This window comes from Strix uralensis, unplaced genomic scaffold (genome assembly GCF_047716275.1).
Source record: "Strix uralensis isolate ZFMK-TIS-50842 unplaced genomic scaffold, bStrUra1 scaffold_72, whole genome shotgun sequence".
NCBI classification, from domain to species: domain Eukaryota; kingdom Metazoa; phylum Chordata; class Aves; order Strigiformes; family Strigidae; genus Strix; species Strix uralensis.
In genome coordinates, this window is record NW_027436726.1 from 661,133 (window position 1) to 733,221 (window position 72,089).

The window sequence follows — 72,089 nt, forward strand, 5'->3', positions numbered from 1 at the left end:
GTACAGGTGCAAGCCTTTCAATTTTTGTTCAGGAAATATGCAAAGTCGATCTTTTCTTTGTGTAAACTTCAAATATTGTTTTGTTTTTAAGTAAGATGCAAGATACCGTTCTGTTCTTGTGAACCCCATACGGGCTGGCAGCTCTAATTACAGAACCATCTCTACTACCACACTATAGGTGGTATCAGGAAAGTTGTCTGAGCTGAAATCCCCTTAGCACTGACATAACCAAACAGAGGTGACATCACAAATATTATGTCTTCAAATCTCTAGAATCTGGATTAGTTAACTAGTTTTTCCCTCAGGTACAGAAGTTTTATAGTGTATAGAGAGGTGGTATTCTCTTAACTAAAGTACTTCTTTTTCTGAGAGGGAACTTGAAAGAGGGAGAGAGAAGAATAAACAAGAACTCAGAATTAATGATATAGTTAAAGTACGAAGAACTACAGAAAGTAACTTTTGGGAGATTCCCCACATTGCTGAAATATATACTGAGAAAACAACAAAACAAAGATGTTACTAACAACATATCATTAGTACATACTTTCTATAAATATAACAAACATACCTCTTTGTTTACAGACTGATCTATTTTATCTTGTCCTTCAGGTAAAGGTACTTCTGCCAAAGACTGAAGACTTTTATGGTTAACGCCTTGTTTCTATTCCTTTATAAAGTCATCTTTCTCAGCCAGCTGTTTTCTTAGTTCTTCTGTATCAGTTCCCTCATCCTAATAAACATAGCAAAAATTGCCACAAATTGCAGGATTGGCAAAAGAAATTAACATGTGCATGAGCATCATTACAATTACTCAGTAGCACCAGTTTTAGAATTGCAGGCTCAAACAGCCAGCTGTCCAACAAAAAGCCAACAACTTCATGTATGAGTGGCCTCTACTTAAAGCCAAGAAAGGTCATACAACAGCCTGGGAAGATGCAATGCAAAATTTTTATTTTAATCTACTTATGTAGGGTTATAAATTTCACCTCCCATTGTTTGTGAAGTTCTTGGTTCTGTGCAAAAGGCAGCTGATGTGATAGTTGTTTCAGATTTCCAGTCTAATCAAATTGCAATCAAATGATCAAATAGACTTGAGTGTTTATTTGAACTACTAAGTTTTTTGAAACTTCAGTTACTGTTACAAATTCAGTTTCAGAAAAGCATAAAGCTTTTTTTTTTTTGTATTAGCTGCAAACAATTTCAATATGTTTGGAATAGAGCCAAAACATAGTGTTTTGCAGAGTTAGTGAATGTGGAGCAGTTTGCTAACAACTGGCTACGTGACAAAGGGCACAGCACCGAGGAACTGCTGACAACGGCGACGTGATGGGAGAATACCGAAAAGTATCAAAGAAGAACAAAGAACAGAAGCAGGACTATGTAGAAGGCCTTGCAGAAATCATAAGGGGAGAGATTGGTATTTAACCTTAGCAACCAAAGTATCTAACCTTAGCAACCTATAAGGAGCTTGCTTTTTGCAATATGTATGAACTAATTATTGTGGATATAAAAGCAGTGTGAGTACTAATAAAGTTGAGCCTTTGTGCATTAAATGATGGCTGGGCTCCCTCTGCGTTCTTTCAACAAATGGTGACCCCGACGTGATACGTGCCAAAGGACGTATAAGGCGCCACGAAGGATAAAGACCAGAGAAAGTGGTTCAGGTCCTTAAGCAGCGAGGACGGCGAAAGGCGACTAAAAAGGCCCGCGCCCTGGGTGTCATAAGAGGTGAGCCCTGCTGATACGTGCTGCCGAGACCTGGAAAGGCTGCAACGGAAAAATTCAGGTATGGACAGGCAAGCAGCATATGATTTATTTGCATCCTGGCTGACACAACGCCGGGTTGAGGGAATAGATGTAAAAAAGGATCTTCAGGGGCTTTTAGCTTATGGGGTAGAGCAAGGTTGTTTTATTAATCCACATACAGTTCATGAGTTATCGGAATGGCGAAAATTTGGAGATAAGTTATGGGAATTAACATTGAATGATGATAAGACAGCAAAAAAGTTGGGAAAGTTATGGAGGGTGGTTCATAATGAATTGCTCAGGTATCAGGCTGAAAAAAGAGCTGCACAGAGCGCAATTGCGGCAAAAGAGAAAAACACCAGATATGGGGAGGAGGAAACTAGGTGGCCATTACCGCCTACGTTTCGTGAGCTTGTTTTACCACCTTTACGTTCCGAAGAGACGGGACAGGAAAGCTCAGAACGAGTTCTCCCTACCGCTCCTACCGCCCCCACCCTGAGTAGCCCTGATGCGTCCAGCCACACTGTGACGCCGGAAAGCGAGAATTCTACTCCTGGCTCAGAAGATGGGCTGGGGATAGAGATCGCTAAAGAAAGGTGTCGGGCTTGGAATGCATTGGCACGAGAGGGGTTAGAAAAAGGGGATGAGGAGATGACTCAGATGGCGACAGCAATGGCTTTTCCAGTTCAGTTTCAGCCGAACCCAGCTGGTGGACTAAATGCTACTGTTACGGCATTAGATTGGAAGCTTTTATCACAATTGCGCTCTACAGTGAGTTCTTATGGTGTTACTGGTGAACCGACTCGTCAAATGTTAGATTATCTCTGGAGCACTCAACTTCTTTTGCCTGCAGATTGTCGGGGTATAGCAAAGTTAATTTTCTCTCCTAGTCAGTGGTTGTTGTTTAATGCGCATTGGCAAGCGAGAGTGTTAGAATCGATAGCGGTACAGCGGCAAGCAGGAGATCCATTACAAGGGGTTACAATGGATGAATTAATGGGGTTAGGACCTTATGCTAGAGTAGAAGCTCAAGCATTGCTTGGTCCGGATAAAGTGAGAGAGGCAATGAGGTTAGTGAGAGAAGCTATAGAGCAAGTGAAAGAGCCAGGCGGAGTTCCAATGTATATGGGAATTAAGCAAGGGAGAGAAGAGACTTTGGGCAGTTTTGTAGATAAGTTGGTAAATGCAATTGAAAGAGCAAGAGTACCTCTCTACATGCAGGGTGCTCTCTTAAAACAATGTATTTCACAAAATGGCAATCCTGCTACAAAGAGTTTATTGAATACATTAAGGGCACATTGGACTGTAGAGGAGGCACTTGAAAAAGCGTCATCGATACCTACTGGACCTCAGGCTTTTCTTGTAGAGGCAATAAAGAAATTAGGGGAAGGAATGAAAGAACAGGCTCAGGCTACTCAAAGTCAGGTTATGGCAGCCCTTGCGCCTCTCCAGACTTCGGCAGCAACAGCAGTTAAAGTGCAAACACCTAAAAAGGGGCAGCTGCGGTGTTACCGATGCGGAGCTCCAGGGCATGTACAAAAGAGTTGTACAGCCAGAAATGTATGGTGTCAAACTTGCCGATCCAACTCCCATAATGAGGTGGCTTGCTGCAGACGGTCGGGAAACTCCACACGGAGCGCGTTCGCCGGCCGCCGCGCAACGACCAAAATTGCAGCCGCAGCGCAGTCCTTCAACCCGCCACCCGGGGAAGTCTCGGGTTGGACCTGGCAGCAGTAGTAGATGTTATTCTGTTAACAAATAATCCTCAAACAATATCTACAAACGTAAGAGGACCTATCATTATTAATGGGAGAGCCATGGGAGCTTTATTATTAGGAAGATCATCGGCATCACAATGTGGACTATTTGTTTTACCGGGAGTTATTGATGCAGATTATGAAGGTGAAATCTATATTATGGCATATACACTGAATCCACCAGTAAAGATTGCAAAGGGACAACGGATTGCACAGCTGGTGCCTCTGCCACAAGTGACTCAAACAATACGACCAATAACTGAGGAGAGTCGCGGAAATAAAGGCTTCGGATCCACAGGAAGCCTGACCCTGCTAACACTGAATCTGAGTACGAGACCCAGAAAGACTGTTCACCTGTCATTTCAAGGTAACGCAATAACTGTGGAAGGGTTGTTAGATACAGGCGCAGATTCCAGCATACTGTCGCCTTCTTCTTGGCCACAAGGCTGGCCGTTACAAGAGCATACCACTACCATCACTGGCGTGGGTGGTTTAACTTTAGCTAATCGAATGCCGCCCCTACAATTAACAATTGAAGGACAAACAGTCACAGCGGTGCTTGCTGTAGTGCAATTACCTCCAGGGGTAAATTGCTTAATTGGAAGAGATGTGTTAGCACAAATGGGAATAGTTTTGACAAACGATCACCATTTATTCTAATGGCCATTGCTTGGACTTTCCCGATCCCTATAACTTGGACATCTGACGATCCAATATGGGTAAAGCAGTGGCCACTAAAAAGGGAAAGTCTTGAGCAAGCACACTTGCTAGTACAAGAACAATATCAGCAAGGACATTTAAGATTATCTACTAGTCCTTGGAATACTCCAATATTTGTCATAAAAAAGAAATCAGGCAAATATCGACTTTTGCATGACCTTAGGGAAGTAAACAAACAAATGGAACCAATGGGGGCTTTACAACCAGGTATGCCGAATCCAGCTATGTTACCTTATGAATGGCCTATATTGATTGTGGACTTAAAAGATTGTTTCTTTACGATTCCGCTTCATGAAAAGGACATGCGCCGATTTGCTTTCACTTTACCGGCAATAAATAGAGAAGGGCCAGATCAACGGTTTGAATGGACAGTTTTACCGCAAGGAATGAGAAATAGTCCAACTTTATGTCAGATTTTTGTAGATGCAGCCTTACAGCCGTTACATCAAAAATGGACTAATGTTATAATTTATCACTATATGGATGATATATTATTTGCACAGAAAGAACCATTTACAGAAGCACAGATAAAAGAAATTGTAAACACCCTTGCAAAGCAAAGATTGGTAATTGCACCAGAAAAGATACAAAAAACAGCTCCATGGAAATATTTGGGATTGTCTTTGATGAAACAAATAGTAGCACCACAAAAATTGACAATTAATCCTGAAATTTCAACACTGCATGATGCTCAAAAGCTATTAGGAGATTTACAATGGCTAAAACCTATAGTGGGCATTCCAAACGAGCTTTTACAACAATTAAGACCACTGTTAAAAGGAAATGATCCTGCACAGGTGGTGTCTTTATCAGCAGACCAGAAGCGAGTGCTACAACAAATTATGGATCGTATTACTTCTGGACAAGTGCGTCGGAGAGACGCTGAGCTCCCCCTGGACATACTTGTGTGGATGGGTTCACAGCATTTGCTCGGAGCTATTACGCAGTCTAAAAAGAAAACGGGGGAGACATGGGTGCTAGAATGGATCACGCCAGCATTACAACAATCAAAATCTCTACTTCAAAAAATTGAGGCACTAGCAAATTTAGTAAAGAAAGGTCGTGTGCGAGTTATTCAAATAAGTGGAAGAGAACCTCAATTCATATACTGTCCAATGCAGAAGGAAACCATGCAGTGGTACCTGGCAAATAGCACAGCATTGCAGGAAGCCATGTTAAATGGGCCAATGATGTTGTCAACTGATCAATTATCTATGGAACCTTTGAGATGGTTAGGACAATTGCATTGGATTGAACAGCCAAAAAGACAACAGGCGCCGATTCCGAATGCCATCACAGTTTATACAGATGCAGGAAAGAAATCTCAGACAGCAGCTATAACGTGGCAGGAAGATAATACATGGAAACACGAGATATTAAAAGCCACAGCACAAGACACACTACAAACTTTGGAACTGTTGGCAGTAGTTTGGGCGATGGTTAAGTTTAATGAACCATTGAATATTGTAACTGATTCTATGTATGTAGCAGGAATAGTAGCAAGGATAGAAGATGCAGAAGTCAGGGAAGTACAAAATAAGCGTCTCTATGAGCTGTTCTTACAATTACAGAGGGCCATAAAAATAAGGGAACAACCGTATGCTGTAATTCATGTTAGAAGTCATAAATGGGATATAGGACTTGGGGAAGGTAATGCTCGAGCGGACAAATTGGTATCCACTGTTGTGCATGTTCCCATGCCGAAAGACAAATTGGCAAAAGAAGCACATGACATATTCCACCAGAATGCAAAAGGGCTAAAAACACAATTTGGCATCACAATGGCGGAAGCAACGGCCATAGTAAAAACATGCCCTGTTTGTAGTTTTCACAATAAAGGGGTTGGTATTGGAATAGGAATCAATCCTAGAGGGACGAAATCTAATGAAGTATGGCAAATGGATGTGACTCACATACAAAGCTTTGGTAGACTTAAATATGTACATGTTACTATAGATACTTATAGCAAATATATATGGGCCTCTGCACAGAGTGGGGAAAAGGCCACACAGGTAATCAGACACTTAACATGTTGTTTTGCAATAATGGGAGTCCCGAATACTATAAAGACAGACAATGGACCAGCATATGTCGGAAGTCGAATGCAAAGATTTTTAAACAAGTGGGGAGTGAAGCATGTAACAGGGATACCGCATTCTCCCACAGGACAGGCCATAGTTGAGAGAGTAAATGGTACCTTGAAACGTTATGTAGCAAAATATCAGGAAATACAGGATGTACAGGAAAGATTAGCAAAAACATTATTTGTAATGAATCACTTGTGTATATTTGGAGACGCAGAACAACCACCAGCTATGTTACATTATGAGAAGGCAAAAGTAAGTGAGGGAAGGAAAGAGATATGGGTAAATTATAAGGATCCAAAAGATGGATTGTGGAAAGGACCAGCTAAAGTAGTAATATGGGGAAGGGGATATCTTTGTGTTTCTACACCAACAGGCACCGTATGGGTTCCAGCGAGATGGGCGAAACCTGCCGCGCCTCCCATGACGCCGGAAGAGAGACAAGCTCATCGACAGCAACTGATTAACCTGGGGCAGGGGTTATGTTTGTGTCTCTGCAGATGCCGGCCCTCGCTGGGTTCCTGCTCGGTGTGTTCGGCCTGTGCTGGAACCTGCATCAGGGTGAAGGATGGGTAGTTCCACAACCCAAACAGAATGTCTGGGTGACTCTGCATTGAAAAAACTAACAAAGTTGGGATGTTGGCTTAGCAAACAGACTAACGCTACTTCTTTAGCTTTAAGTGGTCTTTTAACTGATGTTGATAGTGTTAGACATGCTACTTTACAGAACAGAGCTGCAATTGATTTTTTGCTTTTAGCGCAAGGACATGGATGTGAGGAATTTGAAGGAATGTGTTGCATGAACCTGACAGACAATTATTCTTCAGTCCATGCAAAGATTAAGAAATTGCAGGAAGGTCTGCACAGCTTGAAACAAGTAGATGGATTAGGGATTGAAAGCTGGTTAAAAGAATGGGGACTTTCAGGATGGTTAATATCTCTGATCAAGTCTGTGGGGGTCATGATCTTGGTAATTGTGGTTGTGCTTTTGATGTTGCCATGTATTGTCAATCTTCTGCAAAGGGCCCTGCAGAAGACTGCCTCTGCAATATTTTTAGCACAAGTGCAAAAAGAAAACGGGGGAGATGTGGAGCAGTTTGCTAACAACTGGCTACGTGACAAAGGGCACAGCACCGAGGAACTGCTGACAACGGCGACGTGATGGGAGAATACCGAAAAGTATCAAAGAAGAACAAAGAACAGAAGCAGGACTATGTAGAAGGCCTTGCAGAAATCATAAGGGGAGAGATTGGTATTTAACCTTAGCAACCAAAGTATCTAACCTTAGCAACCTATAAGGAGCTTGCTTTTTGCAATATGTATGAACTAATTATTGTGGATATAAAAGCAGTGTGAGTACTAATAAAGTTGAGCCTTTGTGCATTAAATGATGGCTGGGCTCCCTCTGCGTTCTTTCAACAAGTGAATAACAAAAGAAAAATCACAAAAACAACTGAAAAAAAAAATCCCACAGAAACAACAGAAAGAATGAGAGAGGACCTTTCCTGAATCATTTACTGCAGCTTATTTCAGTTCTGCTATTTCTTTATCTTTTTGTATGGTGATAGAAGCCAAAGTCTTGAGCTGTACTTCCAAAGCTTCTATTAATTTATTTCTTTCTTCACGCCACTTTTGAAGATTGTTGTCCTTTTCTACCAGCTGTGCAGCAAGTCTTTCCTGAATGGGGGAAAAAATAGGTTAGAATTGAACACCACTTCTACAAACCATCTGAACTGTTCTGACAGCTTAGTTTGGCATAGTCAGTACTATTTTATGGCCTCAGTAGACTTGAGAGCCTATGTAGATCTTAAAAAGCTCACACAGAACTAGTTTCACTACAAATATACAAAAGCAAACCATGCTTCAAATGAGAAAAAACTGTATCTATATTTATACTGTTTGTGAAGAGAATTTTTGTCAAGAACCACCACTCCTGCTTGCCCACTTACTGATTTTATTACTGGAAAGTCTCAGGCAAGCAAAGTCACAGACAAAGTGAAAGTAGTCCCAAGCTCCTAACATCCCCCTGTACTGATTGCAGGTCCAGAAGGTCATTGCTAACTACTTCTAGATGCAAGTACAGTTTTAGATTGCACAGATTCATACAATAATTTCATATGCTTAAGAAATTACAACCTTGATACAGCCCAGTGACCAGGCAAGGTATCCACCTTGTTATTAACTATCAGTCACTCTACTTTGAAAGTGGTATGGGAGCAAAACCACTAGCATTTTGACCAAGTATTTTTACTGGAAAGATCTGGAAAGAGGCTTTTTTTGTCAACTACTGCTTGCTTCTTCTCTTCCTTCTAAAGCCTCATAGGCTTCTCCCCCCCCCCCCCCCCTTTTTTTTTTTTCAGAAAAGCCAAGCAACAAATCTTGTTTTTCAAAGTATGTTTTCTTAGCTTCATTAAGTAGCAATTCATTTAAGCATAGGTTACTTATTGGTGTTTTACACACAAGATGAATTTTGAAGAAGGTGGTGGTGGTGATAGGATAGAAAGGAACAGGCACACTAACTTCCATTACGTATTACGCTTTTTCATTTTGTGACACTCCTATTCTTCCCTTTCACATTGAGATGATCTCATGTAGGCTTTGTCATGTGATAAATGAGGGGACTTTGACAAAGGCCAGCTCCCCTCAAGCACCCACACTGTTAACACTTGACACGAGATCTGCTCTGTACTAACGACTTACGCTAGAGGACTCTGACGAGACCTCCAGTCACTTACAATTTCTGCTTGCTGCTCTACATAACGTTCTCTGTCATCCGCAAATTTTCTCATTTCTCTGTTGTGATGGCTCTCAGCTTCTTTCACTTCACTCATGAGTCTCATTTTTTCCTCCAGCCAATTCTTTTTATCAGTTTGATACTTTGTCTCACTTTCCTATTTTAGTGGAACCAGAAATAAAGCCATAGGCAGAGATTAAGCAACAAAAAAAAGAAGTCTTAAAATCCAGATTACCATTAAACTCATTAATTTCAAAAAGATAACAGAAATACTAGCACAGTTTTACTCCAGCATATTCCCAAGTGCAAGTATTATATTCTCATTTGTTCCTTTCCAGTTAAAAAAATTGTTCAGCAGTTCTCAGAACTTATTATTCGGACTGGCACATCTTCAGGGAACAGACTTTTTTCCCTCTAAAAAATGCTCTGGGTAGGTCACAAACACTATTAAAGTTACACCAAAGGTAATGGCAAAAAGACCCTTTTTACTTACAAATTCCCAATCTTTTATACTTGCAGAACATGTTAAAAAACCTACTTCAAGACTGAAAGGCAAAAAATGCAGCAAAATTTGAATGGTAAACAGAGAGAGTGTGTAACTAAGAATGTCGCTTCAATCACAGCAACTTTGCCTCCTTCTCTGCCACAATCAAACCTCTTGTCAGACATTCTCCCACATAGGACCTGAAAAGCTGCTTGAGAAAAAAGTCTACTTTCTAATCCAAGGAGAATTAAGAGGTAAATCCTTAGTCTAACAGGAAGGACTTACAGGTCACACAGCAAGCACAAGATCTTTAAACAGTCTGATTTATTTGCCCAAGCAACTGACGGGAAAAAGGCTTGAAACAATCCAACTCTTGACATCTGTTCAAGACAATTTTAAGAGGAGCCCAGCTAGAGAAGCACCGTCCATGGTAGCATAACATAGTGAAGGGTGCACTCCATTATGGAGCATCAGTGATGCTGTATATTACAAAGACACCACATCCAGACTTTGCTGCACTGATGCACGGCAGTTTTTAGAGGAGGTTTCCTTTACCAGAACTTGCCACATTGTGCCCTAGTTCTTGAAGATAGCAACACAAAAAAAATTTAGACTCCTAAATGAAAGTTATGGCTTTAAACCTAAGTATGAATTACATCACCATGTTTTACCTTCAGTTCTTTTCGCAGCTTTATTAATTCCTCATTTTCATCTATGTTTTTTTCTGTGGTTTTGCTCATCTTTTGCTGCCAGTTACTATTGCTCTGGTTATCCAGCTCTCTATATCTCTGCTTCCATGCTTCCAGTTCTAGTCAGCACACAAAATGAGGTTATATAACATCGTCTTAAATGCATATTTGACCACATTCACATCCTTCTACTAAAGTTACTTGGATTTATCAGCCATGACCACAGAGGGACAACAGAAGCCTTTAACTGTTAGAAGTTTGTTATGTACTATATAAAATTAATGCCTAAATAACACTCAGCAAATCAAAACAGAGATTTAAAGCAGCTATCACAATACATCCAAAACAATTTTGTCTCCTTGCTCCCTTTCCATGGAGAGATTACCCCAAACTAATCTGTTGGTCTCTTCTAATTTGGTTTCAATCACTTGATCTTGTTTAATATGAGTCTGTTCTTGTTCTTCTAATGTCATCCGCATATCTTCAATTATTTTTTCCTTTGCACACAGATCTGAAAATATATTTACAGATGAGCCCCCATCCTAGTTCCCACCATTCTCTCCCAAAGTGCCTTCATCACAAGTAATTTCCCCCATTTCCTGAGATCTAAAGCTCTATTAGAAAGAAATAGAGTATCTCTACTAAACTTTCCAAATCCAAAATTCTGAAGTGATTCTCATCAACTTGATTTAGGTGAGCATTTCATTGTTAATGTCAGACTAAGGCTTGTATTATACGAAAACCTAACTATTGTTCCACTGCTAAATGTTTATCAAACCTGCAAAAACTGTTATTGTGCTAGTTCATGTTTCAGGGTTTGACTTTTTCCACAATAGGCTTACTTTCAGAGCAACGTTTTCTTCCCACTTTCAATAGAGTCTCCTCACAATCCTTGAATTGGCTGCTTTCAATCAGTTCATTAGAGTTCTTTTCTGCCAATTTTCTTTTAATGGTAGTTACAGTGTTGTCCTGTGTTAAAATAAGATAAATTACTTTGAAGTTTTACAAAGTGAGCACTTAATAGGCTTAGTAATCTTTTAGATGCAAATATTTTTACAAATCTATCTGGGTAACCTGTATATGGGTTGTCAGAAGAACAAGTCAGTTACAGATCAGTTGCTTAAACAAAAAGCAGGTACACCTTCAGACAGTAATAAGCACAATGCTTTGCACTGTACAGAAAGTAGAGCAAGAGACTAGGAAACTACGAAATGCAAAAGGAGTTTACCACCTGAAGTATCCAGTGTCAAAAGAGTTGAGGAAATCCATGATTTGCTCAAAGGGCCAATGGTCAGCTCTACAAGTTCATCACTTTCTTGTCATAGTTGGTAGAGCTGGGAGTCTTAACCACCTTCAGCAAAGCCACAGATCATTTTTATCATGAAAGATCTGATGCAATTTGAAAGCCTAGTCAGTTCTGTCATACATACTTTAGACTATGTATTTGACCAAGAATAAAGTTTCTTTACTCACAAGATGACACAAGTGGCAAGCCATGCCGGTTGCCAAGGACCAATCACTCATCTAAGTAATTCATTAAAAGAAATAATGATCTATAGAACAGACTTGAGGTTTGTTGTCACATATTAAGTTTCATCCCACACAGTCTCATAGAAACACTGGACAGAGCTAGAGCCTGTCTCTTGGAAGGAGCAGTGATAGGAAGCAGTCATCACAACTGTTACCACTCTGAGCATTAATACTATTGAAAAGCTAAGTTGCTCAGAGGCAGAGAGGGAATAGAAGATTAAGTATGGTCAAAGCTTTAAGTTCACAGTGGAAGAGAAAAATGGATCAGAGCGCTGCCTAAGTTTAACTTAAAATGTTCTCAGAACTACATTTCAGGTTACAGGGCATCAGGCTCAAAAAAACACCTAACCGCATGTTTTGATTTTTTTTTTTTTTAACCTGTGTACATGTAGCCAAGCCAGCCTTTTGGCATTCAGCAGCCAGCAGCAGACTAGCCAGCTGCAAATTTTATTGATCGCATCAAAAGCAGAGATACCCTGGCCATCCACTCTTAGATCAAACTCTGCTCAATACATTCATATTATTGCTCTGCCTTAGAAAGTTTGTGTGCATCATGGTAGTAGGTGGGACACACTGATTTTTGTTGCCAATTTACACAACCACTGTCCTTCTCACACTAACTTCTAACTTCAATTAAATTTGAGCTTTTGCTGCAGCAAAACCTCCTTTCCTTCCTCTTCCATTCAGGCAAAAATAAAAAAGACAGTGACATAATCCCTCTCTTCCCACAGCTGGAGTCCTCCCAGTTTGAGTGTTGTTTTTTTCTTTAGAGTGGCTCTTCATAGTCTCATCGACAGTCCTCCAATAGTAACTCCAGATCACTGCTTCCAGAAATCCTATTTTCCACACACACCTCTGCACACATTTTGCCGTAACTTCAGTTGTAATGCCAACTTCGCCTGCTACCATTTCAAGAAAGTAGCAATTACTTACAGAAAATTTCAATTTTCCAAAATAGTCAAGTCCGTTATAAGCACAGATTTAATTTTTTTGTAAACAGAAAATTGAGATGTCTAAGACTTACATAGTCTTTTATGGTTTCTTCTAAACAGGATATCAAATCTTGCAGTCTCATGATAGCATCATCTTTTTGCTCTGCGATGTCCATTAGTTCTTGAATCCTTTTATTCTGCGTATTCATTTTCTTAGAAAAGAAAGTAGTTCAGTCAATGCTAAATTCTTGAACTATACAATGCATTTAGAAGCAAGATCAGTTAAGCTAAGCTTGATATAAAAAAAGCTAGAAACATACTACAATAGCATTTTAAGCTACTGAAATTTTGTACTAAAGCAAGTAATTTTGCACAAGTTTTTTTTGAGAAAGTTACCTCAGTTGCTTCTTTAAGCTGCTCAGCAGCCTCATCCGATTTAATCATCTGCATTTCAAAGTCTGTAACAGGAAGAGAAGCCTGCATCAAATAAGTGGCTATTACATAGTTTACTCAGTAATCCATTTTTCCAGATCTTCTGGTACTTTAGTAGCTTTTGAATAGACTCATTTATTTTTGTGTTGGCTTCTACTTACAGGACACATTTCAAAAGTTCAGGTTTTTTTGAACAGAATTGGGCCCTGTAACCCGTATAAAATATAGATCATGTCAAGAGACTTCTGCTGAAATCATATTATGAGGTATTGATACTTTTATCTATGAATGTTCCACAGAATACCTGAAAACACTGCATCAGCAAAATGTGAAGTGCTGGGATCACAATATAACCATGAAATCAAGAATAAATAATGTTGACATGTTACCCCCACAATTCAGAAGTCTTCAACTGACAGTTCTAAGTTTTGTCTTAAAAATGAAATAATCAAGGCCTGTGGAATTGTTCAACCCAAACATACACAAAACAATTGATTACCACCTATAGAGGTAACATACGATTTGGTTCCAAAATCCTGCTCAACTGGATTATTTCTATTTTACAGTGTCATTTCTTTTTTCTTTCACATCACACACACACCCAGCTCACCTTTGGTTTTCTGTGTCAGCTGTTCTTCAATTTTGATTAGTTCATTGGTTGTCTCTGTCAGCTTTTCTTTGGTCTGAGTTAGTTCAGTGCTAGTTTTTCCCAGTCGCTTTTCAAGCCAACCTATAGCTTCCTGTGGGTCCTCCAGAGACACAATGTATCTGTATGTTTCTTCCGCCTGCTTTTTGGTATCAACGACATCATTCTGCAGAGAATCAATAACATCCTCAAGATCAATGTAGGTGCCTGGCCTTATGCCATGTTCTCCATCCTGAAAGATAATTTATATCCATTTAGAAGTAGCAAATAGTTACACAATATCCATTATTTCTACTGAAAATTTCAAAGAACGTTATGTACTCAAACATCTAAGTACAGTTAATTCTGACTTCAAAGCCATCTTGTAGGTTCACAGGCAATTTGATTGCCAGTTTCTCTCTACCTTCACACAGAATTCTCCAGCATCAAGTAACAGCTACTTTATTTTTAAAGCATTTAACGGCCCACCATCACATTCCCTTTTATACCACCACAAAAGCATCCCCTCCAAATTTAATATAAAAGCTAGCATTTTTACCCGATGAGAACACTGAATGAACACAGCAAGCAAACAGTTTTAGAAGGAATACATCTGAAATTTTCAAATATCAGTAAAAGTTTGTGAGGTCAAATAAGTTTGTGGTAACTTATCAAATTAAGCTGTACTTAAAACACTGACTTTCTTTCCTCCTTGTTTTTTTAAAAACAAAGGGTTCGAAACTCACAAGAACCAGCCTCAACTTCAGAGTTTAGTTATGCTTAAGTGTATATACAATTATCATTGCTTCAGTTGTAGCCACAATAGCCTTAAGAGGAAAGAAGTCTCTGGGACCACTCCAGTACCATCCATATATGGGGTCTTAGAAGTCAGCTTCAAATACCTTAAACAGGCACTCAATGCAACAGTTTATAGCATAATTGCAGCTTTTCCCCCAGTTTCTTTGTACACAGTAATTCTCACTTTGTGTTGCAGAAATGCAGAAAACCCCAGATTCCTAAATACATATCCGAGGCACAGCAACTACTCCTATTGAACATGATAAATATATCTTGCTGAGGATACAGTTAGGCAGCACGCAATTCCTTGAAACCATTCTTCTAATTCTTGAGACGTACCATCACCATAACAGGTAGTTAGTGAAAGGGATGTTATCAGGGGCATAATACCAGAGGTCCAGCTTGTTCACTGCAAGGCTTATCCTTTAGTTCATTTTCTTCATCCATGTCTTCAAGATCACCATTTACAAGTTCCTTGAAGATTTCCAGGCGTCTGTCAGAATCTTCTTGAAGCCGTTCTCGTTCATAAGAAAGGAACTCACTATAGTAGGGAAAATAAGTCAGATAAAAGCTAGCTAGTATGAGCTGCTACAAAGTTATTAGTACAGCTGCCTATAAACAAAGATGTTTTTTTCTTTATTTTGGCACAATAAAACAATACACAAAATGGTGTTGCTACACCAGAGTACGCACACTCCTGAAGAATGAGGGGGAGACATATATACACAGATATGGCTAACACTTGACTACAAGCATTTTTTCTAAGCTTCTTGAGCCAGAATACCCATCTGAAGTATCACTAAGACTGCAGTAACCAAAGAATTTGCAAGTGTCACTCTTTCTACAGACATCCTATCAAAGCTCTTCTGTTAGGGAGAGCTCTACAGGAACACTGCTGACAGATTACACACACACACACACACACCCCATGCGCCCCAAATCAAAGCCTTTCCTACACAGTATTTTTCCTGAACTCATAGTCCAAACAGAAACTGATCTATTAACAGAGGCAGTAAGTCTAGCAGAAGAGTGTGGTCTCTTATAGCCAAGAGACAGATTTAAGAAATAAATGAATGGAATTTAATTTTTTTTAATCATTAACTTTAAAAACCACTTAAAGCTAACTTACTTGAAATATATTTCCTGCTCAGCAAAATATTGGGCAAATTCCTGCATCACCTCTTCACGAATCTTTAGTTCCAGCAGTAACTTATTCTTCTTTTCAGCAATAAGTTTGTTCTTCAACTCTTCTATGAGATTCAGCAGCATCTAGAATTACCATTAGTATTAAGTTTTTCATAACGACATGGTTTCACATAAGTGAGATTTTTCTCATTCCTCAAACACTACAACACCACTTTACCCTTCCACCTGACAAAATTTCTTCCAGTTCTTTTATTAGCTTATTTATAAACAGGAAGATTTATGAGTAGATCAGAAGATCTCTTTGGTACTAAACACAGCAGTTTATAAGTTTGCACAGAGCAGGCATTTGTAAAGAACATCCATTTTATTACAAGAATTCTTGAAGTTGTCTTAAACAGGCTTAAGCTCCACAGGATTTGGCTCTTGTTTTCCAGGTGCTCATTTTTGGGACAATATTAATGAAACCTCCACAAAAGAGTTTCTAGTCCTCAGTTCCCTCCTCATCTTCCCTAGAAGTGACTAAATTTGCTGTTCCTTAAGGAACAGTTTTCAGCATTTTCTTGTACACAGAATACAGAGAAACAGTCTTCTGTATTGCTAAAAGCAGGTAATACTTGCTGTGCATTGACCACAGGCTACCAAAAGGAGAGAAAGCCAAATCTGCAATTCTTACTGCTTGGTCTATATTCAGACACATTATAGAGTTTTCCCACAACAGGCATCATCACATCATGAGTAATCCCACTTTTAGTTCTTAATGCTGGATTTAGATAAAATAAGGGTGATCAGAAAAAAAGGTGAGAGGGGGGAAAACCAGAATAATACCTTGCTTCAAGACTCCATGCTACGCTAATTCTTAACATACCCCTGGCACATACCATGTACTCTTTTTTTCCCATAATAACTTTATTATCTTCATGTTTCTGCACTGCTTCTTCTCCTGACATATGCTGTTCCTCCATCTCATTATCATCTTCAATCACATCTTCTAAGCTCCTGTCCCATAGGACAGTAACTCTTTTCCTTGAAATTGGCATTTTAATGTGACTAAGTAGTGATGATGTTGTTGATTTCTGGTCAAATGACTGATCTTGGACAAAAACAGATGTGTCCATAGCTAAAACCTACCCAGAAAACAAAGAATAAAGTCTTCAGTATTTTTTAATCCTCTACTGGCACTTCCAAGATATACCCGCTGCACTTCCCTATAGGTCTCCTGAGCACAGTACTCCCCCAGTCTATCATCTGTTCAGAGTCACTACTTCAACTGGTTTCCAGCTAGAGTATAAAGGAGTCACTTTAGAGTCTAACCCTTCTTTTGATTGCAGGAACACCAAGTTTCACTAGCTTGACAACGTACAAGAGGGTTGCCACCTCATGCACCTTCAGATTTCTGTATTTCCTATACTTTGAGTTTCTAGTTGCATTACACAAATGCCATCCAACAAATTCTGTTTGTTTTAGTGTTGTACTTAACCCATTTAGATGAGCCCACATTCTAATGGCCTGGATCTCTTGTCCTTTGAACATATTTAACTGTCAACAGAAGTTTTCCATGGTTTCCATTAAGGCTGCAGCACTGATCCCCAATACTTTTGTCTTCCAACTCCACCAGGGTTCTATCCCTGCACTTACTCCTACTCATTCTGCTTAACCTCCACCTTCCCACTGAAGCTCCTGAGGACATAAAGACAACCTTTCAAATTCTCTTTGGTGCTCAACCTACATACCTCAGGTGAGCAATATTCCACATTAAGATAGCAGTAGTATATGGGGCAGCTAGACTTGCTACTAGGTGAGAGCATGCTATGACTACAGAAGAAAAATTCACCCAGATCTCATGGAATTTCTTCCAAATATAGCAAGTGTCTTGTCAGGCTGGATATTTTATGGGAATTACGGATTTTTAATAGGAAATATATGTCCCAACAAAGCCTTTTTAAAAGCTTTACAAGGAAATAAAGCCTGACTAGGAGCAATCAGAAAATACGATTGCAACATGAGACAGAAAAACCCAGTCACTAAATTCATATTCTTAGGAGAGAGGGAACCTGCTCTTTAAAGGCAAATCAGAAGTACTGATCAAGATAAACTGCAACACACTTACTTTTTGTGCAATGGCCGAGAACTTTAACACATGGAGTGTTTCATCGTACGTTGAAGCACATTGGCTTATGTTTACTATCATGTATACACTCCCCTTTCCACTGAAGAATCCTTGAAGGAAATGAGTTAGTTTACTTTCCCGAAAGGGTATGTGCTGCTGCGACCTTTAAAGACAAAAGAACAGATGACCAGATGTTTAATAATTTCCAGTCAGTGTAAAAGCTACCCAGCATGAAGACTTAAAAATATTTATTAAAGTAGTAGTCATTAAATAAATTAAAATTGTTTTGGACTAGATGCAGCTGTTTGTAGAGAGACCATGTGGCTGTTGTGACTGTGGCTTTAGCCATTATCTTAGATAGGCTATAGCAATATAACCAATGGGAGCACTTAAACTGAAAGTGTTCAACGTTTAGCCGTGGGCAGGTCACACAGCCTCATGCTACACCAAACTATACCCCAACCTCTCTCTTCCCTTCCACATTAATGAAGAGAACATATCTAGTTCTAGGCATGCAGTATCCAACATCATCAGAGATCTCTCTCACTCGGTATCCGGCCTCTGAGAATGGACAAGAGCAAGTGCCTAGGCAAGAAAATGAGCATACACCAAACACATGGAGATACTTTTCAGAACTTTCTTCCTAATCTCCCAGCAGTTTGGCACTTCCTAAAAAAAAAAAAAAAAAAAAAAAATCACAATTTGTGCCCTTGAATTTAACAGCTGGGGATGTAGTTTTTGATGCTTATAGGAAATTTTATGAGAATTCCTAAAACATGACTGAACGCACACTTGCCACCAAATAGGTTGCCTGCATTTTGGACACATAACAGCTATTCAGTTACATGGACAGTGCTACAGAACTCAGGAAGGCAGCGACACTCCTACCAGAGTACATAGACAGCTCATAAGTAGCTTTGCTGCAGGACTGGTAGTCCAAAATAATTTTAAGAAAGTTTCTATTTCCTATTCAACTTGCAAAGGGCATGTATTAACACTTTAACAATATAGAAGAAATGCTCTGAAGCATGATCTCTTAAAATTCCAAGTTATTGGGATCAGAAGAAGTCATTCTGAATACATTAACAGCCCTCTAAGCAGCCGCTAGTTTTAATGCATCCTTCCTATCTGGAAAGAACAGAAAAATAAGACAGACTGTAAATTCACAGAACATAATCAGGAACACACGCTAGCAAAGCTTCTTCATCTTAAGGTGTTACAGACTTTGAACAGGCTGTCAGGAAGAGTGCTACGGGGTAAGTGAATTTGGCAAAGCACATCCATCAGCAGACTGGGTTCATTTAACTTCTGGGACAGAAATAGAGCTGCAAATGAGAACATGTGGAGAAAGCAGTTCCTGGACAGTTATATCCAGCTGTGACTATATATTGTACTGTTTTTTAGACAACTAGCTTCTTGTATTATTTCACTCTTATTTAGATCCCCAAGGTAGGGCATAAATAGCAGGAAGGCTTTCTTTTGTCTGCATATGGTTAGCTGGATTAGGAGGAGAGTGTTAAAAGTTATGTCAGTATTTATTAAAAAACAGACAAATTTTGTCAAATGGTGCACAGTTATGATAGCACAGCAATGTTCTGCTGATGAAAAAATGTTACACTAGAAGTATTAGACAGTTGAGTTAGTTCGTAAGGAGTAATAAAAGGCTAAAAATTTGACACTTACTATGACACTGGTGAAAAGGGGGGTTTAAACTTATTCCAAAGTTTGATTTTTTGATAAACCAAGCTCAGAGGAGTAAAGTTAAATTGCTAAAATATACAATAGCATGCTTAAAGGAGATTAGAATTGATGATTTAAAGAGCAGAACAAGGCAAGTTTAAGATAACTTTGGTAGATCAACAAGTCTATACATCATTTCCACCAAAAACTTAGTATTAGCATTGCATATTTTAAACATTGTAGGTAATACCTAAAAGCCACAACCAGTTTGCAATTCGTACAAGGACTTACTTTGACTGTTGAGAATTCTTGAGTGCGTTAATACACTTGCCTAGAATCAGAAGAGAGGTGTTTATATTTCCACTCTCTTTCAATCTATGACCTTCATTGTGGGTCTTGGCATATCTTTCTGAACCAGCAAGATCACACAGTGACAATCTGAAAACAGATAAGGAAAACTCCCTTTATTTACCTTAGAACATGCACAAATTATTCACTTTTTAAAATGATCACTGTTTTTAGAGGAAGAATTTCTTGATCTTCATCTGCACAAACACTTCCATTCTTTTCAGTGTTGCTTTCCCAATCAAATTTTACATTACTTCCTGACAAATCTTTTCCCAACACACTTCTTATTTCCCCTCCCCGCCCCCGCCATCCTCTTCCTTTTGAGGACTTAGACGAGTTCAGGTATATAGCAGGCTAACAGAACCTTGTGCTGAACAGAGGGGACAAGATATAGAACAGCACTGCAACCTGATGGCTGGAGATAGAGGGCCAAGTACTGCATGATTGTAGAAAGTGGGGAAAAGGAGTGGAAAGTGGGTAGAAAGTGCATGAGCTTCTACCAGGAAGCACTGGGTATATAGTCAGTACCAGTACACCAACACAGAAGATAACTGACAACTTCATCACAAAAGAAGAGAGGGTCTCTGCTCTGAACTTACTCATTGACTCGGGTGACTTGTGGGGCTCCTGAATCTTCAATTTTTAGTATCTTAACTGTGAATATGCTGTGACTAAAAGGAAAAGTTTAAATCAGCAGAGAAGATAAAGTAGACTAATACCTTCAAAATATTTTTAGCCTCCACAACATCTGTTCAAAACACTGTTGAATCTGTCAACTTGTCTCAGCATATACTCTATCAGATACAAACTTTTAAAGAGATGCTGGTGTAGCCTTTATTTTGCTTTTTCCTCAGACATTTAGATGGAATAAAGCTAAGTGCTTTTGCTTGAAGGACAGTATTTGATAAATCTGTTAGCTTTTGTACAGGTTCATCTTACTGACGGATTGAATCCTTTTGACTAAAAACATTGGGTCACACAGTGCTAAAGGATGCCAAACCTAGATATCTAGACCCTGTTAAAGCCTCTTCCCCTCCTAAAAGCCACAATCCATATTTTAGTTCCCCCTTCCTCCCAGACACCATCCTATGCCCAGTGCTATTCAAAAAGTTTCTCACCTTCTGCTGGAGAAAGTATTTAGCTTCGTGCTTGCGATACTCTGGTGTTTCAACCCCAGTTTTAGAAGTCTAAAAGCTTCTTTAGAATCAGAAATCTGAACCCACTGCAGACCTTTAGGAAGAACAAACACAGTAATCTTGTAAATATCATTATCAAAAAGAAAGAAGGGATTAGGGGATAACGTATGCACACCAAGAATAATACGTTTATTTGAGACAAAAACATTTTACTAAGCATGCTTCAGACAGAAATTATGTGACGACAAAATCAAGATTCTTCCTTCCATGGGAAAGGAAGGGCACATATCTCTCATCATTTCATCCTATTAGCACACAGAAATATGCTCCATCCAAATTAAGTGAGCAACCTTAGCCTCCACTCTGAAAAGCCAAAGCACAGGGTCTAATATGAGCATGAACGCCCTATGTTCATACTCATCAAGGCAGAATTCTACCTGGACAGCTTCTCTGGTTTAGCCTACGATTTTGAGGGTGCGGGGGGAAAATCACCTAGACATCTTTCAGGGCCATCAAGTTAAAAAAAAAAAAAAAAAAAAAAAGAAAATCAGTGAAGAATTTTGTCTGCAATATGATGACTGTATATCACCTTGGTATGGGCTAGAGTAAATACCTACAACCCTACTAATGGAACTTAGAATATGAACATTATGGCCTCTGTTAAACTAGAGGTCACCAAAATTGTACTAGCAAAAATACCAGCTGTGAGGAAGAAAAATAAGAAAATCATCAGCTGGTTTTCCTCAAGAACATCAGGAACAGCCTTATACCTCCAAATGTTATAAAAAGAGATTATGCTGAAGCATAGCTCAAAGCAGACTATTTCCTACTTCACACCTCTTCTAGTCTTTGAAGAAATGAAGGAGTTGGGTTTATCATCTGATTCAGCTTTTTGAATTATAATTTGGCATATAAAAGATAAAAGGAGCAGGCCAAACACCTCCAAAAAAGCCTTTAATCTAGAATTGGTGTCTTGATTTTCCAAAGAACCTATAAATCAAATAGGATTTGAAACCTGTTATTTCCATGGCCAGAAACAAACACTGAACTGTTAGAGTTCTGCTAACCCCCCGCCTCCCCCAACCCACAACAAATCACATCACAGGCTTCATTAGAGTACTGTAAAATGTAATTTGCAGTCAGACTGAACTTTCTCACATATTCTCTGAAAATACTAACAAAATAGAACTGTTGAGCCAATTATAACTATAGGTAAGAATTTGGAGTCTTTTTTAAGAAAATGGAAAAAACCAAAACACTAAAAAATTTGTCAATTGTTCTCAATATTTCTCCCATTTCAGAGAAATATCAAGTCAGTGGAGTGCACGCAGGCTTTTAAGAGTTACAGTTAACAACAGAGAGAAAACACTATTAAAGGTACAGATACTTCTGTGTATGTAGATTGTTGCCTTTCATACCCAAGGCAGACATTTCTGGTGCCACAGTGAATACAGTTAGGAGTTTTCTAATCTAGAAATAAATATTATTACAGGAAGACTGACTTCTCAAATTACACGTTTGGCAATTTGCAATGTATTCTAATCACCTTTTACATAAGAACATCCCTTGATGTCTTGAGCAAGGCGTAGTGTTTTTCTTTTCTTGTCATTTGACATAGGAATCAGTAGATCATAAAAACATTCATTGTAAATCTCACAAAATGAAACCCAAAGAGAAAATTTCACGTGATTTTTCGCAGTTGTGCTAGATTGTTCTGAGCCTTTTAAGAGTTCTTCCAAATCTGTCAAGTACAAAATATTACAAGTCAGTATAGACCTTGTAAAATAAACTTTATTCAAAAAATTAATAAGTGAAGACTGATATTACAGCAGCCTTCTAAAAAGCACTTACCCCAGACAAAAATCCCTTGAAACTTTTCTCCCCTTTCTTAAATATCTGGAAGTCACATGCTTACCCTACATATCTGCCAGACACCTCATCTACCACTTCCTTTCCCACTTGCAAATTCTATCAAAAACATGCAGCTTTGTTAGAATTATTCAAGTCTCTTCAATGTCTTTAAAAGAATCAAACTGACAAGTACATATCATTCTAACATTTTAAAGCAAACCTAGTATTTAGGTAGTTTTTAAATGCTAGAATTAGGTTTATCTAATTACATACAGGGTCAGGATACCACTAGAAACCATAGCATAAGTAGTACTATTTTTCCTTGCCATAGTTTCATCTCATTTAATGTCTGTTCAGGTAAACTTCTAACCATTTTATCCTTGTGTTTTCTGGCCAGATAAATTGATCACTATCCAATTCACAGGCATATAAAAATGCCAAGCAGTCATTTTATTATTAACATAGGCCAGAAGTCAGTTGTTGACTTTAAGAAAGCTTCTTTGCCTGCTTTAATTGCAATTCTTTAATATAAAACATACCCTTACAACCAACTGGTGCTTTGCTGTTAGTGCTATCTTGATGGTCTACCTACAAAAGAGAACAGAGGCTTTAAGATACATCGTTGACAGTAGATCACCAGTTCCTTTTGTAACAGCTCCTACTAGACAGTAATACAGTGTAGTTGCAATATGCCAATACAAAGATCCTGACTAGGCATCATGTCTAGTTCGATGCACCTGTTCACTCCTATTGAAAGGATTGTTCTTACCTTAATACTCATCCCTGACACTTCCCTTACATCAGGCCCTATCACAGTACAGAGCACTTCAGCTCCCTGAGCCAGAGGAAAACTAGCCACAGAAAAATAGAGGGGTGGGACCCCACAGAGAAACAGGGTGATTTAACAGGATGATTTGCGGAACTCCAGTTGTAGTTTACACATTATTCTTAACCTGGTGAATCTAGAGAGTCTGGAAATTTTTTAGTATTGGTATTTTGCTAATTCAGGATTCCGTATCTTACAGCTTCCTAGGTCAACTCTCAGAAATAGAGGTAAATGTAGAACACTTGTTCACTTAAGAAATTAAGTGAACAACTTACTACTACATGATACAGGCTGTATCACAGTTGAAATAAAGCCCAGGTTTTAGAAAGAGAAGGAAAACTTCCTTCTGCTGAATTCTTAAAAAAAAAAAACAAAAAAAAACCAAAGTAAAACAAATCCCTACAGATAGAGGTTAATACACACACACTCCATTCCCACTCTTAGTTTTGGTTGTTTGGTTTTTTTAGGCACAGAACTGCAAAGAAGTGCAACTCGTCTACCAAAACCAGTATGCTTAAGAGAAGAAACATGGATTAAAAAACAGGTGTGATTTGGGTTGGGTTTTTTTAATGTTTTGTCAAGAGCATATGTCATATAAAGCTGGGATTCCATAAAGCAATTCCTGAAATAGTTAAATACGTGTGTAATCAAAACTTTCAGGTTTAAGCTTTACGCATATAAAACACCCACCCAAACCTCTCTCTGTTGAAGTAGGTGCAAACTTTGAAAACTGTTGTTATAAGAACAATACTTCAGCTTAGAGATTTAGTGGCAAAACTACAGGGGACACATACATGATCGTTTTTTCTGAAGCCCTTAAAGACTGCTAGAGCTAGATAGAACATACGCCTGTGCTTTTGAAGTGAAGTCTTGAAGAACTCTGCTGCCACCTGCCTTCCACACTGGAGAATTCTAGTTAAGTAACTCGGATAAAAATCAAGGTAACAGATAGATTCCATCCCACAACAGCCACACCACTGTATTATAACCCAGCATACCACTAGGCAGATAATTCTTTTCACTAAAAATAAAAAATGCACTGCAATCCATTTCTAGTTCCAATTCCTAGCATATGCTCAGTTTTCTTACATTATTGCATTCATTTCAGAGTTAAAGACACCAGGAAAAAGATATGCTTATACAAAATACAAATCCCCACAACTGTAATTGGACTAAACAGCTTTAGAGTTCCAAGCAATTCATGAAACTGAAGTGTATTTCTGGACTACTCAATAGTGAACTGTTTAAGAATAAAGTCCAGCAGAAACCTGTTTGAATTCAAATCTTTAGAAATCCAACAGCTTTATAGCTCTGCTGTTCCAAAAAACCCTTTGCTTCCTTTGAGGTTATTGGCATAGACTGGAAGAGGGGAACAACCTCAAAATCATTCATTTCTTTCAAGTATCCTGGAAGAGAGTAAATTGTTTAAAGGAGCAGACCTACTAGCATCCCCGCAGATGGCGAGACTATTTGCATTCCATCCTTATTAAGCACCAGTAACCCCAGAGGATAAATTATCAGATGCTCAAACTATAGAAAAAAACCTTAGTGTTTACATTCTATAAAGTATTCAGCCACAAGGCAGAAATTCACAGAACAGGGTTCATCAGCAATATTGCTCACTTTGCTGCTCATCTGAAGAGCTACCTGACAGCAAAGACACTTCCATACTTAAATACAGAGAGTTGCTTCCCATTGAAAAATGAACATGGTAACATTGAGCTATCTAAAGATGCATGTACTCGTCAGTACAGAAAGAAGTGCTCCTCTACCTCTTTTGTTAGGCGAAGTATTGAATTTTTAATAGCAGTTTCTTCTTTCACTTGGTCTCTAGTCAGCCTTATATAATCTCTGCACCGATGGGGTTTGAAATCCATTGCTGTGTATAGCCTCCCTTGAATACTTTTAAACAACATATCCATAGTCCTTGGCAGAATACCGATGTCATCTTCTGTCCCTGAAAGCAACATACCAAAGAAAGACCCTAATTATTACTGTGAACAAGATATACAAATAAACAAAGACAGAAAGATAAGCAACTCTAATCTCAAGGCATACATGATGGATTTGGAGGCCACTTACAGCACGAAGCAGTGGGTTTTTTATTCTCAAGGTAATAGCAATGTCATTAGTGTTCTGAAAGGTATTTGGCTTTCAGCAACAGCTCATGCTCTACCCCTTAGACAGTAAGGGGCAGAACATAAAAACTGATGGGGTGTTCTGCATAAACTTAGCCTTAAGGAAAAAAAACAAAAAACAAACCAACCACAACCAACGCACATTCAATAGAGATTTGCAGTTTTTCAATTGCATTTCATAGGCTGCCTTCACTCTCTCTCTCAAGGAAGTAATCTGCAAATACAACTGATGACTCCTCTCTCAGCTGCAGTCCTGTACTAATTCCACAGACCCTACCAAAAAAGTTCTAGAAGCCTTGTGAAGACTCACTCCTTTCCCTGTCCCAGACCCTTTCCTACCAAAGCATCCTACTTTTGCACATGAAAGGCAAAAAGGAGTCAGATAAAAGCCTCAGTGAACACTTGATCTTTCTGAATCCAGATGCAAGTTTAAAAAGGGTTCACTTAACTTTGATTTCTAAACCAGAGAGGAGAGGAAAGAGGGGAGAATGGAAGAGAAACAACTATCCTGTCTCAGACTGACAGCATTATCTTCCAGCCTCTGATAACTCCTACCGCTCCTGAGACAGATGGGCTTTCACCAGTTACAGCACTAGCTGTGTTGCCCAAGTCAGAACCTATGTAAAATCTAGCTGGCACTCAAACACCAAGCTAGGAACCAAATAACATACTAAAGTACTGTTGGATTACATTTGTTTCTCCTCATCTACTCGTAATTTTTTGTTTCTCGTAATGCCACTTGTAATTCAACCTCACATGAACAAAGTAGCAGTCACTGGCAAACAACAAACAGTCCTAAAAAACTGTTGCATCTTTCACTTAAGTCCCTTGCCATTGACTGAATACAGACTGCCATGTACTGCCAGAAAGGAAAGGCTATATTGACAATACTGGGAATAACAGAAGAGGAAATCATGGCACCCCGTAGGCAACATTCTGCCCTGACAGTTCTTATCACAAGTTGATAGTTAAGTCCTAGAAAAATATAATAGCATGAAAAAGTCTGCAGAGTCTGAAAAGACATGAATCAAAAAGTCTTGAAAACCCACACAATATAGCCCAAACTAGCCAAGCATGCGGGACTGTACACTTTAGGAATTTTGGGGGGTTGTTATTTACCTATTATTTATTAGGACAGAGCATGCCATCATTGCCCCAGATTAATGATAACTGAAAATACTGGCAGTAGTCTTTAGTTATAATCTACCTAACAGAAGATCACTTAGAAGACAATGTCACTTCAATAAAGATCAATTTCATATGGCATAAGACATAGTGTCCTTCTACTACTTCTGTGTATAAAATAAGCATTATAGAATCTAGAACTGCCATTTTATTACAGGAGAAATTGTTTCCATCTAAATCAAGCCACCTTATTTGTTAAAATGTTTTGAAAAATAATTAAAGAATGACATCTTCCAACCAGAAAGGATATTGAGCTTTAACAGTACAGAAACAGTACATCAGGAGACAAGGTCTCCTAGGATATTATTGATAAACTCAGAAACTCGAGACAAGACAGAAATACTTGGAAGTACTCAAATATGTTTCAAAACATTTATGCTCTGCCTGTAATAATTGAAACGGACTCAAATACTATTCCTTATTTGGAGACAATGCATATAAGATGCATATGACCTTTATAATAATGATTAAGAAAATATGAGTCTGGACTTACACACTTTTCACATTCTGATATACAGAACACATATTTTCTTAACTCCCCCCTCCACCCTCTAGATACTTGGAGGAAAAAAGAAGTCACATACACCTGGTTGAAATTATTACAGCCTTACAAAGCAATACCACTGTATGTTTATGTAAACTCTGGCAGTGACTGTCAGTTGGCAGTTTAGTGATATTGGTTATGGAAGGAGACTTTCAAAGGCTATTTATTATTATTATTATTATTCAAGAGAAGCCAATGTACGGGGCCTACAGCTTAAATAAAGGAAAGAGTTATAATATTTCTGCTAGAAGTAATCCTCTCAAAAAAAAAAAAAAAAAAAAGAATTTCATTCAAGAACACATTTCTACTTATACCTTGGAATGTGTAGGTTTTCCCAGCATTTGTAACGCCATATGTAAAAATAAGACGATTATATCCATCTAAGAAGTCTTGCACTGGTTGCTTCATGGTGCCTTCAAAAAATTCTTCTTGAGTTGTTTCAGGGGCAAACACCTGAGCATTACCAAGAAACATCTTTATTTTGTTTCAGCAATCATTAGAGACTTTTAAAGAATCCTTTAAATTCTGTATGTTTATAATCTTAAAGACTATTGACAGTTTAAAAATCTAGTTGGATTGCTATTTAATAATATAAAGTTAAACAAATTTTTCCAGGAAAAGATTAAAAATTTTTAAAGACAATTCATTTACTTGTGAAAAAGTGAACTTCTGTCCAACAGTTTTTTCACTCAGTCGACTCAAAGAATATTGGGGTGGCTTCAGTATGACACTTGTTGAATCTTCAATCGAAACACAGCTCTATTAAAAGGAACCAGAAACAATGCAGGCATGAAAAGTGTATGAAAAGCTCAGCTTAGAGGAAAAAACAAACCAAAAACCCCAAGCATACATTTAAGGTATTTTCAAGTTATATAAATGTCACACCTGCAATTCATTTTCTCTCTCCAACGATGTAAATGGCCTAATACGCAGGCAAACTTGTATGTGTCCCTTAGGCTCCAAAACGTTCCTCTTAAATAAAAAAAAAATAAGGAAGTTAGAAATTTGACTAGCTTCTTTGTTGGATAGCTAGCATCTTAAGGCAGTTTTATTTTCACCAGGCTACTTTGAACAGACTTATTTGATGACAAGAGAAGCAAAAGTAATTCACTACATCAGTTTTCACAAGTGCTTAGGCCTCTGCAGAAGTTCGCTGTGATAACTTAAGAGTTCATAATCTTGCAGCATATATATATATATACACACACACACGACACTAAGGCAATGAGAAATCAAGAATGAAACCCACAAAAACATTCTATGATTAAGCTGCTCCAAGACTGATGCGCCCAATAAGGTATCAATGCAGTGCCACACAACTTAGTCTAATCCTATCTATCTCCTCCAAATTAAAAACATACTAAAGATGCTTTTCATCTTCTCTGTAAAATTCTGATTATTCGTATTGATGAAAAGACTAAGCTTATTAAAAAATATCCAAACAATGCAAACGTTAAAGCTTTCTTACCTGGCTTGTGTCCGAGTCTGAAGAAACCAAAGAAAAATCACCAGAGAGATCTGTTTTAAGGTCTTCCACACTTACTGGCCCTGTTCTTTGAAGTGGCTCAGCACTAGCAATATAGGATGGTCTGAAAAATTCCTCTTTATCCAAATTTGGTTCCATCCTGCGAGATAAAATAAAATCCTTCTTTTGTTTTCTGATCACATAACATAGAGCTTCTGAAGTCTCTTATATAAGACAAGCCAATTTGAAACTGATAGCTGCAGTTTCTTTAAGGAGAAAGCTTTCTTTATCCTATTCAAAATTTACACAGCAAGTTTCTGATAGCTGGGGAGAGGGTCTGCAATGGAGTTCACATCACGATGAAACAAGACCAGCCATTCTTCTTTCAATGCAAAGCAACTGTTTACGAGGGAAAAAGCCTTACACATATACCACAACCTTGCTAAAACCCATGTTTGACAAGGAAGATAGAATTAAAAAATAAAAACACCAAACAATCATATTGTTCCACATCCGTTTCTCCATCATCCCATTATTGTGTCCATTTAGAATAAAAGTTCATTGCAAGAGTAACCCAGACTTCATGGTTATCTCTGCAGGACCTGATAAATAATTGGTATTATAAATATAACACAATGTAGCTTAATGCATGACAGAGTTCAGAAAAATTCTGAAGACTAGCATATAGTTTTAGCTATTAAGGGGACACTAGAAAATTAGACCTCATGCCAGAGGGCAAGTTACAGAATTGCTTTTTAGTAACTTTTTCAGTCATTTTATAGATCAGCAATTCATCTATTAATCCAAAATTTAATGATTTTTGTGCATCTCAGAATCTGGGCAGTGAAAATTTGCTATAGAAAATGAAAGTAAATTGATTCAGCGTTGATAGTAGACAGGTAGATTTCAAAATAATCTTTAAAAAGTGCATTTTATTTCAAAATATTGGCGTATTTTGTCTGCCCTTCACTCTCCAGTTGCTTTTTCCTGTGATGTTACAGACGTGGCTTGGCAGCTTTTGTTATAAATTAAGTTTAACTCATTGGGCTCACAGACTATGACAGCAACTCACTGGGCTCATAGACTATGGCAGCAAGCATTCCAGCAATTAGACATCTACCACATGGTCTCCTACAGTTTTGAAGCTTTGGACATGATGAGTCAATGGTCTAATACTACATTCCCATGTCTATGCTACAGCCACGTATATATATTTTGTCTCTAAATACTAATGGAGAACACACAGCATTCATTAAAACAGTGGACAGACCAGGGCTGGTTCGAAAAGGTGTTGCCTATTAAGCAGTCGTAATATTTTTGTTCCGCCCAGCAAAAAACCTGAAATATGCCAGCACTTTGGTGTCAAAACATTTAACAGTTCAGCCTGACTATCTAGCTTGTAAAAGGCAGATACAAGGCTTCATGAAGCCAGACAAACTTCACCAAGAGGCAAATGAGGTAAAGCTATACATAAACTAAGCAGCAATGTTTAGTTTAATCTACAGTTCTTATTTTGTCAGACAACTATATGAAAACCAGGAAAAACTTGGCCTGAAATACTGACAAAGCTTGAACAAACACCAAGTTGGGAATAAGCTACTACTGGAAAGAAACATACCTGTGCTGTCACGATCTAGAAGTCTTCCTCATCAGCTACACAAAGTCACAGGGCAAAACTCTTACCAGACCTTGACAGGAAACATAGTTGTTAGGTAACTGACAGTTTAGTTGTTTTAAATATAAGCTTATTTTAAAGTGTGATTTGTCGAGATTATGCTCTCACTCTGTGCTTTTTTACCTAAGGGGCAAAATACAAACATTAAGCTATGTATGTAAAGCTGGAATTCAAAGCATTCATATGAGCCCAGCATTCAGATAAGTCAGGTTGAACCACTAATAGCATGTAAAACACAAGATGCAAACTGTCCATCTGTCTGCACATTGTGTCATACAGCACTGTAATTACCTTAGATGTTCTGGGGTAAACAGGTATACTGCCCGGCTGTAGCCTCTAAAATGTACTTGTATACTGGGATACGTTATTGTAATTCTGCTTATCGTGACAACAGAGTTTAGAGCTGCAGACACCTTAAGAGAAGGGTATCCAGAATGGCACACAAAGCAAAACCTGGTCACGGTACACACACAACCTGTAGCACTGTCAGACAGCACAAGGGTTGAAAAGGCTCCAAACCTCACAGCTGGCAGCTTATAAAGAAACATAACGCATCAGTACTTACACTTTAAAAAATTTAAAAGAAAAGTTTTCCTCCGCAATTACCAATCTCTCACTGCAAGGCTTCGCAGTGTTGTCCCGTTCTTACGGGACACTGTCGCATGGCCTGGTCATAGCCCTGGACGCTACCCGTGACTTGCACGCCCCTCAGCAGTACCTAAAAGTTTTCACACACACATCCCCCGCTCCACAAGTTTTCACCCACCGTAGTGCCAGGGGAGAAGCGAGGGGAAGAGGCCTCAGCACCGCCTGCCACGCAGACCCCTCAGCACCGCCCGCCACGCAGACCCCCCAGCACCGCTTCCCAGCTCCGCGACCCCGAGGTCGAAACCGCCGCCTCCTTCCCTCCTCTAGCGAGCGGCCGGCAGTCCGACAGCCCCACAACCCCTTACCGGAGAGCGCACGGCAGGCTGAGCGAGCCCAGCCACCGACCTCCGCCAGGCGAGAGCCGCTCGGCTCTGCTGAGCGGCCCTAGCAACCGTTGCGACTCACCAACAAAACTAAGGCACGGCCGCGATTCTTTTCAAATCTGACCAATGGCAGAGCTCGGTGCCGTCACGCGACCGCCGGCGAGGGAGGGCGGACGTTGCCGCGGCGAAAGGCTCGGCGGGAAATGTAGTCTGGGGGGGGCACGCGGCGGGGCCGGGCCGGGCCGGGCCGGGCAGCCCGGCTGGCGGTGCGGGGGGGAGGTTTCCTCTGAGGCGGCGGCTGGGCTTCGCAGTGGGGGCGCGCTGCGCTGCGAGGGGTGTTCTCTGAGGCTTCTGTGTTGCAGGCACCCAGAGTATGGAAATGTATGGATTTAGGTAACAAAAATCACCATAAGTTTCTCTTTAGACTCAGACAGGAATTCTTTGAACTTTAATAAAGAATGTCTGCCTGTTTTAAATTGAAATAAAAGGAAAAGTAACTTGAAAGTAGTCAATAACTACCAAAACCAAACGTTTGTCTTTCATTTGAAGAAAATGCCAGCTAGTGCAAGCAATTCTGTAAAAGAATAATTCTACACAGATCCTGTATCAGCTGCTTTGATGAGGTTGTCTTTAAGATTATATCCCATCTTTCGTTAAACAGAGGTTGTGTCGTATCAGTAAAAGATGTGTGCTTGATTTCAGTTCAGATGCAGGCCATGTTGCAAGAGTCGGTGTGTTTTAACAGCAGAAAGTGATGCGATTTTGGATTTGAAATTGCTTGCCAAACAAAACCGAAAAGCTCTTGTAGACATTCTTTAAGACTTAGGCTAACTTTTTAAAAAGTATTTTAGTTTCTATCCTGAACAGAACAGTGAATTCAAACTACTGAACTAACCTAATGCCAAACCACCTTTTTCATACCAGGAAGGGACTGAGAATGGTTCTCAAATAAAGGGGAAAATTAGCTCCTGCGAGCAAACCTGAAAGTTGTTCTCTTCTACTTGTTGAAAAGGAAAACTGAAGATCTTCTCGGAATATTTTTCAAGGTATATTCCTAAAAATGTTGGGTGCTGTTTTCTGCAGAACTTGGGGCATAACAAAGCTCATAGTACAAGCAGTATTTTGGTTTTGTTTGAATATTAGATTTCTGAAACTGATTTTAAAATACTGCACATGCTGCGTAATTTAAACTAGTATCTCAAAGGACTACCATCAACATACTAAAAGAGCAAAACACAATCTAACATGTGCTCCTAGCCTCACACAAACCATGATAAAGAAAACATTACATCAGCATAACCAACCCAGCCTGTTTTGGAGTGGGAGATGATGAAACTCTATCTATGTAAATAACCTATATGGCTTTTCACCAATATATTCTCCTTAAAGTAGTTTGTGCAAGGACAGCCAGTTGCAACAAAAATATCTGCTGCCAAAAGTGTTAACTCATTAGCTCCTGAAATTTGATTATGTTTCTTTTTAAGTCCTCTATAACTTGTGGAGCAAGGTTGCCACTCTGCAAGGGGAAAAGATTTTTTTTATGAATTACTTGTTACAGCTCTCATCATTACCCTTAGAAACTTATGCTCCTTATATTTGGGACAGGATTGAAAAGTTGTGGATAGTCTCCTCATCAGAGTGATGAGATGATGCCCTCTGAGACAGCGTATCTCGGGTAGCTTTTACACTGCTGTCAGAAGAAATTAGAGACACAGTCAACACTTCTGGGACTTGGCCCAGCATCCTTCAGCACATCTGAGCAGCAGCCAAACCAGAACTGGCTTCAGCGTCTTTGTACTCAACTCATCTTCCCCGGGGAACTGACAAAGCACTTCAGTTTCCCCTCAGCACTCCTGGTTCTGCTGCGCTTCCCTGTGCCCTGACAGCGCTGCCTTCCCATCCTGGTTGGAGGAGAGTCCTTCTTCTGCAGGGCTTGTTTGGAGCTGACTGGCAGGAAAGCTCCCGTTCCTTGTCACAGAGGTGCCTTGGAGGAAAATGGTGTGCTGCGTTACCTTCTTGGTAGTCTGCCATATCAGCCCCTTTTCACCTGTCTTTCAGGGCAGTGCGTGTCATTGATCTTGTGATTTGCACAGTCCTGTGGGTGCATTTCACACTGCCTTTAATTTGAACCTATATAGTGGTACCCTCGTTGGCCCCGTGCCATCAGTTGCCTTCAGGTGACATTATTTCTAAGTCATATACAGCTGATTTTGTGAACTCATGACTTTGCAGGCTGTTGATTTGTGCATTCTTCTTTACTGATATAGGTATATTTTCCTTTATGTCTTTTAAGCAATAAGCTGCTTCTTCAGTCTCACATTTCCCAGTTCATCCAATATATTTTTTCCACAGCTGACTTTCAATTCTTCAACTATTTGCTTGTTTCCTGCTCAAGATTAGCTTTAAAGGCACAAACTTAAGAGAAAAATGACTTGAGTTTGTCCGTGTAATTGTTGTGCATCAGCGTGCATACGTTCAAGCCTTCCCTTGAACCGAGGGGCGCAGAGGCAGTCACTGGCAAGCAGACGATATTCACGTTGCGGTCCGGTGTCAGTCGGCCAGCACAGCGTCTCTTCCTTCAAAGGGACCTGAACTTACGTCAAATTAACGACGGGAGACAAGGTGACGGGGCCCGGAGCGCGAGGCCCGCCGTAACGTCCAGCCGTAGCACCTCGGCCCCACCGTCAAGGCCCCACCGGCCCCGCTGGCCCGGCAGCGCTGGCGGAAGCCGCCTCGGCGTGAAGCGAGGCCACAGACCACCCGCCGCCGCCCCGACCCCGCCGGGCCCTCGCACCCAGCCCCGGCAGAAGGCGCCCGGCCTGGGGGCTGCCGCGGGCGCTCCCCAGCTCGGGAGGCGTCACCCTGGGGGCAGGTGACGGCGTCGAGGCCCGGGAGATCCGAGCGGGGCTGGGCGTCCCCGGCCGGGAGCAGGCGGGGTCCAGCCCTGCAGGGTGGGGGGCGGCTGGCTGGAGCCCCACGGCAGTGTGGGGCCGGAGCCGCAGCCGTCCCCGGCGGTATCTGTAGTCAGGGCCCTTTCCCCAGGGGCAGGGGCTTTCTGCCAGCCGCCGGCCTCCAAATGCTGCGGCTGTTTCGTGGGTAATTTGGTTAACTGAGTAATTGCGGGAGTTCGGGCAGGGTGGGAGGAAGGAGTTGGCGGATGGTCATGAGGCCGCTCCCTTGAGGTGCTCTGGAAGCATAAAATACAGTCTGGAAAATGAATCCCAGACCCACCGGCAAAGAGGGGGCTTGAGCAGCACATGGCAGTGTGAAATAGCCAGCCGGGGGCCTGGGGAGGAAGGAGGGGATCGCTGATGGGCTGCTGGAGGCAAGCCATAGCGCCTGGTGCTGGACTCGGGCCTTGACACTTGGCCTCTGGCGGCTTCCCAGCGCCAGGGCTGGCTGCTGTGGCAAGTAAGGTGTTGGGGTTGCCTGTTGCCCTGTGGTCGTTTAAAGTCATTCACTGAGAAGAGAAGAGACAGGGAGCTCACAGCTGGAGGCATGGTTGTGTTAAGGCATGTTTAGGTACTGCTGCATGTGTGCTTTTCATAGATGCATTGAGGCCACCTGGTCCCATGACAGGGTTTTGTGTTATAAAAATGTGCTACATGTGCTCAGCATATAATTTTCAAATCTTCATAGCTTCATTTGAAAGCATGTACATGGCAAACATAGTATTACTCCTTGAGCAGGAGCTGTATTGTTTTACATAGGAGAAGATTTGAACTATATTTACTAAGATGTATGTTGTTCAATTTGAATAACTCAAGACTTAGTCCTTGGAAAGAGTGCAACTGAGACAAAAAAGCTATTGCTGTTTCTCCCTCCACCCTGGTTATTCATTCTACCCTTTGATTTATTGCATAATTCTCTGATGAGCTAAAGAGATCATTTCAGCTTTAACCAACCTTTTAATCTTGTAATTAAACCAAATAGTTTCAAAATCGATTATTCTCTGCAATACGTAATATAAATGATTACTGTTTTGAAGGTCAGATCTAGCATTTTGAAATCAGAAACTTCTATCTCTCATCAACAGGCTTAAAAATGTACCTGAAAACATAATTGTGTGTCTTGGATCATTACGCTTACCAAGTGTATGAGTGTACTTAGGTTCTCAGGTTACTTTAATTCGAACAGCTCTTAAAGAAGCGTGTGTAACCAAGTGCCTCACAGTAATAGTGTTCTATACTAGCTCTAGCAACTAAAATAAGTGAATGGCTTGGATATTTTGAGGAATTAGTAATGCAGTTTTTTTCAGTATTAGTGTGCTGTATATTTTTTACATCCATCCATCCATCCATCCATCCATCCATCCATCCATCCATCCATCCATCCATTTAAATCTTTTGTTACTATGATTAGGAAGCTTTTCAAGGCAGGATCATTAGGGCCTTCCATTAGCGCAGTTGTACTCATGTTTGCCTAATACAGTGCATTCTTAACCTCACAGGAGCTTTTTAACATCATCACAGCATAAATGATGATAAAGTATGTTTCTTAAATGTTTCTGTGACATACCCTACTCATTTAAACTGCCAATCTGGAGTAAAATTTAATAGACTCTCAAGATGAATAATAATTGAGAAATATTTTGTGTATGTATGTGCGTATATATATATTTATATGTTTTACTACCAAAGGAAACTGAAGCTTTACTAACTGGAGGGGAAAAAAACCCAACTTTTATTTTTCTTCTGCGTTTTCTAGGGTCTTTCTGTAACTCTGGCACAGATGCTGTAAGACCACCAGTGATGGCTAAGTATTTTACTTCTTTATTGCTGAAAGGGGCTGAAGCATTTAGACAGGAGTTGGCTGATCAGGCCAAACAACACAGTATCACAGTAGTCAATGTAACAGCAAAAGTGGCCTCCGTTGGAGAAAATGGTAAGAACTGTTTTCACATTGTGACACAAGTATTTGTCCTGTAAATGTTTTGTCTGTTTGATTCATTTTGTTTGTCAGTGTCAATGTCTGATGCAATTTGTTGTCAAATGTCAAAACATTCAGTCTGTTTTGTCTGACTGATTCATAGTCATGTAGCAAATAGCTTAGCTATCAGGTATTTAAGATACATGTTGTGAATAGTAAAACTATTGTTTAAAAAATATACGGTCAAAGGTTTTTTTGTGAAAGTGTATTTATACAAGAAAAGATGACTGCTCTTAAATTGCGTGCTGTCTTATTTTTAAGAAAAGTCTGCATAGATGGCTTTTCCGTAGAACTGGTTGCTAAATATAGTTTCTGGGGCATTTGTGATGTGCCCCAGAAAATTAACTCCATCCCAGCCAGAGCCGGTACACTGTCTCACTTTGGGTTGTGATCATGCTGAATCATGTAAACCAGGCATTTTTGAGTTACTGGTAATCACATAACTGAAAACCTTGCCATAGAAAGCACAAGCAGAAAGAGTGACAGTTGGTATCAACTAGGTGTGTAATATTCTTCTCTCCTAGCCGACATTCTACTGATGTCTCAGGACATACTGTTAGAAATAGCTATACAGCTGGAATAATAAATCGAATCCTGTACTTAGAGAAGTCAGTATGAGCTTTGCCGCTGTTTTCACACAGCCATCTTAGTTTTCCTATGGGTTTCAAGGTTACATCCTTTGGACATAAAAATAGAGTGGTATGGTTAATGCAGAAGGACAGATACAGTACAGGAACACTGGCTACTTCAGAAAATGTTTTTTATATGTGCTGCTTATATTTCATGAAGGGTGTTTGAACTGTGTATCCAAATATTGTTTGGTTCCCTAAAATGTCCCCTTTTTTCTTTTTCTTTTTTTTTTTTTTTAATTTCTAAACCTGTGCCTATGTTCTGCAAATATTTGCATAATGTCTTTTTATCTCTAAGTCTGGGACTAGGCCTGTTTTGCACTTTTTGCCATACATGATGTTAATTATTTTTTTTTGCAGACAGTATGTTAGCTTGAAACCTCCAGGTTAAGGGCTGGGCATGAATTCCAAATCTTACTAGTAAAACTATTTCTCTCCATGTGTTGTTGATTCTTTTTCAATCATCCACAGAGCTGTGTAAATACCAACATGGGTAACCATTATTTAAAGGTAAAAATCTCAGGATTGACTTTCCTGAAATGAAACATATGTTTGAATTTTATTTCAACTGAGGTTTCAGAAGTTTTATTTCAGTTCCAGGCTGCTTATGGAAATTCTTCATGGTGTAAGAAATTCAAGCTTTAATCCTTAGGATTACTTTTTTGAGAATACTGTTTCTTCTTTTGTAGTGTTATGTAAAACAGAGGCTGTAAATAGCTGTCTAATGGTCCCAGAGCCCTCAGAACAGCCCAGAAAACTTTACCAAAGGCATTCTGTTGCTCATTACATTCTCAACTGTTGCTGTCCTCTTACTAGAAGCTTACCAAGATAAATAAATTGGAACATGAAGTCAATACATATCTAGAGTCATGCCATTCTGAAATGGGGAAACTGGCCAAGATACCAAGATATATCTAAATAAATATCAGATATTTATCTGATAGCTGAAGAAACTGAAAGATCTCCACTAAAGGGGGGGGTGTGTGTACATATATATATATATATATATATAGTTCTGTGTAGAAGCCAGAAGACTGGACACTTCTGTGTCTCAAAAATATAAGGTGCCTCAAAAAGATGTGGTTCAAGAGTAAGAAGCTTACTGCTCATGTAACATAGGCTAAATCCAAGGAGCAGGATATGTTACAGTGCAGCCATTACAGTATTTCAGTGTAGTATTACTCATCTTTCTGGCTCTGACACCCAAGACAGAGCTTCTTTTATCCTTGGCAAGTGTCAACTGTCTGTCTTGACCTCAGAAACTAGTGCCATTGTCTGATGTTATGTACCATTCCTCGGAATGTCATCATGGTTTTGGGCACTCAGGGCTTCTCCTTGAACTTAAGTGAAGATGTGACTGGAGTGGGATAGTCATGCCACTGACCTTCAGATGTTTTAACTTGGGCTTCCTGTAGAGCCAGTGGTGAGAAATGCTCAGACTAGTTTCAGGCCTAAGTTAAACTCTTGTTCTTTCCAGTTATGCTACATGGTACAGCTAAGCAATATAACCATAACCTGAATTGCCCCCTGGAGGAACCTTGCTTTCTAGCCTCTTAGTTTAGATGTTAAATTTAATGTCTAATATTGGGTAACACAGTTATCCTAAAGCATGATAAAAGGGCAAGGAATGAACATCTAGAAAACAAATTTCTTAACCAGTCACATCTTTAAAGGACTTGAAAATAATGGCTCTTTGACAATAACAAATGGCCCAGGGCATTTCCTGTTTTGGTCTGAGCTCGTCTTCGTTTTTTTTTCTTTTGTAAGCTTATATTTTAGTAGTATTTCAGGCTGGCCATTGCCCATCGTGTAGGAAAAACAGAAGGCAGGGAGCTTAATACACACTAGACATCTGCCCTGAATAGAATGAAGTCATACTCCTGAAAAGAAGAGCCTGTATTTGTGCCATGCGATGGGACTACAGTGTTCTTTGCAGTCCTTGAAGAGAAGCACAGTCTTCTTCCCTGAAAGTGCACCAGCAGATGAAAGATGATGAAAACTCATGAAGTCTCTGTTGCTTCTCAAAGGGTTGATTAATGAGCAGCTAGTTTTTTAAACATGTTTTTATACCATTATTTTCAGCCAAATCAGCAAGTAGATCCATGTGGCCAAACAGGTGCTGGGACAGCAGAAGAGCAGGCAGAAATGCTGGTGGGACAAAAGAGCAGGGCTGCTTCTCATCTATTAGGCAGTCTTAGATTGGCTAAATTGCTTCTGAAGTTGCATCTCTGGCAATTTTTCAGCAAGGAGTCAAATATGCAGGAGGCTGGCTGGATTGCAGCCTTTGGGCATATCCAGACTTGCAGAGTTAGAGAGAGTATTTCCAAATGTTGTTCAGCATAAAGTTCTCCATTTAATGCTGCCCTGATGTTGTCACAACATGCTGCAGCCAAGGATGAGAAGAGTTTTGAAGCAGGCCAGGCTTCCTTACTGAAAGTTTGCTCACAGCTGAAATCTGAAGAAATTGAAAGGTTTCCACTGAAATGATGAGTGTTACCAAGCACTGGCTGATCTGACCCTCTGTAGTCAGACTAAACCCCATTTTGCAAAAACTGAGCTGTAAACAGCAAAATTCTGTTGTTAGTAATTCAGTTTTGTGCATCTGAGTTTCCCTTTGCTGTTTCAACAGATTATAGGATCTGACTGCAGTTCCAGTCAGGTGCTTTTGTATAGTGTTGCCAAGTACTGTCATGTACTGCATCATGTATGGGGGTGCACTGAAGAATACACAGACATTTATAAAGCACCGTAAGATCTTTCTGGGTGAATGGCGTTATAAACCTAAGATAATTATTCCAACAATCCAAAAATTCTGTATAAAGCAGATTTTGGCATTGTGAAAAGAAACAAAACATGCAACAATTTAGGGGTAAGGGAGGAATCCTTTTATTTTAAGGATAATATTAGTATAAAGTTAGAAATGAGTAATTTTCTAACTCATTTCTAACTGGGTGACTCATGCTCTTGGCAAATTAATTATCCAAGACAAATGATTCAGAAATAGATGCTATAGTTTTATTATTTTTTTAATCAGATGGCTATTGCTGTTACAAATAAACATGAGGCTTGATTTCAGGTATAACAAATGTAGCTATACGCTGCAAATTATGCCACAGTGCTGCTTGAGTATGTGTTACACATGCCAATTTTTCTTATCTGATGTTTTGGTTTCAGTTTTAGGTGAATGCTGTAGTAGCTACTGGGTGTCTAAAGCAGCTGTGGCCACCAAGAATCTCAGCAGTGAACTTTGACAAGGGAAGTCTAATGTGGTATGTATTTCTTTCCATACAGGAACTGTGATTTATTAAAGCCTCATCACAGGAACATTCCTATGAACAAACTTTTCACCTCAGAATTCTTAATAAATTGTTTGATGAATATTATTGAGAACATTGACATGGGGATGATGGAAGATCCATGCCATCTTTGCTTGGGATGGATATATTGTATTGTTGGCTGTAACCCCCTGTCTCTGTTCTCTTTCTTTTTTTCTCCCTGCCCTGCCCCTCCTCCTTGGCTGCAGTTTGTAAGGGAATATCACAATGCAGGTCTGATCTGTTGAAACCACAGCTAATGCCCATGCCTGCCTCTGATGGGAAGAGAACACAGACCACAAGTTTGGGATTTCTGGCCTCTTTTTAGGCAAGTCTGTTGCTTATCTTCCCCTTTGCCCCCCAGTTCCCTTTGTTCCTGCCCTTCCTCTGTATCATTAATTCATATCAAAGTTCAGTGTTATTGGTTGCTGGGAACGCAGTTTCATTTGGCTATACGTACACTCTTCCCTAAAAAAAGTCAGATACTACCTCCACATTGCATGTTCATCGTGCAGTGAAAATATGGAGCATGATTTTATTGTAGTAGTTCTGAATGATTTTCAGCTGAAGTAATGAAGAGGAAAGTCAGGCACATTTTTGTGAGGTGTTCATGTTTCTCAACTATGATTCTTAAATTGGAAGTTTTGAGTTTTTAATAACATTAGAAATTATTCATGTTCATTGCAGATACCTATACATCCATATTCTTAAAAGGTAGGATATTTGCTAGCATAGCTGAAATTATTCCTGTAGTGAGACAGGAGAATGTCTAAGGAAAACTGCATTGAGTAATAGTTTCTATTCTCTTTATTTTGTTCAGTTGTAAATATAGTAGACAACAGATGAAATAGCTATTGACGTAGAGAATAACACAAATTATGTCAAACAAGGACTTCAAACAGCGTGTTTTGAGGTCAGTAACCTGTGTGCCTAGAACTTTGGTCACACTGGTGACAGCCAGCTGACATAACTTATGTGGATGTACATGCAAAGATAAATAGGTAGCTTTTTGCTGAATTTCCCAAGCAGAACAGCAAGATGTCAGTGAAGGTGTATGTTTCTAATAGGCTCAAGGTGCTTCAACAAAGGAAGCCAGTACCTATGAGTTAACTTGCTGAAACTGCAAGAGGTTTTTTTTGCTTGTTTGTTTGGTTTTTATACCTAAATGGATCCTGTTTTCAATAAACAGCATGAAGGAGGAGTCTTTCCAGGGCTCTGCCATATCAAATAGAAGACAGCATGTTCTGTCTGATGAAATGTAGGTTTGACTGCTAATCGACCAACGCAAATTAATAGCCAATTTTGCTGAGAATACAACTTCTCAGGAACTGAAGGTGTTTCCTGAATCTGTGACTGGCTGAGAAAAATGGAAAATCCTTTTAAGAAAATCAGGATATTCTGATTTTTTCAAACAGAAGTCTTTCATATTTCCATGTCAGCACTGATCCTGCCTTGGCAAATGAGCTAAAAATCGGAGAATGACTCTGGAATACTGCAGCTGAATTTTCCAGTTGGGGGGCATGGATATTTTAATTTTCATTTTGGGTCCAAATACGTGTTTCGGTTTGGAGGTGAGACCTGTCTGCAAGTCCTTTCTCAGCTCTCTCACTACTTTTTGTTTTAGCATTGTTGCTTTTGTTTCTTTAAATGGGAGATGAGAAGAGCAGTTATTCACACTTTATGAAGTGTCTGAAGACCTGTGGGTACAGAGCACTACATTAGTGCAAAGTATTTAAATGTAGAACTATGTCTTCTTCCTTTTTCCTTATGCCAGTCTGTGCTGTGACTGAAATCAGTCTGCTTACAATCAAATTTAATAGGGGCAGAGAATATTTTTTTTATGTTTTAACCACAGACTTTCTCATTCAGTGAAAGTAGGGTTCCAGCCTATTTCTCTCTGCAGGAAATTCATATTTTTTTTTTTTTTAATGTTTTAATTGATTAGGTAGTTTTTGCTACTCCTATGAAAACAGTCATGATGTGTCTATCCAGTGCTGTTTGCATTTGCTTCAAAATGTGGGAATTAATCCATGCTAAAAATTACTTGGTTTATGTGTGCGTTGTTTAGTTTATATGTTCTGGGAGGATCTAAGGACTGAAAACTGGCAATAATAAGGAGGTCATAAATCAGGCAGCTTTTCTTGGTTTAGGATTTTAGGTCAGGCGTATCAATTCCAGCTTATGCTAGATTGCAGCTGTGCTTGTGAATGGAGACTAGATCATGTCATGTAATTTGTGGGGATTTTCTCACTTGCAATCCATGACCACTGATGCCTCATAACCACTGCAGCAGGGGTAGCTGTACCTTCCTGTCTGGTTTGTGTGCTTGTTCTCTTTCTTTTTTTTCTTTCTTTTTTTTTTTTTTTTTTTTTTTCCTTCTAAGAGGAAATGAAATTAAGATAGATATCTCCTTTGGTATTTTAAGTAAATTTTATAAAGGGAGGAAACGCAAATCAGTTGGTGCTTGCCACATATAGAGCAGTCAGACAAAAAGTATGAGGGGTTGATGTCTTAGCACTATCAGTTCTGTTTTCAGTGGATATACAGAGGTTTTGTAAACAAAAAAGGTATCTCTGTCTCCTGTTGTACAGGAGTTACACAATGCTTTTGTTTTCTTTTCCTGTGTGTGAAATGTCTGGCACCAAAGTAACTCTGAGGCTTCTTTATCTGACTTCTCTGTCAAAATTAAGGATAAATACAGCAAATTTGATTAGCAGTGTTCATGAGATCAAGGAGTCTGTTTTACCATTCTGGGTTAAAAAGAATGATAAATGTGTATAATTAGGAGTTTATGTGTGTCAAAATAATGCTTTGGTCCCAAGGTGTTCAGTCATACGTTGTGAGATAATAGAACATCATCTATGCTCTGTGGTACTTGGCATATATGTTTCTTAGACCCTTTCAGGTTAATCATTGATTCAAAGAACTTGTTTCGATGACCTAGATGATCTCTTTGAGTCTTAAATTCCCATTAGACCAAGTGTGTATTAGTTATGTTTTATTGCAAGAAAACAAAGATTTTGGTGACACTAAGGTTCCTGCAGTGAAATGCAAGTTGCCTTCTGTGTGGGAGAGATCCTGGAAGTTCCTTTCTATTGTTTTGGGGTTTTTTCACAGTGTATCTAATGATAAGACAGAAGTCTGTGTAGTTCTGTTTTTCTTTTTTTGTGTGTACATAGATTGTATTGACCTTGTGAAAACCTGAAAGCACTAAATTGGCCTCTTGAACAAAATGAAATGCATTTCACAGAACAGACTATTCCCTGTAGTATTTATTCTGAAAGGTCACCAGTCACAGAAACATCAGAGGATGTAACTATGGCAAACCAACCCAATGTTAGCATAATGTTTGGTTATTTCCCTTCTTTGTTACTCGGTAATTGGAGCCTTTAGGAACACATTTGTCATTTATAGCACAGCCCCTTCCTACACAAGACTCTGATTCTTTGCAAACATGGATAAAAAAGGTATTTTTAAAAAGATTAGCATTTGAGTTTTATTGTCTGTGGTTTCAGCTTAATTTCACAAGGACATATTAAATGTTGTTCAGCATCAAAAACCTAAGCAAATGTTTGTTTTATCTATCAGAAAGCAAAGTCATGTTGTTGTAAGAGTCGGTCAGAAGATCAGCATTGTCTCAACATTGTCATCAGGGACATGGACAGTGAGGTACCCGACAACGGCCTGTTTGGAGCGCAGCTGCCGACCCCTGGAACGGAATGTGGTGCAAAGGCTCCTGAATGCAGAACTGTGTGGCACAGCCAGTGCTGTGCTGTTCTCCTGAGCACTGACCCGTGTGGTGCAGGCAGTGCAGGGCTGTTCTTTGGTGCCTGAGCCGTGCAGTACAAAGAGTGTTGTGCTATTGTTCGGTACCTGGGCCTAGCCGGAGCTGTTAGAGATAATTGCATAGCCATTGTCAAAAAGATGGATCGCGACTGTTGCCATGACACCGATGAAGAAATCATGAACCTCAGATGAACTTTGCTTCATTATAATACCAAAACACACCTCCTGGTTGAAGGTTACCCGCCTCCGAGACTGACCACACCTCGGACACCCCCCCCCCCCACGCACGCGCGATGGCCTTGCTCGAGAGGGGTGGAGATATGATAATTGAATTCTGAGAAGGGCGGAGACCCCTGAGGCAGAGGAGGAGCAAGGTGTGTTACTAAGCATAAAAGATGACTTCTGGACAACAAAAATTGGAAGCTTCCCCAGCAAGGACCATGACGATCGACGACGCAGCATCAGCTGGACCCGGGACCGTTAGGACGTCGTGAGATCAGCGGTGGGAGCTATAACCTCTCTCCCTCTTCTCTCTAAACTTTACTTTACTTTTCTCCTTTTTTTTACCCGTCTCTAACTATCGCGTGCCTCTTCACAGGCAAACCAATAAAGTTTCACTGTTTGATTGATGCTATCCCCTTTGGTGTTGGTCACCTTAATTTTGCACTTTCGAGATCGTAGCAAACGAACCATCACGAGTCCACCGAGTGGACCATGACAGTTGTTCAAGTACTAAAGTCTTAACTCTAGATTAGTTGTGGTGTTTGGACTTAACTCTGTGCTTAAATGCTCTTTCAGACATACACTTCCCTGCTACTGAAGGTGATTGAGGAGCAAAACCAAAGGTGTGGTGTGTTTCTGTTTTGCACCGATTCCCATCTGTGGACTAGTTTGGAAGAAGGAAAATAGAAGCTCTGTGACCTTTCTAGCCTCTGATGGACACTGTGTGTTCCCTCCTGGGTTAGAGGAGTAAGCCAGTTTTGTCTGGTTTGGAGGTATGTATGTCTAGCTAGAACAGTTCAGAGAGATGCTTTTTTTCCCCCTTCCACATACAGACATAGAAAGTCTGGTTCCCTGTTCTTATCTGATTCATAATCATTAATATCCATGGGAATTTCATGTCAGCATTTAAACTCTGGGAATACAGACCAATGCAAGTGAAAAACCTCCATGCAGCTGAGTACTGATAGGAGAACCAGTTTCTCCTCCTCTTCAGATGTGGTAGTGCTGAATAAGGAAGAGAGAGTCTTTTGTAATTGTCAGCCATTCTGTTACTGTCTTTCAAAGTGCTTGTTTTGAAGCTGTTACTTCCCTCCTGATGGCATTATGAAGGTCCATATAAAAATGCTGAGTTGGAAAAAAAAGTGAAGACATTCAGCCGAGCAAAACCAGTAGTTTACATACATGAGGGTAATTGTCTGTGGGGGAGCAGTCAGGAACAAAGGCTTTTCTCTACCAAGTTCTCTCTACCAAATGCTCTGTCACTTGTTACAATCATTTTTATGATGATGAACAGTAATTCTCAATCTCTGGGTTGTTAACTTGCCTGTTTTTCAATTACATTTTGTATATTTAAGTTTGATAGTTAAAGATAAGCAGCAGTACACTGAGCCAAATACTTAGGTACAAGGTAGAGTGGATGGGAGCAAAGGACAGTGTATTTGAAATGAGATTTTTAGCTTTTTTACATACCTAATAGTTTGAATCAATTACCTGGCTTTTCCTTTTTTACAAACTCTCTGCAGAATAGAACTTATGGCATGGAAAAAAGATGATTCACCTCTTAACACCTACTTTATCTTCACTGGCTTGTAATCCTAAGCAATAATCAAGGACTAGATTCTAAATGTTTACTAATTTGTGGAGTTTATTTGAAATGTCTGAACTAAGGCACTGAAGGTTTTTGTTTCCTACCAAAGATGGGCAACCAACAGCTCTGCCAGGGATCAGTTAAAGTTGTGGAGAGTAAATGCACCTGCAAATTAAGTTGTGATTGTCTAGTTGGACACAGAGAAACAGAGGTATCGGCAGGAAAAGCTTTAGAAGGAAAAGGTTCTTGCTGTTTTGTGACTGCTGCATGCTTTTTTTCAGTTGGGATGAAAGACGGCAACCACAATCTCTAACCACATCTCAGCACTGCCAGAGAATAACTGTAGAAACCACTTGGGCCACGACAAAGTCTGGCCGCAGGGATGGGCAGGCTGGTAAGACCAGGATACACCTGTGTACTCTTCTGACTGTTATTCCCTAGTCTTGGCTATTGTTGTTATGTTCTAGTCCAGACAGCTTTTTCCAGGTAGCGTTCATACCGCCTTTCCTGGACATTCAGCTTGGCACTTGGGCCAGGAGATCTATCTATGCCCTATTTGTCATCAGTGAAGTGAAAGAACATGCCTCCTGAGGGCTGTTCAGACTGCCAAAGCTAAACTCCCGCTTAGACAGGAGTGCCTTTCTCCATCTTTCTCATCCTTGATGAAAGTGAAGGGGAGATGAGCTTCAACTGTGCAGGGGAACCGGGCTTTTTATTAAATCAACAGGTTTTGTTTAAGTGTCACAGAAGGCATAATTGAAAGGAGCCTGCACTGGGAGGTGGGTGGGGAGAAAAGGAAAGGAACTGATGGTCTCAATATAATCTTTCTTGGCCTCAATCTGTCAAAGATTTAGGCATATGACTAAATTTATGCCCTTCACTTCCTCTATCATCTGAAATCAGTTTCCCCTCTCAGATGCGTTAGTGTTGGGGGAAAGCAGAATTCTCGTGCTAGCTAGCTGTTGTCATAGTAAGGCTTAGCTTTCCTGTGATGGCACTGATAATACTAGAGCACTTTGGGTCCCTTTCTAAGTACTTTGTCATTGCATTTTCCAGATAAGAATTTGTCCTGGTTTAACCAGGATAGGGTTAAGTTTCCCCAGCAGTGGGGGGGAGCTCTAGCCGGGTTATTCAGATACCATGCGGACGTCACATCCTGGCAGGTCACATTTTCCTGGCGCGGAGCGCGGTGCACTCGTGGTTTTGTACATCGTGCTTCAAACTGCTGTATTTGGTAGCTATTTTGCTCTGTTAATTGCTATCACTATTGTAATAAAACATATATGGTATTTGTTATTCAAATCTCAAGGGGAAAAAGAAGTTGTAGTCAGGATGTTGTGGCCGAACAGTTTTGTAATTCTCTTATGTAAATAAGAAATAAGATATATGTATATAGTTTCTATGTTAAAATCAGTTGTTAGAAGGGAGCTAAAATGGCCCCCATCTTCAAGCCACTACAAAAACACTTGTGCTGAGTCATCCCCCCTTCTGTGACGGAAACCTGAGACAAGCCCGCCAAAACCTGAGAAAAGCCCGCGAAAACCTGAGAAAAGCCCGGGAAAACTTGTTTACAACTTTGCAGACCCCTCAGGGTACACCCATCATGAATATGGATGAAGCCTACACTATAAAGGGACTCGGTTCTGCCGGGTCAGGTGTGTGTCCTGGTAGAGCAGAGACTCCCGGCACACCCAGCGCTGTTTTGCTCACTCGCCGCTTGCTAATAAATTTATTATTGATCACTAAAAATTGAGAAGTGGTTATTTCCCACTAAATTACTTTTAATCTATAACAAATTTGGTGCCGTGACTCGGATCCAGATCTTTTGGTGCGAAACCCCAGATAGGGGAGGCGCCCTATCTTCGGATAGCCCCAGTCTGAGGATCTCGTGGCCAAAACGCTGGATATCCGAACCCCTTTTAATTCGGACTCGGGAGTGAGCAAAAGAATCTGCAGAACCCCTTAAATTTTGTGCACGAAGACCGATCGAAGACTCCGGGGAGGAGTAAGTATTTGCGTTTGTGCAGTTATCCGTTCGGTTGGGGTTGGTAATCCCAGAGTGCGAATGAGTGAGAGGTCTCGAAGAGATCACCTGAGTGCGGACCCTTTAGTAGTGCAGTTCTCGTAGCCTGCGAAGGAGCGAGTCACGAATAAGGGGAGCGTGTGTGTGTGTGAAAGAAGGCACTCTGGAAGATGGGACAGAGGGAAAGCAAGCCCTCTGGATCCATGGGTGGGGGCAAGGAAGAATTGCCGGATATCCCACTAGGAGGTTGATAATCCCAGAGTGCGAGTGAGTGGCACTCTGGAAGATGGGACAGAGGGAAGGCAAGCCCTCTGGATCCATGGGTGGGGGCAAGGAAGAATTGCCGGATATCCCACTAGGAGGTTGATAATCCCAGAGTGCGAGCGAGTGGCACTCTGGAAGATGGGACAGAGGGAAAGCAAGCCCTCTGGATCCATGGGAGGGGGCAGCTGAACTCCTCCCGCTGCTGGCTCCAGCTGGGACAGGGCTTGTTCCCGGGGCGCCACCGCCCGACCCGAGCAGCGTGCCCAAGCCGAGCCCTGGAGCAGTGTCGCGGAGCCTGGCCCAGCGTGGGGGAGGGGGGGGGCAGAGCTGCCCACTCCCCAGCCGGGAGGGCCTGTCCCGAGCACCCAGCTGCCCCGGGGTGGGGGTTGGGGCTGGAGCAGGGGGCACCGAGCGGCCCCAAATTAGCGTTTAGGCTTCTGCTCAGAGACAGGCTGCAGTAAACTGTCTCGAGGGGGCTCTGTGCTGAGCACCCCCCCCCCCCCCCCCCCCTTCTAACCCGCTCATACTTGTAACCAATGATTCTGACCCTGAATCTCCCGGACCCCCTCAGCGGGTTACCCGAAGCAAAGTTAAGGAAGGGAGATTATACCCCCTTAGAGAAATGCTTGTGCCAGGAGTGGGGGCACAAGGCGAACCGGGAACGGGGTATGTCACTGTTCCCCTCAACACTGGAGATATTTTTAAAAAAAGAAATGGGGAACTTATTAGAGGACCCGCTTGGCGTAGCCAAACAGGTGGACCAATTTCTTGGCCCAGATTTATATACCTGGACAATCTATCCTAGGAATTCTATTTACTATGGAGGAATGAGATATGATCAGGAGGGCAGGTATAAGACTTTGGGACAAGCAACATCAAGTGGGTCCCACAGCAGATCAGAAGTGGCTGTTGGTAAAACCCAACTGGAATAATCAAGGCCCAGGCCACCAAACCCACATGGCAGATTTAAGAATGATCATAATTCAAGGAATTAGAGAGTCAGTTCCCCGAGGGCAGAATATTAATAACAGTTGTACTCGGGAATAGATCCTGCCACCCCTGTGGGGCAGGCATTATTAAAGACTCGGTTTGTGTCTAAGTCTTGGGCAAATATTAGGAAGAAGCTAGAAAAGATAGAAGATTGGCAAGGGAGAGGAATTGCTGAGAGAAGCTCAGAAAGTTTAGGTGGATTCCTACTTGAAGTGGTGGTATTGTTCTCGTTATCAGTTTGGATACCCAGATAATGATCTATTTAAATGTTGTTTCACCACTTCATAACTCGTTTATTATTCAGTATACCTTTGCCTGCTTGACTTGGTGATCAGAAGGTGACAGCTTAGAACTTTCTATCCTCTTGGTATTTTGAGGACTGTAGACAAGGATCAAAAGATACTGTGATAGATACAAGCCCTTGGCTAGCTTCAGCAGCTTTTTTTTCTTAACAGTGATGAATCAATTTAAATAAGAAAATTGGAGTAAAACATTATCAGAGTGAAAGCAATAGTCCAAGAGGGAAAAAAGTGAGCAGATCTGCAGCTTAATCTGGCTGCCTGTTCTTCAAGCAGGCAGCTCTCTTACATCATTGGCAGGAGTTGGAAAAAAAAAAAAAAAAAAAAAAAAATATCAGGGTTCTAGCATACAGGCAGGTATATGGGCTGGGGAGCCAAGTTCAAGCTAATTTGCCCCCAGACCACATTCTTTTGGAGCTGCTAATCTGGTTTGTACTTCTTAGCCAAAAGATGGGGAACTGACATAATTGTAGCACACTGACTAGACAGCTCATAAATGTTGTGTCTTTTCCAAAGAAGGAGGATGCTGCTGTGCCCTTTGCAGACTTTCTCCTCACAGGCCATGGCCTAGAGCTTACCAGTTTTGTAATTTGTGATGTGCTATGTAAACACCGCGCAGCGCGTGTGTGGTATAGCTGCTCAGATGCTTTATTTGATGGCATCTGGAAGTACATGGGCAACAGTCTCGGTAGATTTAAACTGCCCTTGCTCTAAATGTCTAGACCCAGGAGTAGGAGTTTCAGGTTGAGAGGAGGCAATGCAGAGTGTGTAACAACTCAAACATGCAGCAAACTGCATTATTTTAGCCTGAAAACTGTTCTGTGCATTCCCCAGTGCCTGCATGTAATAAAGCTGTGCAGAACATGGATGTTTTATGTGATGATTACCTGGAGACTATGGTTTCTTTGGGATCAGAGATTTTCATTCATTGAATGGTTCTGCCTGCTTTAATATGAAGGAAGTGGAATGTTTTTATTGCAAAAGGAAGGGGCATGTGAAGAAGGTTTGCTGGAGGAGAATCCAAGATGAGAAAATGTTTTCTGAAGATTAGTGGGGTCAGGAACTCTATGTGCTGGGAACTCAAAGAACAAAGAGCCCTTGATAAAACTTAAAGTGGGTCCTCAGCGACAAGAGGTAGAGTTCCCTGTGGACTCAGGAGCCGAAAGATCTACCATTCAGGCTCTGCCTCCAGGCTGTAAAGTATCATCAGAAAAAATCAGTGTAATAGGGGCTAAAGGTGAACCATTTGAGGCCCCGGTTCTTCATGATGTGATTGTTGAATCAAAATGCAAATATGTGATTAGAACATTTTTATTATTACCAGAAGCAGATTATAATTTACTTGGACGGGATCTGATTATAGAATTTAGAATTAATCTGAAAGTAGAAGAAAAAGAACTCAAAGTCAGATTATGCCCCCTCACAGTGGCGGATGAAGAAAAGATTAACCCAGAAGTATGGTATACCCCAGAGACAGTGGGTAGATTGGATATCACCCCCTTTGAAGTCACCATTAGGAACCCAGAGATCCCGACTAGAATCAAACAGTATCCCTTACTGCAAGAAGGCAGGAGAGGCTTAAAGCCTGAAATAGAGAGACTCCTTAATCAGGGGCTATTAGAACCTTGTATGTCACCTTTTAATACTCCAATATTGCCCGTTAAGAAGGCAGATGGGAGTTACAGATTAGTGCATGACTTACGAGAAATCAACAAAAGAACTGTAACCAGATTTCCTGTAGTGGCGAACCCCCATACTTTACTTAGTCAACTGAGTCCTGAAAATCAGTGGTATAGCGTAATAGACTTGAAAGATGCTTTTTGGGCATGTCCTCTAAAAGAGGAGTGTAGAAATTTATTTTGCTTTTGAATGGGAAGACCCAGATACCTTTAGGAAACAACAGCTGAGGTGGACAGTTTTGCCTCAGGGTTTTACTGAGTCCCCTAACCTCTTTGGACAAGCCCTCGAACACATCTTAAAAGATTATAACTTGAGGGAAGGTGTTACTTTAGTACAATATGTAGATGACCTTCTGTTAGCAGGAGGCAACCCAGAGATGGTACGAAAGGAAAGCATTAAGTTGTTAAATTTCTTAAGCCTCCAAGGATTAAAAGTATCCAAATCTAAATTGCAATTTGTAGAAGAAGAGGTGAAGTATTTAGGTCACTGGATTAGTAAAGGGAGCAAGAAATTAGACCCAGAGAGGGTAAATGGAATTCTTTCTCTCCAGGCTCCCAAAAACAAACGACAGGTTAGGCAGCTCCTTGGACTACTGGGGTACTGTAGACAATGGATTGAAAATTATAGTACAAAAGTTAAATTTTTATACCAGAAATTAACAAAAGACGGGTTGCTTAAATGGATCCCAGACGATGAGGAAAAATTAGAAAAATTAAAAACTGACTTAGTCAATGCTCCAGTATTGAGTTTACCAGATATAAGAAGGCCCTTTTATTTATTTGCCAATACTGAAGATGGCACGGCATTTGGGGTATTAACCCAAGAATGGGCTGGGAAAAGGAAGCCTGTGGGATACATATCTAAATTGTTAGACCCCGTAAGTAGGGGATGGCCAACATGCCTCCAGGCGATAGTGGCAGTGGCCTTGTTAGTAGAAGAGGCTAATAAAATTACATTTGGGGGGAGTCTGAAGGTGTTGACTCCTCATAACATTAGGGGAGTGCTTCAACAAAAAGCGGACAAATGGATAACAGACGCCAGGCTCCTCAAATATGAAGGAATATTAATACACTCACCAAAGTTAGAGATTGAAGTAACTAGTCTTCAAAACCCAGCACAATTCCTATATGGGGAGCCAAGCGAAAGTTTAAACCATAATTGCCTCCATACCATTGAAGAACAGGCAAAAATCAGGCCAGACTTAGAAGAAACAGAATTAGAAGAAGGGGAAAAGCTGTTTGTGGATGGATCCTCTAGAGTGATAGAAGGAAAAAGAAAATCAGGTTATGCAATTATTAGTGGAACCACCCTAGAGGTAGTAGAATCAGGACCACTGAGTCCTAGCTGGTCGGCTCAAGCTTGTGAACTATATGCAGTACTAAGAGCGTTACAGATTTTAAAGGAAAAAGAGGGAACCATTTATACAGACTCTAAGTACGCCTTTGGAGTAATTCACACTTCTGGAAAAATTTGGGAAGAAAGGGGACTCATTAATTCACAAGGAAAAGGGCTAATACATGAGTCTCTAATTATCCAGACTCTCCAAGCATTAAGAGGTCCTAAGAAAATAGCAGTAGTGCATATAAGAGGACACCAACAGGGAACCTCACTACAGATCAGGGGAAATATTCTAGCTGATCAAGAGGCAAAACGGGCTGCACTACTAGCATTGATGGTAACAGAATCAAACACAAACGAAAGAACAGACCCCACCAAATTAGGATTCACGTTTACTAACCAAGAGAAAGAAAAATTGAAACAAATGGGAATTAATGAAAAACAAGGGGAATAGGAATTACCTGATGGGAGGAAGGTTCTCCCGAAGGCAATGGCTTGGAGAGTTGTGAAGGATTTCCATACTAAAACTCACTGGGGAGTACAAGCATTGGTAGACCAGTTTGCTATTAAATACATGTGCATAGGAATTTATAATGTTGCTAAGGGAATAATAAAAAGCTGTTTAACTTGCCAGAAAATTAATAAGTACCAATTAAGAGAAAAGATTCAAGGGGGACGGGATTTGGCATACAGACCATTTGGAAGAATTCAAATCGATTTTACAGAACTACCAAAAGTAGGACAGTACAAATACCTCCTAGTATTGGTAGATCATCTCACTCATTATGTGGAGGCCTTTCCCACTGCTCGAGCTACAGCAAATACTGTGATAAAAATACTCTTGGAAAACATCATCCCTAGGTATGGAAATATAGAAGTAATCGATTCGGACAGGGGTCCCCACTTTGTGTCTAAAGTAATCAAAGAGACATTGACTTCCCTGGGGACCAAGTGGGAATTCCACACTCCCTGGCATCCACAAAGCTCAGGAAAAGTAGAAAGAATGAATGGAGAAATCAAGAAACAACTTACCAAATTCATGTTAGAAACAAAGATGTCTTGGGTTAAGTGTTTACCCCTAGCACTTCTGAATATGCGGACCCAGCCCCGAACTGATACTGGAATATCCCTGTTCGAAATGCTATATGGTATGCCCTATGATATGGAATTTCCCACTGATCACCCAGTATTGGAAAAAGACAATTTGCAACCATACTTAATAAACCTCATGAATAGGAGAAAAGAACTACACAAAAAAGGGATGGTAATACAGAGACCTCCATTAGAAATTTGTATACACTCCATAAGACCTGGAGACAGGTGTTAATAAAAACTTGGAAAGAATCCTCTCTTACCCCTCGTTGGGAGGGACCGTTTCTTGTTATACTCACAACAGAGACTGCTGTCCGGACTGCTGAAAAGGGATGGACTCATGCTACCAGAGTGAAAGGACCCTTAACGCCTGATCACTGGGAAGTAGCTGAAACATCAGGAGATCTGAAACTAGTGTTGCAAAGGAAGAAGGACTAAATGAATTTTGTAAAACCCCTAACTGTGTTTGTTATCCTTTTGTGTGTTTTAAATGCACTACTTGTGAGGAAAGTTGGTGGGCGCACTGCGTCCACGGCTATTCCCCAAAGGAATACTGTGACCAGTGCTATAAAAGAGAAAGAAAATTAACCAGTCATCAACAGGAAAAATTGTGTGCATACCAATGAACCTAAGCCCCATAACGTGAATATAGTACAAACTCTTTGCAAATTCCAAATACTCCAAGTGCCCTGTACGATCCCACAAGTGAAAGCCTGGAACTGGGAGGCGTTAAGGTGTCGATAACAAGACCCTAACCCCACAGAATACGACTGCTGCCGAGAAGATGGAAAGCCCCGCTGCTCTAAGGAATGAATGGAGTAGGCGGAGGAGGCAGAGACGTATGGAGAGGGGAAAATAAGAAAGGCCTCGAAGCAACCAGTTCAGGTGATTGTTGTGGCAAGGAGAACTGGAAAGCATGGGGAAGGAAAAGATCTGAGCATGCAAATCCTGTCGCAAGACAGAAAGGGGACACGTTTGTACAATTAGCTAGTAATTGGAAGATGAACCCACCAACTCTCCTCACTATAGTGGTCATTTGGGCTATGGGAGGAATCGCAATTTTGATGTTAAACCTCCATTTTATGAAACCCCTAGTGTTATTATTAATTGGGTTAACTTTCGGACCATGTATATTTAACAAGTCTGTGATGTGTTAAGGAGATTTGAAAAACAAAATTAGTTAAAAGAAAAGGGGGGAATTGTAATAAAACATATATGGTATTTGTTATTCAAATCTCAAGGGGAAAAAGAAGTTGTAGTCAGGATGTTGTGGCCGAACAGTTTTGTAATTCTCTTATGTAAATAAGAAATAAGATATATGTATATAGTTTCTATGTTAAAATCAGTTGTTAGAAGGGAGCTAAAATGGCCCCCATCTTCAAGCCACTACAAAAACACTTGTGCTGAGTCATCCCCCCTTCTGTGACGGAAACCTGAGACAAGCCCGCCGAAACCTGAGAAAAGCCCGCGAAAACCTGAGAAAAGCCCGGGAAAACTTGTTTACAACTTTGCAGACCCCTCAGGGTACACCCATCATGAATATGCATGAAGCCTACACTATAAAGGGACTCGGTTCTGCCGGGTCAGGTGTGTGTCCTGGTAGAGCAGAGACTCCCGGCACACCCAGCGCTGTTTTGCTCACTCGCCGCTTGCTAATAAATTTATTATTGATCACTAAAAATTGAGAAGTGGTTATTTCCCACTAAATTACTTTTAATCTATAACAACTATTACTGTTACTGTTGTTGTTTGTTGTGTTGCTATTGCACTGTTGTATTAAACCTTTCCTTATTTCAGTCTTGGGGCTTTGTATTTCACTCCCTTTGTGGGGGAGGGGCAGCGGCCGCGTGGTCTCAGACCCCGGCAGGGGCTAAACCAGCACAACTTTGGCGCTCCAACGTGAGGCTGGAGAAGACTGAAATAAGGACAAAAGGAGAAGTGTTAGAGCAATCTGTTAGGTGTAATTTTTTTCTGGTTTTACTTGTATTGTTTGATAAGCGTTTACAATGCTGGCCAATTTGCTTGCGTGGTGGGGCTGGATTAATCCTTATATCCCCTGTGTGTTCCCAGTGCTGGTGTTTGTTCTTGGTGGAAAATGTATCAAGGGACTTGTTTTGCTCTACTGGTTACTGTCTGCTTATAATGGGCTCGTTTCGCTGCTTGTGGGGGTGCACCGCTACCTGTTTGCTGCCTGGTCTTTTGTTTGGGGTCTCACCCCCTCTATGGGTGAGCCAGGGGAGGAGATTCTCTCAGTTTTTGAGAGTTTCAGCTATCCCTGGAGCCTCCTGGCCACTGTGTTCGTGGCACAATGCTTTCTAAATGTCTGCCAGATCTTGTTTTGGGCCATGCGGTACTTCTCCAACAATAGCACCACCCGGAAACCTGCCCCGGGGGCAGATAGTTATAAATGGCAAGGTGTGTGGGAGAAGATGGGCAAGTGCCTGAGTCAGTGGTCACCCCCAATGCTTTGGGATCTCACTGTCGAACAAGTGCAGAGTCCTGATAAACTGGTGGAGCATTTGGAAAAGGTGTGCTGCTGATCTGACAAATCCCGGGAGACACAAATCCTTGCGATGTGCTGGGGGCTTGCCCATGCTTACCGTGTCATCTTTAACACTGTTCACTGCCCCCAAGGGGGCGAAAGAGCTGCAGGGTCTGAAAGTGAACCTGCTGGTACAGCAGCTGGGCCAGGGGGACAGGCAGCGCCAGTACCGGTCGCCTCCACCAGCACAGCAGCTGAGCCGAAGGGACAAGCAGTGCCAGTATCAGTTGCCCCGATACGAAAAACCAAATATACCAAAAACTCCCCTCGCAGTGCACAGGGTGATAATGAACCAGGCCCATCACGAGAGCAGGAGGAAGAGCCGGAGGTAACCATCCGATCTCTATCCCTCAGTGAGTTGCGAGATATGCGGAAGGATTACAGCCGCAGTCCAGGCGAGCAAATTTGCACCTGGTTGCTCCGGTGCTGGGATACTGGAGCTGCTGGTTTGGAATTGGAGGGGAGAGAGGCCAAGCAGGTGGGACATTTAGCCAAGCAGGTTGGTATTGACAAGGCAATAGGGAAACAGGCTCAAACCCTCAGCCTTTGGAAGCGACTCCTGCTCGCTGTGAGGGAGAGGTACCCCTACAAGGATGATTCTCTATGTCGGTTAGGCAAGTGGACCGACATGGAGAAAGGCATCCAAAACCTCAGGGAAATGGCTGTGTTTGATATGATCTATGGTGATCTGAATGATGAGCAGTCACCATTGGATCCAGATCTGGTCCCTTGCACACAGCTGATGTGGCGGAAGTTCCTGCAAAGTGGACCAGAGGGACATTCCAAAGCATTAGCAGCAGCATCCTGGTGGCGAGACAATCAGACAGTGGATGAAGTGACTATGCAGCTCCGGCACTATGAGGGAAGTCTCCCTTCCTCACAGCATGCTTTGGTTTCAGCCGTAGAGGAACTGTCTCAGAGGCTCCAAAAAATGGAACAGGACATGTCCTATGTTTCACCTGCACGGGCCGATGTCTCAGCCATTAGAAGCAGGCGTTTCCCCACCCAAGAGAAGGGCAGTAGAAGGTACACACCACGGGGCACCCTGTGGTTCTTCCTCCGTGACAATGGGGAGAACATGAGAAGGTGGCATGGGCAGCCCACTTCCGCCCTAGCTGCACGAGTACAGCAACTGAAAGGGAAGACCACCATGAAAGGGGAGTCTTCCAAGAGAGATGCAGCTCCAGTGTCTAGTCAGAAATCCTCCAGACAGAATAGAATGGCCAGCAGTATGCTTGACCCTCTTGAGGGGACCAGTAAGTCATTCCTGCAGGAGTCACTCTTAGATCAAGTGAGTGATGGTGAGCAGGATTAGAGGGGCCCTGCCTCCAGCCAGGTGGAGGAAAGGGATAATCGGATTTACTGGAAGGTGTGGATCCGATGGCCTGGCACATCAGAACCACAAGAATACAAGGCCTTGGTAGACACTGGCGCACAGTGCACTCTGATGCCATCAAGCCACAGTGGGCTTGAATCCATCTGCATCTCCGGAGTGACAGGGGGGTCCCAACAGCTGACCCTATTAGAAGCTGAAGTAAGCTTAACTGGGAAGGACTGGCATAAGCACCCCATTGTGACTGGCCCAGATGCCCCGTGCATCCTAGGTATAGACTATCTCAGGAGAGGGTACTTTAAAGACCCAAAAGGGTACCGGTGGGCCTTTGGTATAGCTGCCCTGGAGGAGGTTGAGCAATTGTCCACTTTACCCGGCCTCTCAGAGGACCCCTCGGTGGTGGGGTCGCTTAAGGTCAAAGAGCAGCGAGTGCCAATTGCTACCAAGACGGTGCACCGGCGGCAGTACCGTACTAACCGAGATTCCCTGGTCCCCATCCATCAGCTGATCCGTCGACTAGAAAGCCAGGAGGTGATCAGCAAGACTCACTCACCTTTCAACAGCCCTATATGGCCAGTGAGAAAACCTAATGGCGAATGGAGACTGACCGTGGACTACCGTGGCCTGAATGAAGTTACGCCAGCGATGAGTGCTGCAGTGCCAGACATGCTAGAGCTCCAGTATGAGCTGGAGTCGAAGGCAGCCAAGTGGTACGCCACGATTGACATCGCTAACGGGTTTTTCTCCATTCCAATAGCACCAGAGTGCAGGCCACAGTTTGCGTTCACTTGGAGGGGTATCCAGTACACCTGGAATCGATTGCCCCAGGGGTGGAAACACAGCTCCACCATTTGCCATAGACTGGTCCATACTGCACTGGAGAAAAGTGGGGCTCCAGAACACCTGCAGTTCATTGATGATATCATTGTATGGGGGGACACAGCTGAGGAAGTCTTTGAGAAAGGAAAGAAGGTAATTGAAATCCTCCTGAAGGCCGGTTTTGCCATCAAGCGACAGAAAGTTAAGGGGCCTGGAAGGGAGATTCAGTTCCTAGGAATAAAATGGCAAGATGGGCGTCGCCACATCCCAATGGAGGTGATAAACAAGATAACAGCCATGGCCCCACCAACCACCAAAAAGGAGACTCAATCTTTCCTGGGCGCTGTGGGGTTCTGGAGGATGCACATCCCAAACTACAGCCTGATTGTGAGCCCTCTCTACCACGTAACCCGCAAGAAGAACGATTTTAAATGGGGCCCAGAGCAACAACAAGCCTTTGAACAAATTAAGCAGGAGATTACCCAGGCAGTGGCTCTCGGGCCAGTCCGGACAGGGCAGGAGATTAAGAACGTGCTCTACACCGCAGCCGGGGAGAATGGCCCTTCCTGGAGCCTTTGGCAGAGAGCAGATGGGGAATCCCGAGGCCGACCTCTAGGCTTTTGGAGCCGGGGATACAAAGGCTCTGAAGCTAACTATACCCTGACTGAGAAGGAGATACTGGCAGCGTATGAAGGAATTCGAGCTGCCTCAGAAGTGGTCGGCACTGAGACACAGCTCCTCCTGGCACCTCGACTGCCGGTGCTGGGATGGATGTTCAAAGGAAAGGCTCCCTCCACACATCATGCAACAGATGCCACGTGGAGTAAATGGGTTGCGTTGATAACACAACGGGCTCGAATAGGGAACCGCGACCCCCCAGGATTAGTGGAAATGATCATGAACTGGCCAGAGAGCAAGGATGCTGGGATGTCACCAGAACAAGAGGTGAAACGTGCTGAGGAGGCCCCACCATATAACGAGCTGCCAGAGGAAGAAAAACAATATGCCCTGTTCACTGATGGGTCTTGTCGCATTGTGGGAAAACATCGACGATGGAAGGCTGCAGTGTGGCATCCCACACGAGAAACCACTGAAGCTGTTGAGGGACAAGGGGAATCGAGCCAGTTCGCAGAGGTGAAAGCCATCCAATTGGCTTTGGAGATTGCTGAGCGAGAAAAGTGGCCGAGGCTCTATATCTACACTGACTCGTGGGTGATGGCAAGTGCCCTGTGGATGTGGTTGCAGCAATGGAAACAGAGCAACTGGCAACGCAAGGGCAAACCCATCTGGGCCGCTGAAGTATGGCAGGACATTGCAGCCCGGGTGGAGAACCTCGTTGTGAAGGTGCGCCATGTGGACGCCCATATACCCAAGAGTCGAGCCACTGATGAACATCAGCATAACCAGCAGGCAGACCAAGCTGCTAAGATTGAGGTGGCTCAGGTGGACTTGGACTGGCAGCGTAAAGGTGAACTGTTCATAGCCCGGTGGGCCCATGAGACCTCGGGCCACCAAGGCAGAGATGCAACATATAGGTGGGCTCGAGATCGAGGGGTGGACCTCACCATTGACACCATCGCAGAGATCATCCACGGATGTGAGATATGTGCTGCAATCAAACAAGCCAAACGGGTGAAGCCCCAGCAGAATGAAGATCGATGGATTAAATATAAATATGGAGAGGCCTGGCAGATCGACTACATCACACTGCCACAGACCCGCCGAGGCAAGCGCCACGTGCTCACAATGGTAGAAGCAACCACTGGGTGGCTCGAAACTTATCCAGTGTCCCACGCCACTGCCCGAAACACCATTCTGGGCCTTGAAGAGCGAGTCCTGTGGCGACACGGCACCCCAGAGAGGATTGAGTCGGACAACGGGACTTACTTCCGAAATAACCTCATAGATGCCTGGGCAGAAGAACACGGCATCGAGTGGGTCTACCACATCCCCTACCACGCACCAGCCTCCGGGAAGATCGAGCGCTACAATGGACTGTTAAAAACTACATTGAGAGCAATGGGGGGTGGAACCTTCAAACACTGGGACACACATCTGACAAAGGCCACTTGATTAGTGAACACAAGAGGATCTGCCAATCGAGCTGGCCCGGCTCAGTCAAAACTTCCACGTGTTGTGGATGGGGATAGAGTCCCTGTGGTGCGCATGAGGGACCTGCTGGGAAAAATGGTCTGGGTTAGTCCTGCACCGGGAAAAGGCAAACCCCTCCATGGGATTGTTTTTGCTCAAGGACCTGGGTGCACCTGGTGGGTGATGCAGAAGGACGGAGAGGTCCGATGCGTGCCACAAGGGGACTTGATTGTGGGTGAAAACACACCGTGAGTTATACTGTGCTTTTGTTAATTTTTCTTTGTCAATGCTCATTGCTAAGTGGCAGCTGGATGTGACGCACATGGTATAGAATAAAGGGGTGGATTATGTCCTGGTTTAACCAGGATAGGGTTAAGTTTCCCCAGCAGTGGGGGGGAGCTCTAGCCGGGTTATTCAGATACCATGCGGAGGTCACATCCTGGCAGGTCACATTTTCCTGGCGCGGAGCGCGGTGCACTCGTGGTTTTGTACATCGTGCTTCAAACTGCTGTATTTGGTAGCTATTTTGCTCTGTTCATTGCTATCACTATTACTGTTACTGTTATTGTTGTTGTTTGTTGTGTTGCTATTGCACTGTTGTATTAAACCTTTCCTTATTTCAGTCTCGGGGCTTTGTATTTCACTCCCTTTGTGGGGGAGGGGCAGCGGCCGCGTGGTCTCAGACCCCGGCAGGGGCTAAACCAGCACAGAATTCTACACAGTTTTAGAACTGTTTTGTCCCGTTTGATTTACACATTTATCATATGTCATTATATAGTTATGTTTGACTGTTAGTCTTCTAGTCCTGCAATTTAAAGGGAGAAAGAGCATTAAAACATATTTCAAACAGGTGTCTACCTAAGGCTAGTTGTTTTTAGTACGTTTTTTTCCCAGTTCTGAAAAGAAATTAGGAAGAAATACTGAACTCCTAGATGTGGTTCTTTCCTTTTGATACGTGTGATATGTGAATATACCTAAGCCAACAGTATCTGATTTTTTGCAAGGAATGCTATTAATATTTTCATGTTACTTTATTAAGCTGTACTGTATTTGCTTTATTTTCAAAGGGAAAAAAATGAATAAGAACTAGTATGACTTTCCTGTAATATAGAAACAGGGTAAACATAGAATAGAAATGTAAACAGAAATGGCAGAGTGCCAGCAACCCCTTGAACATAAATCTGCCAGCAGCTGTGCCAGAAGTCTGTTTCATTACACTCTTGGCATTGGTTAATAGAGTTTGTGTAAATTGAGAAGATGTGTACATGCTCCTCATTGCTACTTCTCTCCAAAATACAACCAAAGCTTTGTATCTGCATGGCTTTGAATTAGAATAACACCACTGGTGCTCTGTAAGATTTTTTTTTTGGTTCTTGGGTAATGAATTTACCTGTGGACTGCACCTGTTTGGTGCTTATTTTAGCTTAGTCTCAGACCAGGGACATAGGAGGTCCACAGAATGAGGGAGGACGAGCCTAAAAATTTCAGGCCGGGTTGCCTGTGATAACATGCCTGAAAGGGTGTTTTGGTTTGGTTTGGGTTTTGGGGTTTTTTTTCAGTTCCATTGGTTTTGAAACTGTAAGGGCTGGAGCACAGCATATTTGATCCTGTGGCAGAGTATCTTAACCCCAGGGTAGTCATTAGTTTGCTGAAGCTGACTTGTAGAGTTAGAGAATTGCAGCCTGGCTCTCTGTGTTTATAAACAAATAAATAGAGGTGACAAAAAGCTGGGAGTCTGAAGTGCAGGCGGGGATGGAATAATCCAGGAAGTGTTTGCTGTGCAAATGTGTAATATGCAGTGAGTCAGTGTAGCAGACTTGTTCACTGTTCTGAGTCCATTTGTGTCCTGGATTTCTTCAGCGTACTATGTTTTTGTAGTCCTTTTCCCACCAGATTGCTAGTTTACAGTGAAATATATAGGAAAATATTTTAAAATATGCAAGTAGTTTCCACCTACTCCTGTTCAGAAAAGAAAACAGGAATCCTGAATAAACGTTAATATTGAAAGAACTGTAAGCATCCTCAATTTTGTTTGCCAATATTGCATCTCTACCTGGATTGTTGTCTTGCAGGTTAGACTGAAAACTGAAGTGGCTCACATGGTTTATTTATAAAGTTAGGATAAAAAGAAGAGGAAAACTTCACTTTGGTTGCACCAAAGGGTTAGAAATTCAACCTGTAATACATGCCATGACTTCATTGACGGGTATTGTAGTTCTACCTAGTTCTTGATTTGCAACAACTTATATATATATAAAATATACAGAAATTAATATAAAGGGATGTAGAGTAGACAGTAATATACTGAATGTGTATCTGTGGTATAAAGGCAAGAGAGTGCAGTACCTCTTAAAAACAATACCTGCTTTCAGCCAGTTGTGCTGTGATGCATCATCTCATAAATAGTATGGATAAAAAACCAGCAGACAGCAGGTCTGGAGCCAATGGCTCAACTGTGAGAGTAGCAGGATAGTTTATTTCTGCTTTTTGTCCTGTTTTGAAGAGGTGACATTATCACTTCCATCATATTTCTTCTGGATTGTGTTTTCTAAGACATTCCAGATTTTCAAACACTAAGTATAATGTGAGACCTTCACATCACCAATTTAGCTCCAGTGCAGAATATGAGAAGAGCACAGGCTGCCTGCATCAGGAGTGAGTTCATGAAAAGCTGTACTGTGGTTCTACCTGTGGCTCACAGCTGATGCAGAATAGGGTGAACAATTCATCTGCTCCCAGTTTCAACTTTATTAATGCAAAAGGCTCAGGTCTTTTTGCCCTGAATGCCAAATGGATTGCACTGTAGTTTGCTTGTGCCCAGAACAAGCAATGCTATATACACCTGAGAACATGAGATTACTTCATTTTAAACCCTTACAGATGATCCCGTAATACATCAAACACTCTAGTTTTATTCCCGTTGTCTTAGTTTACATTGCAGAAGAGCTGAAGAATTCTGAAATCAGAACTGAAGAGGGTATGTAAAACCTTTCATTCCAAAATTCAACAAGTGTAAACAAAAATTATATGTAAAAGGTGATACTTTGCAGTGCAGAAATCAGTTCATGTGATATTCGCCAGTACAAGAGTCTGAAACTGTTTTGATAAAGCAGCACCTTGGTCTGAAACTTGATATTTCCACAACAATACAAAATGTTAGGAAAGTGTTTTCTTCCATTCGTGCTGGAGAGCTTACAAGATCAGGGAAACTTGCTCACTTAGAAGTGAATCTGTCCTTGTACATAAAACCTGTCAACTGATTTGGACCGTCTTTAATGTTGCTCTGTTTCTTATTTTCTCCAGCATTATTTGATGTGACATTTGTTGTTGTTATGTGCCATTGGTCTACGCTGCCCCTGAACTTTTCAGTGACCTGAGCATAATTGTGCAATATTTACAGCAAAATATTAGGGAAATATTTAATTAGAAATAAAAGATTGGAAAGAACCTCAGTAAGGTGTCTAGGCCATGCCTTTTCCTTGCTTTAAGTCAGGATCAGCTCGACCTAGACTGTTCCTCACAGATGTTTAATTTTTCCTAAAAATTTGCAGCAATGGACAGTTGAGTCTTCCGGTGCAGTCTAATGCTTGTCTAACTTCATTCTAGGAAATGCCTGAAGTCTAAAGTGAATTTCCCTTACTGCAGTTACTGCTTAGGAATTCCTTCTAGTTTCTCAGCAACTGTGATATATCTCCTTTGCTGTTAGCTGTTCCAGATTTGAATATCTCTTCAAATCTTTCATTTCCTAGACTAAAACTTGATGTTTTCATTTAATCCTTTGTTAGTTATTCCAGAAGTTTACTGCCTGAAATTGAGCACAGCACTTGAAACAGGTACTGTATTCCATTGCAGAGCCAGTGGGCTGCTATCCTACCACGAGGGAATGTAAGCGTGCAGTTAAAGGTGACTTCCTTTTGTTGCACTAAGGTAAAAAGTTGCCACCCTTCAGCTGAGATACAGTAACTGCCTATCTGTCTGCTCTGCAGTTGCAGAGAAAAACAGATTTGCAGGAATGATCCCCTGTTCTGCATCGGGTGGGTTGGTTGTGGAGTCAGTTTCTGTGTCAGACATAGAGAAAGGGGCAACCGTTACCAGCTGGGGACAGAGCAGCAAGGATTCCTCATGCCCTGAGAGGTCTGAATTAACAAGGAAAGTTCGCAAAGCGTAACCAGCCAGCTGCCTAGAACTGCTAACAAGTTCTGCCAGTCAAGGCAGCAGCCGCCTTGTGTTTAGTTTAAACATAATTCAGTAAGTTAGGGAGTTCTCAAAGAATTTCACAGGTTTGGAAGCACTACAGCTCCTTCTAGCAGTAAACATACATAGCATGCTTGCCTTCCTGCCCTCTTCAGGGCAATCGCGTTTGGGCTAGCAATTACAACAGTTGCTTATGCATTAGGATATGAGGAAAAGGAAAATTTGGAGTGTTTTAATCATCAGAACACTAGTTACTGGTTTTTAGGGAGAAAATTCTACTTGTTCTTTGTTCTCAAACGTGCTTTCTTCGTTTCCCCAGCTTCATGCGCCTGTTTTTCTGTGGCTTGCTCCCAGTTACCTAAATATAATGTTGTGTCCCTAGCCCAGAAGGGGAGAGAATGTCACATTACCTCTTAGGAAGCAGTTGCTTAATACAATGTCCCTTTCTGGAGGCAATTAGAATAGCTCTTCATTCTTTGTAGGTGTTTTACAGGGGAGGGCCTGTGTCCTGTACTAATTTTAGGTGTAAGGAGGAGAGACGATGTGACCTGGTTTTAGTTTAAGAACAATCATCCATGTAGGGACTGGCAGTTTGTGTGAAGAAATGACCTTCCTGTGCAGGGCCAGAATTCAATTACCGCTTCTTTTCAAGTACACGCATGGCACCGCAGCACAGCTCACCCGGTTTTATGTCCACTTGATATTTAATATATTTCATTCAGAAAATGGTGTTTTTACACTTGGCTGTCTCAAGGGTCAGAGAGTAAATCAGTGTCACAGGATTACCAGTGCTGCACAGGGAAAGCCAAGATACTAAAAAAGCACGAGGTCAGACGCATTCAAGGTCACACTAGCCCCACTAAGCTGTTGAGGAAACAACGTGACTACGCAGACAAAAACTTGAACGTTGATGCTGATGCCCAAGTAACTTTTTGTGCGGGGTACAAGGCACACCTGGGTCACAGAGGCCTCGGGGACGCGGACACCCGAGTCACAGGAGCGTGCGGGTGGGTGCCCTGAAGCGAAAATGACCCCGCAGCCGGTTACCGGGGCGGGCCTGCCCGGTGCGCTCCAGCCGGCAGGGCCAGGGGTGCCGGCTGCCCGGGGGACCGTGCGAGTGGGGGCCGCCCCGCGCCCCCCGCCCCAGCGCGCTCCCGGAGCCCCGCAGGTGCCGGCGGCGGCCGGGAACGCGCACGTTAGCCGGGCGTTGGGGGGGGGGGGGTCGCCGCCGCGTCCCCGGCGGAGGACGGCGGCCGCCCCTCTGCAGCGCGCTGCGGGCAGGACGCCTGCGCCGTGCGCTGCCGGCGGCGGAGGGCGGGCGCCGCATCCCCAGCGCTCGGAGCTGCGGGCACGGGCGCCGGCATGAGCGGAGGCTCCACCGCGCCCAGCCGGAGGTGAGCCGGGAGACAAAGGGGAGAGGTCTGCCGCCATGGGGGAGCCGCTCCGTGCCCAGCCCGCCGCCCCGGCGGGGCCGCCATCGCCCGCCGCCTCCTGCTCGCTGCTCGGCGGGCTGCTGCAGAACGGCTTCCACCCCCCGAGCCAGCCGCTGAGCCACGGCGGCTGCGAGGAGGCGCCGCACCCGCTGCTGCTCCGCCCGGAGCTGCCGCCGCTCAGCCACGGCTCCGCGGCCAAGAAATGCCGGCTGCGCCGGAGGGTGGACTCGGGCCGGCGGCACAGGCCACGTAAGTGACGAGCGCGGCGGGCTCAGCGCGGCAGCACTGCGGGGCGGCCCCCTCCGTGCGGCGCTGCCGCGGCCCGGCCGGGCCGGCGTCGCCATCGGCCCCGCTGTCAGGCGGCCGCGGGTCCTGCCCTGCAGATCGCCGCCCGGCCGGGGCTGGCGGCCACCCGGCTCCCGCGCCGCGGGCGTTCCCCCCCGCCGGTGGCGGCCCGGGCGGGCGGAGCGAGGGCCCCCGGTGCCGGCCAATGCGGCGGCGGCGCCCGGGCACAGCCCCGCTGCCGCGTGGGCCGGGCCCGCCCTGCGCCAATGGGGCGGCGGCGGGCGGGGAGCGGCGGCCCGGCACAAACGCGGGCGGGCGGCGGGCGGCATCTTCGTGCCGTGCTGTGCCGTGTCCCGCGTCGGGCGGCGCCCAGGGTCCTGCCGGCCTCCGCCGCCTCCTGGACGCGCCCATGAAGCTCATAGAGCCCAAGCAGCGCTGTGAGTAGTGCCTGGGCGGGCGGGGGTCGGCCTGGGTGCCGCTGTGCGGCGGGAGGGCGCAGCGGTCTTGGTACATGCGCCTTCTCCTTCCCCAGAGGCTGGCAGAATTAAGAAAAAAGTAGACCTGGGAGCTGAGTGCAAATCATTCGGACTGAGGCGGGGGGGAGGGGGGGGGAGTATATTGCAAGCACGATAAATTTGTAATACACTCCTTACGGTCATTGCTTGTGGCTTTGGTTGGTTTGGGAGATGTTCATGAACTGGCTGCTCATGTTTTGTTGCAAGGCTATGAGTCTCAGACATCCATATTTGTAATGTACTTAATTGTATAAAGTTTGTTGATTAATGGTATGTTTTACTTACTTGATTACAGCTAACTTCTTACATTTAGGTATGGAGCTATTCAATAATTTCATGGTGAAACTCTACAAGTAAAGCAATCCCATGGAATTGGAGTACTCTGTTTCTTTACAGTCTCACTTTGCTAGCCCTTCAAATAAAGCAAACGAATGTTTTCTTCTTTGTTAAAAGTTCAGCATGTTCCAAAAGGGTAATCAAGGATAGTCAGGATCGCAGCTACCTGCTGCCAAAACTTAAAGATGTTTCTTACTCAGTAGGAAGTAGTGTGCATTCAGCTAGTCTGGATTACTACTTTTTTCTTTCTTTTGAAATGAATACTTAAAAAACTTTTCTGTATAAGTCAGAAGAATAGTCAGAAGGAGCCTTGAAGAGCTGCAGCTTTCACAAGGCTACTTATTAGCCAGTGCCTTCTCTGGCGTTTTTAAATGTTTTTGCTGAGCTACACATGCTATTTTACCTTAGAATGTTCTCAGTATTGATTAATCATACATAGTATTTGTAGATATTTAATTTAGTCTTCTACCAAATTTAGCGTATTGGTGACAAAATCATTCTCTGACACAAACTGGTTTTGTAGTCTTTGTCTAGCTTCACACTTTCATTCAGGAACAAAAACTGCAGAACTTGGACTAACTTATGTTTTGATTTGGTGTAACTAAGAAGGGTCAGCACTTGCATATCAAACTCTTCATAATGTTAAAGACTATTTTGAAACAAAGAACAAGGCTTTTATGTATTCATATAATCACTTGAATAAGAAAGAATGGGGAATTTGGTATTTCCCTCATGTTACCGAAAAACTCGGAATAAAACTTATCAACGCCAATTTGATGCAGATAAGCAGACGCTTCTTTATTAACGGCCGGGTGCGCGGGTGAATCCTTTCACCAACGACGCACACCATGCACCAAAATCATACATCTTATGTAGAATGTGCTCATACATATTCATTAAGTATTCATGCATAAACATAACAATTCCTGGAAATCATTATCATACTCTCCTCCTATTTCCGATTCTGCGCCGTAGAGTCCAGAAACACCTGGAAATGGGTCTGGGGTGTAATGTGAGTCGGTGGGTAATGAGTCGGTGGTCGCGATCTCCCCCTGTCGGAGTTACCTATTGCCTGAGGACACTGTTTCTTGGCTTAAACTTATATGTTGCTTCAGCCGATTTCCCCATTTTCCCATTAATTTGGATTCTGACATCTCTCTGCATTCTTTCAGGTTATTAAATACCTTATAAGTAAAATTATCTTGAATCTTAAGCCTGTTATCTATATTTCTAAATGTTCCTACTGGGTGATTCTGACCAATTCTTTCGGCCTTGGTACAGGGCTGTACAGGGGGGTTCAAAGTAGCCTCGGTTCCTGTATAGAGTGCAAATGCAGCATAGGATTTTTACTAAATATCTCCTATAATTCTATATTCCTATTAAAATTAAACCAATTAATACTAATCTATATTAAATCGATAACATGTCAAATCAGTAACACTCACATCTTGAGGGCAAAAAAGAGCCCATCAATGTAAAGAGCATAGGTGACTGCTGTATTGCCCAAGACGTATGACAACCGAGTCTTCAGTTGTGGGGTTTTAATAACGTGAGGCTTTAAGGAAAACAGCAGGTGAGGGAAGCACTTTGTAGAACTATTTTGGGGGCAATGTCTTTGAGTGAAAGGCATGAATTCTTGCTGATCTTATACTTCTTGATTTATATGGTTAATTTTGTACAAGAATAATTTGCAATTTAATATTAGCCTTGCAGGAAAATATGATAGCATGTTGTCACCAGCTTAAAAAATTCAATAAATTGAATTCTATGCTACTCCACTATATCCATCTCTAGTGAATACTATACAGTCCCGTTTTACTGGGTTTTGTATTTAATCCTGGCCTTTGCAGATGTTTGTTCTGTGCTTAAGGACACATTGCAAAATGAAGTGCCGTTGCCACGTGGCATGTAAGACTCCAGTATTGATTGTGGGGTTTGCTTTGCGTAGTAGAAAAGATAATGAGATAATTGGCGTTTCCCAATATTTCAAGAAATGAAAGTTATCTTTCTGTAGTGATTATTCTTTTAAATCCATATAAAGCATGTTTTCTTGATTGCTTTTGCTTTCTGCCAAAGTGACATAGAGTTCTATATTCCCAAGTCTTTTTCCCCTCTGAGAAGGGAAGATTCCCTGTGAAACCAGTGTGCTTTGCTGATTAGCCTGTGGTGAGAGAGGATCTGGGGACTAACTTATCTTCCTTTTGACTCGCCTTCTGCTTAGAAGGTTGTCTATGCTTTGTGTTTTTCTTAGTTGAACTAGATGAGTTGTCAGGGATGTTAGGCTTATGTCAGTTTTCTGGTTCAGAACATTAGTGCAGACCCTTTGTGAGACTAGGGTTTATGTTACCTTTCTGTGTCACAGTACAGGGTAATGAATACAGGTAAGTATCTGTTGTGATGCCTTGGGCTGTGAAGCACTCCAGAAGAGAATAAAATACTTAAAGGGTGTGAATTCTGCAAATTTCAAAAGCTTGCTGAAGTGTCATGTTGTTCTGTTTAAATGTGATCTTTGAACAGAAGAAAGAAAAAGAGCCGTTAAGTGCCCTCATCAATCCCTGTGAAACAGCATTGTAACCAAGTAAGGACAAAGATTTCAGCATGTCAGTTAACTAGACTGGTGCTTCACAGCATTATTCTACATCAGAGGTAGGGGAGAAGCCAGCTGGATATTTTAATTCTATTGCTTTTCTTAAGATAAAGCTTTGGGCTCTCTATTCAAATCAGCATCTTACATCTCACTCCAAGTCAGCTCGTAATTGTTAGGGGTCAGGGAATGTGTATTTTGAGACATTGTGACCATTTAACCATGGCAGTTATAATGCATATTAGTTGTAATTTCTGAACACTTCGAGTTGTGACTTCACAGTAAAGAAGCCTTTAGGCCAATATTTAGGTTGTTATACCTGCGATGTTTGGCTGCAGCATGATTATGTAGTACTACGTAAAGTCAGGTGGAAACTGGCTTTTTCACTTGTGATGTTAAATATGGAATGCCATGATTATATAGTATATTTTGGTGAAGAATAGGGGAGTGAAAATGGTTTTGATCTTGATATTGTTTGACAGCGAATAAGTACATTACTGAAATTTTGTCCAAGGCATTGGAATATTTCAGTCTTTTAATCTTTAGAACTGCTTCAGGTGACATGCTGCTTAAAGTTAGTCTCGGTTGATTTTAACTTAGGTGGGTGTAAGGGTTGCCTAAGAAATAGGACTGGTCATAACAAACTATTTGGTGTGTTGTGGTCCAGCATCCTGTGAGTTAAAACTGCATGTCAACCGTACCAACAAGATAACACATTGCCAACAGGAGTGGGAAACTTAGGCAAATCACTTCCATCAGGCTGGGTGCTGTCAGATCCAAGAATGAGATTCTCAGTAGCTCACTGTTGATTTTTGTAGCTTTGTAAATTTGGCTTTTATTTGTTAGGGGTTTTCTTAGCGAATCTCTCCAGGATAGGTAATGACCAAGTCTCTCAGCGCTATCTTCAGAAATCAGTTTGTGTTAATATGACTACATATGTGTGAATAGTCACAACTGTTTAACAAACAATTCTGTGCTTTTGGGTTTGAAGTTTTTTGGTTTGGGGGGGAGGGTGTTGGGATTTTTTCATTTTCTGGTGAGGTGTTAGACGTTCAATAAACCCTTGCTGCTGAAAATGAACTGGAAGGCTTTACCTGATACATATGCATGATTTAGCTCTAGCTTTGTAAGGTTTGAAGAAACTTCCATTACTAAGCAGGGATAATTAATTTTTTAAGATATGTATTCTATTTTTGTTCAAAGGAGAACAAATGCTTCCATTTTACAGCATGTTTGGATTGCTCACAATAACTAAAATAGGAAGAAGTAATTGAAAAATACGTGTAAGCTATTATCAGCTTCTTTTGTAATATAAAGCAGCTTTCAGAAGCTGAGAGAATACTATCCCATCTTATGTGTGGCTTTTGTTTTGATTTTTTTTCTGTTCTTATTTTTGGTGCTCTCTCCCCTCTTCCAGTCCCAATTAAAACAGAAAGTTCTTAGATCATCAAAGCATCAAGCAGTGCAAATTAAATGCAGATGAAAAAATGTAAATGAAGTAATGGGATTTCATCCTATGTGTGTCCAGGAAGAAAAGCAGCTGGACCCAAGGCACTTCATTTGAGATATTTATTGTGATAGACAGTAAACTGTTTGTTCATCAAATTCCATTGAAGATACTGGGAGCTCGTGACATGTTATTCCATAAACTATGTTGGCCTAAGCTTAATCTTAACTATTACACTGTGTAACGACTAACTGACTGTAAGTGCTTATCTAAGTTGAAATGCTGAAGCAAGGACTCCTACTAGGCAAAAGACTGAAAAGAGGGAGAAAGGGAAGAAGGACAAAGGGGAGAAAGACAAAGGGGAGAAGAAGAAGAAAAAAAAAGGGGGTAGTGTCTATATTCTGTAAGATATAAACAAAGACTTTGTGAGCCACTCTCAGGAAAGTAGGAAATACGAGAAGCTGGTGACGTGAGGAAGACCCGGATGGAGCGACCCCCTAGCTGCAAAGTGCGCAGACGCAGGATACACCTCTCAGAGAGACCCGATAACGGAAGGCAGAGGATATAAAAAAGACGGACCCTCGGGAAGTGAGCGCGCGCCGTTGGTGGAGCAGGGACTCCCCGGCCGCCCAGCGCTGTTTTGCTTATTGCCGCTTGCTAAAATAAATAATTGAAATTTAATTTGTCCTAACTTGCATCATTTTGGCAAGATAGTCTATAACAAAATTGGTGCCGTGACTCGGATAGAGGCAA

At 41.9% G+C, this 72,089-nt stretch overlaps 2 protein-coding genes, 2 long non-coding RNA genes and 1 pseudogene across 4 annotated transcripts in view; 3 read left to right on the forward strand and 2 right to left on the reverse strand.

Annotated features, from left to right (window-relative positions):
* The window catches only part of LOC141938476 (kinesin-like protein KIF20B), a 13,597-nt gene extending 12,944 nt beyond the window's left edge, over positions 1 to 653 (reverse strand). Inside the window, exon 1 of the mRNA XM_074857337.1 lies at positions 569 to 653. The gene's annotated coding sequence lies outside the window, so the exon portion shown is untranslated. The remainder of the gene's footprint in view (positions 1 to 568) is intronic.
* Positions 654 to 7,748: 7,095 nt separating this feature from the next.
* LOC141938483 (kinesin-like protein KIF20B) lies at positions 7,749 to 31,656 on the reverse strand (annotated as a pseudogene).
* An 880-nt stretch (positions 31,657 to 32,536) lies between these two features.
* LOC141938479 (uncharacterized) lies at positions 32,537 to 46,385 on the forward strand. The gene is made up of 6 exons (XR_012627307.1): positions 32,537 to 32,649; positions 36,311 to 36,487; positions 40,336 to 40,430; positions 40,685 to 40,803; positions 45,060 to 45,256; positions 46,353 to 46,385. It is a non-coding gene; the product is annotated as an uncharacterized LOC141938479 (long non-coding RNA).
* LOC141938475 (uncharacterized) lies at positions 41,251 to 44,895 on the forward strand. The gene is made up of 2 exons (XR_012627306.1): positions 41,251 to 42,046; positions 44,064 to 44,895. It is a non-coding gene; the product is annotated as an uncharacterized LOC141938475 (long non-coding RNA).
* A 19,780-nt stretch (positions 46,386 to 66,165) lies between the features above and the next one.
* Positions 66,166 to 72,089, forward strand: part of LOC141938480 (pantothenate kinase 1-like) — a 21,148-nt gene continuing 15,224 nt past the window's right edge. The window contains exon 1 of the mRNA XM_074857339.1: positions 66,166 to 66,418. Coding sequence (XP_074713440.1) covers positions 66,166 to 66,418 — 253 coding nt within the window. The remainder of the gene's footprint in view (positions 66,419 to 72,089) is intronic.